This window comes from Abrus precatorius, unplaced genomic scaffold (assembly GCF_003935025.1).
Source record: "Abrus precatorius isolate BTA unplaced genomic scaffold, Abrus_2018 Scaffold1, whole genome shotgun sequence".
Classification (NCBI taxonomy): domain Eukaryota; kingdom Viridiplantae; phylum Streptophyta; class Magnoliopsida; order Fabales; family Fabaceae; genus Abrus; species Abrus precatorius.
Window position 1 is genome coordinate 5,660,116 of NW_020874291.1, and position 72,089 is coordinate 5,732,204.

General features: G+C 33.3%; 3 protein-coding genes across 3 annotated transcripts in view; all 3 read right to left on the minus strand.

Annotated features, from left to right (window-relative positions):
* LOC113858164 (non-structural maintenance of chromosomes element 1 homolog) overlaps positions 1–2,358 on the minus strand; it is an 11,327-nt gene extending 8,969 nt beyond the window's left edge. The window contains exons 1-4 of the mRNA XM_027490665.1: positions 2,219–2,358; positions 1,116–1,267; positions 584–780; positions 236–316 (exon numbers count right to left, since the gene is read on the minus strand). Coding sequence (XP_027346466.1) covers positions 236–316; positions 584–780; positions 1,116–1,267; positions 2,219–2,295 — 507 coding nt within the window. The 5' untranslated portion in view covers positions 2,296–2,358. The remainder of the gene's footprint in view (positions 1–235; positions 317–583; positions 781–1,115; positions 1,268–2,218) is intronic.
* Positions 2,359–14,416: 12,058 nt separating this feature from the next.
* LOC113855177 lies at positions 14,417–15,109 on the minus strand. The gene has a single exon (XM_027486698.1). The coding sequence runs from the start codon at positions 15,107–15,109 to the stop codon at positions 14,417–14,419; it is 693 nt and encodes a 230-aa protein (XP_027342499.1).
* Positions 15,110–43,535: 28,426 nt separating this feature from the next.
* On the minus strand, positions 43,536–45,703 carry LOC113858236. Its single transcript, XM_027490768.1, has 3 exons — positions 45,502–45,703; positions 44,471–44,798; positions 43,536–43,827 (listed from the first exon to the last, which is right to left on the minus strand). Exons 1-3 carry the CDS (start codon positions 45,653–45,655, stop codon positions 43,623–43,625), a joined length of 687 nt encoding a protein of 228 aa, XP_027346569.1. The 5' UTR covers positions 45,656–45,703; the 3' UTR covers positions 43,536–43,622.
* Positions 45,704–72,089: the final 26,386 nt, after the last annotated feature.

Consider the following 72,089-nt stretch of genomic DNA (forward strand, 5'->3'; position numbering starts at 1 on the left):
ACAAGTTGCAATATATAACTAATTCATTGAATCTATAAACAATTATATTCTTACTAGTTACGGCTATTTAGACCTTACCATATACCACAAAATAAAATATTCTCTCCAATATAATTTATTGATAAATAACAAATATGTTTGATTATACTTCACAGCATTGGATACCAGTATATATGAAAAAAAAATATTCAATTGTTAATGAGCACAAAAATGCAGGTAGGTGAAAATTTATAACCTGACTATCCAAATTTAGATTGAGAGCATCAATGCTGGAGATAAAACCATTTGCATTGGCATTCTGTACTATTGCTTCAATCTGTTGTTTGCCATTGAAAGAACATAAGATTATGTCATAATACTAGGCATCCAAAGAAATATTTCTCTCATTTCAAAGAAATCACAGTACATGTCCAATGATACATTTATACACACACACACACACACACACAAGCAGAAGACACACTGCGAACTGCAAGTCTGCAAATACTAAATGAATTATACAAAGCAATTTGTAGAACCTAGTACATCTTCCACAATGTACACAGACAAACAGAAAAACACATTCAAATTCAACCAAACTTACAATGGCCTTATAAAAGGCAATTTGCGGAACAGTATACTTTGTCCCTAGCTTGGAATGTTCATCTGCAACAGTATTCACCACTCCATAATAAACTTGGCCATCATATTGATCTATGCAGCCACGCAACTCAAAATTAGCACAAGCAAGTGCCTTGTTTATTTTCAGAATAAAGCCATTGAATAGCTGACGATCAGTGCCTAAGACAAACAAGTGCGGTCAATGTCATGATAAAAAGTTATCCAGGACACACCACAAATTCCAAAATTAGAAAATGAAATATTTGTTTGCTACCAATATTCAAATCAGATCACATTTCACCCTCAATGCTCATCATGCTACAATGTTGACTGAATGATCAATCAGAATTTAACTTCATATATGTTCGTGCAAAAATATTAATCATGGAAAAAATGTTTATACTTTAGATGTTATACCTACAAACTTCACAGTAAATTAAAATTAAAGAAAAGCCAATATAGCTGTTCAACAAGAAAATGAAAAACTGAAAAACGTTTTCAGGGGAAAGAAAAACCTGGGTTTTTCTTGGTGAGGTCCTCAAAAATGGAATGTAAGTCCTTCTCCTTGAGTGGGCCACGTGACAACAGAGCTTGAATTACGACATGGTGCCTCCAGCTTAAACCACCCGACATGTTTCTTTCACAAACCCTAATGCTGAATCTGATTCTGGGAAATATAGGGTTTGGAAATGTGTCAAAATCTCCGCAGATTTCGTAATACATAGAAAAAAGTAATTATTATAAATAAAAGAAACAAAAATTTAAATAGTCACTCGAAGTTCTAAGCTTTTAAATGCTGAAAAATATAAGGTTTCAAGGATCAACCAATCATGTAGAGGCATGAATTCCTTTTTTCCTTTCTTTTTCTTAATATTTCCCTATAAGCCTAGCCTGGTCTGAATCTGAAAGCCTATTCAAAGGCCTGTTTTGTAATAAGGCCTAAAATCAGGTCAGTAGGCCTATTATAGTCTTATCTAAGCACGCCTGTTTACCTTATAAAAATACAAGAAGATAAATTTAAACAAAATCAGTCAAGATGAAAAAAGAACAAAAATTTAAACACTTCATTCATCTGGGTGTTCGAAATTACTGCATGCAAGCAGAACAAAAAATATTTAGGAACACAACTGAGCAAAACACTAACTTCTATAGCAGAATTCACATCGAAGAGACGGATTAAACAGTTAAAAAAAATGCATGGAAATAAAATTGTGAAGGAAAGATTAGCAGTCATTTAGAAAATCACCTTGCATATAACACACAAACCATAACCAAAAAAAAAAAAAAAAACAATTTTACACTATCGCATTAGTTTAGGCATTTTATCAAATAGGTAGTAAGCAACATTCATAAAAACTATAACACAATACAAATTGAAACCACTAAAGAGAACAACTCAAACAACTAACTAAACATCAATAGCTTCAAAAGTTTATTAATCACAGCCATAAAATACGTGAACGAATAGGGTACGTAACTAGAATACTTAGGATGAAATTGAAAACCCCCTAAGATGGTGAGGGCCAAGAATGAAATCTCGACGACGTGTGTGTCAGAACAGCTAGGGTTTCTAAATTCTGAAGAATAAAAATTCGTTTTAAATTAGGGGTTGACTTACCTCAGTAAGATAGAAAAAGTGGAAAAAGAAAATGTCGTGTGTAGATTGTGCAGATCAGGGAAAAACTTGGGAGGCATAAGGGAAGTTCAAATTTTTGGTTGCTCAGAATCAGAAGAAAAGAGAGAGGTCTCTAAGGCGGGAAAAGAAATTATGTGTATAATAATAGTAATAATAATTCAAGGAAAAAATTGTTAAAGTGACAAAGATGATCTTTTTAAAAAGTAAATAATTTTTTTAAAATTATTTTATTGGTAATGAAAATATAGGATAAAAATAAAAATGTAGGCATTTAGAATTTTTTTTTTTAAAACAAGATAATCTAATCAATAAAATATTGTTTTAATAATAAAATAATAATATTTTAGTATATTAACAATTGATTAATGAAATTTTAATATTAATTAAGATGATTAAGGAAATTAAAATTTTCTCAAAATGAATAAATAATTAAAAAAATTATTTACAGTTTAATTTAATATAAAAACTTATAAAATATGTATCATAAAATAACGAAGATATGAATACACAAATAACAACTAACCCACCAATTTTTAATTATTAGAGTACATATTTGAATTGAACCCATCAACTTGCAAGACATGTCAGGTTTTCATCAATAATATTTGATTATATTTATAAATTTTATAATTTACAGAAAAATAAATACATAAAATAATGTAAGTGATTGAAATTACATAATTCAAACTAATTAAAAATTACTTAAGTTTGACATAACATATTAGATTATAATTTTTTTTTTTAATTTATCTCATATTTATTTCCTATTTTCAAGCTTTACATACTCTAAAGTCTAACTTAAATTTTTTTTTAATTGAATTTTAATTCTGATTCTTTTTTTAATTTATTATAAAATTATATTTTTATTATTTTTATTTTCTATGAATTTTTATTTTCATTATTTAAGCAGATCACCTATCAACCTATCACAAAATAAAGCAACTTAACATTCTTAATTCCAATCAATTAGTTAAAGAAATACTTAATTATACTTTTAGTTTCTATATAAATAAGTAAAAAGAATGTATAAAATGTTTAAATAAAATATAAAAAATATTTGTATTCATATATTTCTTTGAAAATTTGTATAAATCAATTATATAGTCGTTGTTAGATTTTCTTTAATTATTAGATAAAATTTTAGATTAAAAAATTAATTTGAACAAATAAATATTAGAGAGATTAAACGCAAACAATTTAAATCAAAGGGAATAAATCACACATAAACTAAAATATAGAAACTAAAAGCATAATTAAACCTTAAAATTTAGTCAAATTTATACAACATTAAAAATACTTTTTGTTGAACTATTTAATTATTATTTTTTATTATTTTATTAAGTTTTTAAATAATATTTTAAAATTATATTTATTGGTATATTTAAATGTATGGATTTGGTTCTTCCAACTAAAGAGTTGTAAGAAAAATTAAAAATTAAATTTATGATTAAATATATGTACATATATAATTAATTATTTAATTTTTAAAATTTTAATAATTGATATTTTAATCATAACTCTAACTCATCACTTTATCTTCTACAGTGAATTCTCACTTTGTTTTTTTCTTTTTATTTATACCTAATATAATTTACCTCAATTAAGAAACTAACTTGTAAAGTAAATGAATCATTTTAGAAAATAAAGTAAGTAATTATAGTCATTGATTAAAAAATTATTAAAAGTAATCAATTTATGGAATAATTATTTTGTAAAATTATCCCATCCACCTATATGAGTAACAACTTGAGTGTTTTTATTTATGCACATAATTATTTTAAAAATTTAAATTGATTTATGAAAATTAGATTTTTTTAATTTAATTTTTTTTAAAAATGTTAAAATTAGTCTTTGAATGTGTTTTATATTAGTTTATGTTAAAAAAATTTAATTAACTCTTGAAAGATGATGATGGAACATGATAAATATGATGTGACACTCTAAACTTTAATGTATCTTTAATTATATCAATTAATATTATAACATAAAATGACTAAAACACTTCATTATTTTTCTTTTTATATACAACACTTTTAAAAAGTAAAGACTTACTTAGTAACATTAGTAATTAGAAATAAAATAACATGGCAATTACACTTAATATAGCACGTTATTTATAACAATCTTTTATTAATGATATAAATGTGTAAATTTTTATTTTTTTGCAACACAAAATTTAAGGTAATTCTTATTTTTATCTTGGTGAATTATATTTCCAAAATCTATTACTCAGGTGAATACACTTTCAAGTTATAAGCAATTTGACAGACTTTTATTCTTTGGTAGCTTTATAAACTGACTTAACATTTAGATAAATTATAAGATGTCTCATAACACTTTATATCTTATACTCTAAGGATCTAATGTGTCTTATATCACATTAGTAAATATTAAATCCTTAACTAGTATCATACTAATTTAATAAAATCTAATATCAAAGAATTACTCATCCAATGACTCTCATTACCTTATATAACTTGTGAAATTCTATGTTTACGTAAGAACCCGTTGTGTAAACATAATTAATTCATGCTACTATGTTTCTAAGCATAACAATCCTACTAACAGAATCTTGCTATAATTTATGTCCTTGAACACAACACCAAAGATTTACAAAACAAAAATAAAAGAGAGGGTGAGATTTTTCAAATGCTTATAAAAACAGTTAAGATTTGAAAGAAAGGAAACAAATAAATAGAAAAAAAATACAAGTTGGCTAATATTATATAATAAATTCCATTCACCCATTTATAAGTACAAACATCATACATCTCTAATTCAATGTAAGACCATAATTGTCACGACCCCTTTTTATAAGGAACCGAGAACATTATTTCTTCACCACTTACTTATTTGAGATAAATAAACAATAGAGAATATAAGTATAAAATTCACTTTTCATTCAAAATAAACAAAGTTTCTTATAGCAAATATCTAACAAAATAACATAATATTACATTTAATTCATAATACTCAAAATATACAAAATTATACTACATAACTCCCTCTATATGAGGTCTCAAAATATAAAGGAAAGGACTTTAATGCAAAATTACTCGACTCCAGTCTTCTAACACTTCTCCACTGGCCCCTCAACCTGTGAAGTAGATACAACACCTGCTACATCTGCTCACGTACCACCGTACGATAATTGCAATACACACACAACAACAAAGATAGAAATGCAAGGGTGAGATTACAAAAGACAAATCATATATATAGAGCAAAATATTACTCACAGCAACAACCCCATGCATTCCCAGCCCATCTAATGCATAGCATGAAAACGATTACAACTGATTTCACAGCCTAAATAATCCAGAAGGAACCGAATCAGTCCAAGAGCGACCCATTCCAGTATTTGGATCCAACAGCACAGGACAACTTAGCATACTCTATCGTTACACGTCTACCTACCTAAACGTGTAACTCGGCTCTATAATGATGCAAGACATATATCTCAGCATAATGCAGCATAGACAAAATCATATTCTTAACAGCTCAGCTAAAACAATTCATAATATTTCAGCTAAATCTCAATTTTTAAATCAATTAACAGTAGTTACAACATAAAAAATAGCTTTTATCCAAGAGATCTGACAAAATCATCTCAAAACTTCTTGTAATAACATACCAAATCGTTTCAAACATCGTTTAATAGTTAAAGTAAGCTCCTCATACCTTAGAATAACAATTCACACCAAATTTACTAAATATTACTTGTTTTAAGGCAAGATCCACAAAAAATTTAGCTCTACAACGAAGTTTCTCCTCAAATATCATCAACTATCTATAAGAAAGAGAAGAAGAGAAAGGAACAGTAAATCTAACTTCAAACTTATAGAAACTTACTTCAAATCCTTCAGAACAGACGTAGAATCTCATATCTGGTGAGAAATCTAAGTTTAAGAGGGTTTAATATAAGAGAAAATAGTGATATATGGCTTTGAGTCTCTCTAGAACCTTTGGGAAGGGTAAAGAAATGAAAATTTTGTGCATGGCCTCCCTATTTATAGGCAAAATTTTGAAAAAAAACTTTGGTACTGTTCATGCCAGATTTACCTGAAATTACTATTCACACTGTTTTATTGTTCACTTTGTTTTTTTAAATAAGTTCAAACTCCATCTAAACCTATTTCAATATCAAATAATCCTTCAAATAATATTTAACAAGTACAAAACATTACAGGTTACTCAATAATAAATTTACAGGCCTAACAACTCCCCTAAAAATAAATTTTCGTCCTCGAAAATTTCATCCCTCAGAGAAAAGATGAGGATACAACTCTCTCATTTTCTCCTCTAATTCTCAAGTAGCATCTCTAGTAACTTGGTCCCAAACAACCTTCACAAGTCGAATAGACTTGCCTCTAAGCTCCTTAACCCTAGTGTCCTCAATACGAGCAACTGGAATTTCAATAGATAAATCATCTCGTATCTCCACAACATCTAACTCGATTACATGAGACGGATCAAGAATATACTTCCTCAGAAAACATTATGTAACCTTGCCAACTGAGGTGGTAAATGTAACATCCTGTGCTTTGTGTCATGCCTGTAGTATATCATTGAGAAAAATCTGTAGTACTTTGTGAGCAGAAAGAAACCGTGTATGTATAGTAGCCCCTGATGTCAACAGTGACATCACGCTGATGTAATCGGTGACATCATGTTGACATTGTCGCTTGCATCATGATGACATCATCGCTTACATCACGTTGACGTTGACATCATCACTTGCATCATGCTGACATCATCGCTTACATCACATTGACGCTGACATCTTCAAAAATTTTCTATAAATAGGGGGTTTCACATGAAATTTTCATTTCTTCACTCTAATCCAAGGTTCTCAAAGGTTCCAAGGCTATATCTCGCCATTTTCTCTCATACTAAATCTTCTAAACTTAGATTTCTCTTCAGATCTGTGATTCTACGTCCGTTCTAAAGGATTTCAAGTAAGTTTCTTTAAGTTTCAAGTTAGATTTACTATTTGTTTCTCTTCTTCTTCTTTTTCTTATAGATGTTAATGATGTTTTTAGGAAAACCTCTGTTCTAGAGTTAAATCTTCGGTTAAATCTTTGTAAAAGCTCTATTTTGAGGTAAGGGAGCTCTACTTTATCATTTTGTTATGTTTATTACTTGTATTCTCATAGATCTTGTCATGTATGTGATTATATGTGGAATAATTCTTGTTTTATGAGAAATAATAAGTGAAAAGTGAGAATAATTGGCTGTTTATGTGATTTTATGATGAATACATAGTAAAGATGTGATATTATGTTCAAATAGGGCAAGATAAGGTATATTGAGGATCATTAATATGATTTTATGATTTTGTGATATGAAATATACAAAGAGATGGATGTTTCATGTTTGAATATATTATGTTTCATGTAAAAATAATGTGTATTGTGAATATGCCATGTTTGATGTATATGATGAAAAGTATGTAGAAATATAATATAAAAAATATGTGTGAACATGAGAAATGGCATATGTGAACATGTGAATATACTTGAAAGAGTATGAGATGGAAAAAGGATATGATGTAAATAGTTACAGAGATACACTGGGGAGTGGAAGATGGAAACGATATGGGATATCTTGGAAAAATGCAGCGTGGTGAGTGACATTCGGGATTGTGCACAGAATATTGTATTCAAATGCACCACATGGCCACACACTCATTTCTCAACTTGACTCCTGATCATTACCTTTGCTAAGGGGCTGTCTATTGCATGCGTTGTATCTGTATTGCATTGGGTCATCCGGCGATTATTTACATGGATGTGTAAGACCTCGGGATAGAGGCATCAGATAACTATGGCCACAGGGCGCGGTAAGCGCGGTTAAAAGAAAAAGAAATTGTGAATTTGTGGAATAAAATATGTGTTTGTGTGTTGAACACTGTGATATGTAATTCCATGATGTTTTCTTTAATCGTGATAAGATGTGTTTTGTGATGAATATGTGTGATGTATGAGTGGTAGGGTAGAGACTCATCCTTACACAACATTTTTCAGGAAACCAGGATGAATAGTACCAGGCTCACAGTGCATGGATGGATGAGAACTGCTATAGGACTTAGTTATTTTGAGTTATGTAATGAATATTTTCAATTCTATAGCATTCTTTTGAAACCGTTGTAAAACTACTATTTCTTTTTGTTGCTGATGAAAATTTTAGAATCTTTGTTTTTTTTTCAAAATACTTATGAATTAATGAAATTTTACTCTATGAACCTTATATCATTTTCATGTCTCTTTCTTATTAGAGAGTTTTTGAAAGAAAAATTTACTCTACCATTTAACTTTTTATGAAAATTTATCATATATATTTAGAAAAGAAATATAAGGCGTTACAGTAAAGCTTGCTAATAAGCTACTGGTCCTTTGTGATGCAATATTTGATACAACCCAATGAACTTAAAAGTCAGCTTCTTTGCTTTCAATGCTCATCCCACACCTGTAGTACGTGACACTCTCAAGAATACATGATCTACAACTTCAAACTCCAAGGGCTTCCTGCATCGGTCAACATAAGACTTCTAATGATTTTGAGTAGCTCTTTGCTTTTCTCTGATAAGTTCAACTTTCTCCTTGGTTTCCTGCAGCATTTCAGGCCCAACCATAAAATGTACTTTATCTTGGAACTAACAGATAAGGGTTCTACACCTTCTGCCATGTAGAACCTCAAATGATGCCATGTCTATACTCAAATGGTAGCTATTATTATAAGTGAATTCTACCAGAGGAAGCATATCTTCCCAATTACCCCTCTGCTTCATGTAACACCTTATATTTCTTTCCTCAATATATGATAAATTTTCATAAAAATTTAAATGGTAAAATAAATTTTCTTTCAAAACTCTCTAATAAGAAAGAGACATTGAAATGATATATGGTTCATAGAGTAAAATTTCATTAATTCATAAGTACTTTAGAAAAATAAAGATTCTAGAATTTTCATCAGCAATAAAAAGAAATAGTAGTTTTACAACTGTTTCAAAAGAATGCTATAGAACTGAAAATATTCATTACATAACTCAAAATAACTAAGTCCTATAGCAGTTCTCATCCATTCATGCACTGTGAGCCTGGTACTACTCATTCTGGTTTCCTGAAAAATATTGTGTAAGGGTGAGTCTCTATCCTACCACTCATACATAACATATACATTCTTCACAAAACACATCTTATCACGATTAAAGGAAACATCATGGCATTACATATCACAGTGTCATATAAAGCATATTCTCCTCTCAACGAATATTACATTACACAGATTCACAATTTCTTTTACTTTTATCTGCACTTACCGCGCCCTATGGCCACAGTTATCCGATGCCTCTATCTCGAGCTCTTACACATCCATGTAAATAGTCGCCAGATGGCCCAATGCAATATGGATACAACGCATGCAATAGACGGCCCCTTAGCAAAGGTAATGGTCAGGAGTCAAGTCGAGAAATGAGTGTGTGGCCATGTGGTGCATTCGAACACAATATTCCGTGCACAATCCTGAATGTCATTTACCACCCTGCATTTCCCTAAGATATTCCATATCGTCTCCATCTTCTACTTCCCCAGTGTATCTCTGTAACTATTTACATCATATCCTTTTTCCATCTCATACTCTTTCAAGTATATTCACATGTTCACATATACCATTTCTCATGTTCACACATATTTTTCATCATATTTCCACATACTTTTCATCATATACATCAAATCATGGCATATTCACAATACGCATCATTTTTACATGAAACATCCATCTCTTTGTATATTTCATATCACAAAATCATATAATCATATCAACCATCCTCAATATACCTTATCATGCCTTATTTGGACATAATATCACATTTTTACCATGTATTCATCATAAATCACATAAACAGCCAATTATTCTCATTTTTCATCGATTATTTTTTTATAAAACAAGGATTATTCCACATATAATCACATACATGACAAGATCTATGAGAATACAAGTAATAAACATAACAAAATGATAAAGTAAAGTCCCCTTACCTCAAAACAGAGCTTTTACAAGGATTTAACCGAAGATTTAACTTTAGAACGGGGTTTTTCCTAAGAACATCATGAACATCTATTAGAAAAAGAAGAAGAAGAGAAATGAACGGTAAATCTAACTTCAAACTTAGAGAAACTTACTTGAAATCCTTTAGAACGGACGTAGAATCACATATTTGAACAGAAATCTAAGTTTAGGAGGTTTAGTATAGGACAAAATGGCGAGATATGACCTTAGAACCTTCGAGAACCTTGGGTAGGAGTGAAGAAATGAAAATTTCATGTGAAGCCCTTCCTATTTATAGAAATTTTTTTTGAAGATGTTAGCGTCAATATGATGCAAGCGATGATGTCACCGATGATGTAAGCGTTGATGTCAGCGTGAGATCACCAATGACATAAGTGATGATGTCACTGATGATGTAAGCGATGATGTCACCGATGACATCAGCGTTATGTCACTGTTGACATTAGGGGTTACTGTACATACACGGTTTCTTTCTGCTCAGAAAGTACTACAGATTTTTCTCATTAATATACTACAAGCATGACACAAAGCATAGGATGTTACAATTCTCCCCTCCATTAAGGAATTTTGTCCCCGAAATTCGCTAAGTTACAAAAAGATCAGGATATAATTCCCTCATCACCAGTATTCCGTATTACTTTAACTAGTGAAATCTCCTTACCCCTTAATTTCTTAACATGGCGATCAATAATTTTCACCGGTTGTACATCATATAACAAATTCTCTCTCACTTGAATAGGATCAAGTTCTATCACATGAGTAGGGTTAGGAATATACTTTCTAAGCTGAGATACATGGAATACAGGATGCAAGTTTGAGAGATTTGGAGGTAAAGCAATTTCATAAGCAACAGGACCAACTTTACTTAGCACTTCAAATGGCCCAATAAACTTAGGAGATAACTTCTTAGATTTTAGAGTTCTTCCAACTCCAATTATAGGTGAAACTTTCAAAAACATATTATCACTCACCTGAAACTCCAAAGGTTTTCTCCTCTTATTATAGTAACTCATTTGCCTATCTTGTGCTATTTTCATCTTTTCTCTGATCAATTTGATTTGCTCATGTTGCCTTTCAACCATATCTGGTGCATATAGGATCACCTCTCCAGTTTCATACCAACACAAATGTGTTCTACACTTCCTTCCATACAGAGCCTCAAATGGAGTCATTCTAATGCTTGCATGATAACTGTTATTATACATGAATTTCACCAAAAGTAGACATTCCTCCCAAGTTCCTTGTTGTTCCATCACACAAGCTCTCAACAAATCCTCCAAGGACTGTATTGTTCTTTCAGTCTGACCATTAGTTTGTGGATGATAAGCTGAACTAAGTTTTAACTTAGTACCCAAGGCTTTCTGCAGACTCTCCCAAAATCTTGATGCAAACCTTGGATCTCTGTCTGACACAACACTGGTTGGCACTCTATGCAATCTGACTATTTCTCTCACCAGCATATCTTCTAGCTTCTCCAACTTGTACTTCATATTAATGGAAAGAAAATGAGTTGTTTTAGTCAATCTATCTACTATCACCCAAATTGCATAATGATTACTTTTGGTTCTTGGCAAACCAGACACAAAATCCATAGAAATACTATCCTACTTCCACTCAGGAATTTGTAATGACAGCAACATCCCAGGTGAACGTTGATGTTCTACCTTCGCCTTTTGACAAGTTAAACATTTTGCTACATTTTTGTCGCACCAGGATGAAAACTCATTCAGCTTTTATGAGCCTCCTCAAGTATCATCTGCTTAAGCTCATCATTGGAAGGAATACATACACAGTTCTTGAACATAATCAATCCATTTGCATCACAATAGAACTCCAAATCCTTTCCTTCACCCCTCTGCCTCATCATTTCCTGCAAGAACATATCTTCTTGTTGGGCATCACGAACCCTAACCAAGAAATCATTGTTAATTATCAAAGTCCCAAGATACAAACTCTGAGGTCGCACCTCCACTGCCAAATTCATATCTCGAAACTTTTCAATCAACTCTAATTCTTTCACCATCGTACTTGCCATATGCAAGGACTTCCTACTTAAAGCATCAACAACCACATTTGCCTTCCCAAGATGGTAAGACAATGTAAAATCATAATCCTTCAGAAATTCTATCCACCTTCTCTACCTCATATTTAACTCTTTCTGATCAAACAAGTACTTCAAACTCTTATAATCACTAAACACCTCAAATTTCGCCCTGAATAGATAATGTCTCCATATCTTAAGAGCAAAGACCACCGCGGCTAATTCTAGGTCATGAGTAGGATAATTAACTTCATGAGGATGCAATTGCCTCGAAGCATATGCAACTACCCTTCCATCTTGCATCAAGACACAACCAAGCCCTTGCCCAGATGCATCACAATACACATCAAACTTCTGTTCTAGATTAGGCAAAACTAAGACAAGGGCAGATGTTACCTTTTCTTTCAGCTTTTGGAAACTAGCTTCACACTCTTCATTCCACACAAACTCCTTTCCTTTTCTTGTTAACTTCGTCAAAGGAAAAGCTATTTTAGAAAATTCTTCAATGAATTTCCTATAATAGCTAGCTAGTCCCAGAAAACTGCGAATTTCTGTGGGATTAGTAGGCCTTGGCCATTGAGCCACTGCCTCCACCTCTACTGGATCCACCATAATGCCATCTTTTGATACCACATGTCCCAAAAATTGGATTTGCGGTAACCAAAATTCACACTTAGAGAATTTTGCATACAACTGTCTTTCTCTTAGTATCTGCAAAACAATTCTCAAGTGTTCTGCATGTTCTTCATGAGTCTTGGAATAAATTAGAATATCATCTAAAAATACTACAACAAATTTATCCAAAAACTCATGAAAAATTCTATTCATGTAGTCCATGAATACTGTAGGAGCATTAGTCACACCAAATGGCATAACTAGATACTCATAGTGGCCATAGTGGGTTCTAAATGCTGTCTTGGGGATATCCTCACTCTTAACTCTGATCTGATGATAACCAGATCGCAAATCAATCTTTGAAAATATGGAAGCTCCTCGTAACTGATCCATCAAGTCATCAATTCGAGGAATAGGATACTTGTTCTTTATTGTTACCTTATTCAACTGCCTATAATCAACACACATTCTCATGCTCCCATCTTTCTTTTTAACCAAAAGAACAAGTGCTCCCCAAGGTGACACACTTGGCCTTATAAACCTTTTCTACAATAATTCTTCTACCTGTTTCTTTACCTCAGCCAACTCCACTGGTGACAACCTATATGGTGCAACAGAAATAGGATTTGCTCCCGGAATGAGATCAATAGTAAACTCAATCTCTCTTTCCGGTGGCAATTTAGTAACATCATCAGGGAAAAACTTCTAAAAAATCTCTAACCACTGGGATATACTCAGGCTTCATTTCCTTTTCAGTCTCAATTGAAATTAGAACCATGAAAGCCTTAGCACTCATTGCATTTTCCAATGGATCTGGACTTAAGAGCCTAGCACTTTCTGATACTTTAGTGCCAAAAATCAAAACTTTCTCTTTACAGTCCAATAGAACATGGTTGTATGACAACCAATCCATTCCCAAAATTACATCAAGTTGGGAAAGAGGTAAACAAATCAAATCTATACTAAAAATCCTACCATATACCATCACAGGACAGCCTAAACACACAGAAGAAGTTGCTACGGGCTTACCCGTAAGAGTAGATACAATAACATCACAAGACAATTCAGATACAGGTAATTCTAGACATCTCATACAATCCACAGAAATAAAGGAATGAGTAACACCAGAATTAAACAACACATCTACAAGTCGGTCTTTTATGATACATTTACCTCTAATAAGCTCCTCTGATTTTGAAGCCTCGGCTCCACTCATAGCAAAAACTTTGCCTTTCACATTTGGCTTTGTTTCAGTGCTTGCTCTAGATTCAGGCCTTTGTTCCACACTCATGCTTCCGCTCTTTTGTGGAGCAGACCAACAGACACTAGCAGAGTGTCCCATTTTCCCACAAATGTCACATGTTGGTGGAAGTTGAGGACAATTCTTTTTAATATGAGGTCCACCACACTTGAAACATTTTAGTGGCCTTCTGAAAGAACCTGAACCACCACTACTATCTTCTTAAGATACAGTCCCCTTCACTTGAGTAAGGTCCTCTAGAAAATCTTGGAGGCCTTCGGTCTTGCCTCACAAGACCACCGATTCTGGTATCCACCGTCTTACCCTTAGTATTGGCTTCAAATATTCTGCATTTACTCACTAGAGTGGGTAAATCTGTCAGCTGGAATACACTAACAGCAACCCGAATATCTGGCCTAAGCCCATGTTCAAATTGAGCACATAGATCTTCCTCTCCATCATTATGTTGGTAGTGAGGCCAGTATTTCATCAATTCATGAAATTTAGCAACATATTCACCTACAGACATGTTTCCTTGTTTCAACTCAAGGAACTCCCTAGCCTTCTGTTTCTTTAAATCTCTAGGGAAATAATTTCCCAAGAAGGTTGCCTTGAATGTCTCCCAAGGAATATAACCATCTTCTTGCAGTAGAGTTTGACTAGCAAATCTCCACCAATTCTCAGCTTCTCCACTCAGCATATAAGTAGCATAAGTTACTTTATGCTCCTTTTTACATCCCATGGCATGGAAAATCTTCTCCACATCTGCTATCCACCTCTGAGCTCCCTCAGGATCAAACTTTCCCTCAAATTTTGGAGGGTTATGCCTAGTAAAAGAAGAAAGTCCTCTATACTCGGCTGGTTCAGCCTCCTGGTTATGTGCCAAAGTCTCTAAGACTTGGGTCATTCACTCCAGGAGTTCATTTGTAGCACTAGCAAGTCTACCTCTATCATCCATAGCTCTAATCATGCAATAAACTCAAATCACTTATTAATCTATCATAGATAGATCTAGTTCACGTAATTCACATCTAACAAGTCATATTAGCAAATAATCATTTCATAAAAATTTAAATGGTAAAATAAATTTTCTTTCAAAACTCTCTAATAAGAAAGAGATATTGAAATGATATAAGGTTCATAGAGTAAAATTTCATTAATTCATAAGTACTTTAGAAAAACAAAGATTCTAGAATTTTCATCAGCAATAAAAAGAAATAGTAGTTTTACAACTGTTTCAAAAGAATGCTATAGAACTGAAAATATTCATTACATAACTCAAAATAACTAAGTCCTATAGCAGTTCTCATCCATTCATGCACTGTGAGCCTAGTACTATTCATCCTGGTTTCTTGAAAAATATTGTGTAAGGGTGAGTCTCTACCCTACCACTCATACATAACATATACATTCTTCACAAAACACATCTTATCACGATTAAAGAAAACATCATGGCATTACATATCACAGTGTCATATAAAGCATATTCTCCAATCAACGCTATTACATTACACAGATTCACAATTTCTTTTACTTTTATCTGCGCTTACCGCGCCCTGTGGCCACAGTTATCCGATGCCTCTATCTCGAGGTCTTACACATCCATGTAAATAGTCGCCGGATGGCCCAATGCAATACGGATACAACGCATGCAATAGACGGCCCCTTAACAAAGGTAATGGTTAGGAGTCAAGTCGAGAAATGAGTGTGTGGCCATGTGGTGCATTCGAACATACTATTCCGTGCACAATCCCGAATGTCACTCACCACCCTGCATTTCCCCAAGATATCCCATATCGTCTCCATCTTCCACTTCCCCAGTGTATCTCTGTAACTATTTACATTATATTTTTTCCATCTCATACTCTTTCGAGTATATTCACATGTTCACATATGCCATTTCTCATGTTCACACATATTTTTCATCATATTTCCACATACTTTTCATCATATACATCAAATCATGGCATATTCACAATACACATCATTTTTACATGAAACACAATATATTCAAACATGAAACATGCATCTCTTTGTATATTTCATATCACAAAATCATATAATCATATCAACCATCCTCAATATACCTTATCATGCCTTCTTTGGACATAATATCACATTTTTACCATGTATTCATCATAAATCACATAAATAACCAATTATTCTCACTTTTCACCGATTATTATTTTATAAAACAAGGATTATTCCACATATAATCACATACATGACAAGATCTATGAGAATACAAGTAATAAACATAACAAAATGATAAAGTAAAGCCCCCTTACCTCAAAACAGAGCTTTTACAAGGATTTAACCGAAGATGTCAGCGTGAGATCACCAATGACATAACCGATGATGTCAGCGTGATGTCGCCAATGACATCAGCGTCAATCGTGATGTAAGCGATGATGTTAGCATGATGCAAGCAATGACATCAGCATGATGTCACCGATAATGCAAGCGATGATGTCAGTGTGAGATCACCAATGACATAAGCGATGATGTTACCGATGACATCAGCGTTATGTCACTGTTGACATTAGGGGTTACTGTACAGACACGGTTTCTTTCTGCTTAGAAAGTATTACAAAATTTTCTCATTAATATACTACAGGCATGACACAAAGCATAGGATGTTACACTTCACAATACAAGCCCGCAACAAGTCTTCTAAGGTCTGAATAGTATGCTCAAATTGACAATCTGTTTGTAGATGATATGCAAAAGAAGAAGAGAAATGAATGGTAAATCTATCCCTATTCCTCTCAATATTTAACACTCTTCCTCTTCTTTTGAATTAGATTAATTCAACAAACGAAAATCAATCTCAAAATCCTATACGAATTTAAGCAAATTCAATGGACTCCAACCCTTTTTCCCAAGATTACATAACCTTAAAAATTAACTCAGAATTAAGCAACCCAAGTTAAGAATTTCATTAAAATGAAATTAAGCAATGTCCCCCTCATTCAACCATTAATTCAATTCAAAGGATTGGGAAAAAGAAATTCATGAAGGAAAAGGAATTATATTAACATTTATAACCCAGGAATTGAAGAATCTAGGTGAACTCACTAAGGATTACAAAGGATCTAGCCCTCCATGAGGATGGGTTTCACAAATACAAGAGGAAAATAAAGAAAATTCAATGACATGAATGTAAAATCAAAGGAAAGTAAAGAGAAATATGAATCAAACCCTAGGTTGAGTTCTTAGCTGTCACCCAAGGCTGACCCAAGCTCTGCAAGTATTCCCCAAAATGACAAAAATCTAAAAAAGATCCTCAACCCTAATTTCCAAAATTTTATTTATAGTGCAGTGGTCATCGCCCATACTAGCTAATATGAAAGTCATAGTAGCTACACATAACCTCTCATCCTGTCATCCCTCTCTGAAGTGTCCACTATGAAGTTCAAAGTGACTACGTGCAGCGCGCATAGCTACTATGGAAATGGAAGTAGCTACGCGCAGTGCAGGATCAATTTGGCCCTCTCTGGAGTGTCCACTGTAGAATCCAAAGTGGTTACGCACAGGCCCTCTTCAGTTTGGGGTCTGTGTAGTGTCCACTATCGCTCTGAAAGTGATCACTTTGGTCTGCCCCCTAGATCTAGCTTGTTGTAATGTCCACTATTACTTTTGAACTCAAATTTCCTCAAAGGCTAAAAATTTATGGAATAAGCCTAGAAATTCCTGCACAATTATTCAAGTGATCAAAATTGTAAATTATATTTATGTAAATCAATGTAAATTAGCCAAAAATTAAGAAACCTATAATATTTGACCAAAATGGTGTTTCTATGTTATTTACACCCACTAGATCTACTTTTTCTATCAAAGAACACTAAAAAGACAAGTAAAAATCCAACAAAGTGTGGATTCATCAATCTGCATACTTTTAGTGCTTTACACAATCAACATATGCGCCAAACCATATATTTTTAAAGAGCACAACACACAAGATAACTTGCTCAAATACACCAATCATACATACTCATATTGGGCATTTCAATAAAACATTTCATTAAATTGATTTTTTGATTTTCAACAAACTTTTGAGTAAATAGTTCACTTCAAATAATTCACAAGTTTTTATAATACAATATTTACTCAAACATTAAGTGCAAATTAATCCTCAATCAAAATTGAGAGTCATCATAATTAAACAAACATTCACAATTTCATTTCAAACATAGATGTTCTCAAGCAAAGGCTCAAGAATATCAACATGTAATTTAATCACCACATGTTTCCTAATACATGTGTTAAGGGACAACCCTCTTTGACGTTTTTCCTTTCTTACTATTTACTTGAAATACCTCCTCCCCCTTACCTTTGTGAGTGAGGTAGTTCGCAAGTTCTTTTTCTTGGACTTTCTGGTGTCAAAATTTGAAATTTCTTGGTTCGTTATGTTCCTAATTCAAAGAGGAGTCTATTAGAATCCTTTGAGCCAAAACAATCATGAACTTACTGCAGAAAACCGAAAAGCTTCATATTTACGCAATGTTTGTAAAATTAAGTGTAACAAATTCAAACGAAGTCCAAATCACGATCCAAAAATTTTGTTAGAAAGTTAAGATCCTAAGGATCAAAATCAACTTTTAAAAATCCAGTTTTAATGCATAGGAAAGTGCAGAAAAATCAAACTTCACTGCTATTTATGCAAGTTTTTCAGCTTTGCACTATCTTTGTAATTTATTCCGTAGGGTATTCAAATGAAGTCCAAAATTAACATAAAAATATGCATTGGAAAGCTACTTTCATGTAATTTATGGAAATCAATTTTCCAGGTTGAAACAGCTTGGTACAGAGGACATAAAAATGACCTCTTTACACTATTTCTGTAGAAAATGTAAAAATGAAGATATTCACGTATTCTAGGCAATTGAGGAGGCAAACAATGTCAGATTTGAGTTCAAAATCCACTATTGGAAAGATAATTCTGCAAGGAATACATAGGGATGATGTATGTCAGGTTTGGAGAGCACAAAAATGAGAAAAATAGTCTCCTTTATTGCTGAAACACTGAAAACGCAGAACAAGGAGAGATCTCACCGTTTCACTGTAACTTGTGATTTTGATGTCCATTTTGAGTAAAACCACTTGCGTTTGAAATATAATTCTATAAGAGACATAAAGGAATGATTGCATGCAAGGTTTAGAGGCTAGAAAAATGAAAATCAGTCTCCCTTGTTGTTATAACACAGAAAACGCAGAAAAAGAAAGGGTTTTACCATTTTCATTGTAACTCAATGATCCCATATCCATTTTGGATGAAACAAGTTGGGTTAGAAAGATTTTTCACTGCACAATCCAAATATGCAAAGGTTAGGCTAAAAAAATATATGTTCAAATGGTCAAAATTGACTCACACAGTGGATAGACGCACAAAGCTCCAAGCTTTTCCATGGAAGAGGTGTAAAAACTTCATCTCCTTGCTTTGATTGGTGAAAACATTGAGAAAAAAGATTAAAGCCTCTCCATTACTACACCACTTTTGGTAGTTCCAGACTTTCTCACTCAAGCAAGCCTTGAAGACTAGTGAACTTTGCTTCTTTTCTCTTCACTCTTCATTTCATAAAGCCTTGCCCTTAATATTTAGAATAAGAAATGAGGATCAAATGCCTTCATATAATTGACAAATTTAAAGCTATAAGTACTAAATTTAAATGACATGAAATGTAAATTTCATGGAATTTAAAGGAAATTTAAGTGCAAACTAATTAAAAAGGACTCAAATAAGTGCCAACATATACACTAAAGACTACTAAAATATAACACTTATCAACTCTCCCAAACCTAGACTCTTGTTTGTCCTCAAGCAAGATAATCACATCTTTATTAAATGAATATTGAATAAAAAATTCCTTTCAAAAGAATAATAATTGAAAAAAAAATCAGAATGCAGAGTTTGTTCATCATAAATAAACATTTGCTATGAGCAGTCTTAACAAAATTTTCAGTGGTGCCCACAGCTGCAAACAATGAGATGCTAATGCACTCAACATTTTTAAGAAAAGTAATAGGGACAATTCAATGACTAGATCACGTAAAATTCACTCATTAAAAATCTCAACACGGGAAAGTGTATGACTTATCCAATCACAACTTGCTAAGTAGGCTAAAATTGTTGTTCATCTCAATATTCATCATCAAAGCAAAGCAAATTCAAGATCGCTAAGGTCTTTTTAGGCTTGAAATAGGGTTGCGTGTAACACCTTAAATTTAATTTCAATAAATAAGGAATTTCATAAATTTTTGAAATAATAAAATTTCCGTTTTCAATTCAAGTTTCATCAACCATTTCAAATGAAGAAAGGGGGTTACAATTTACATCAAACAGTTGCTATAGGACTTATTCAAATACAACAGTTTTCAAAATAATATCCTAAGTCCTATAGCAGTTCCATCTACTCCTTCACTGAATCCAGTGCTGATCGTCTTGATTACCTAAAAAATGAATGTAAGGGTGAGTACTCTACACTACCCAAAAACACACAGTCAACATAGAGTCTCACCTCTAGCACATTTCCAATACATTAAATAAATACAATCACAGGCAGCATTATTACACAGCTCATGTCAATTTAACACCGATGCACTCACGACATCGGCAACATTCCACGTCCATAAGTACAATACACAAACCCGTGCATACGCACACTAGCCACACTCACTGTGATCACATATTTACACCATGAATGGTCGTCGGTTACCCCCACCTCACAGATACCATGTGGTCAGTCACGGGTCGCTCAGCACAGATAGTGATCAGAGGTCTAGTCAAGAAGAGAGTGTGTGGCCTGTGGTGCACCTGTTCCACAGTCGGTGTCACCACCACTCCCTCCTCCTCAAGGTATTTATACAGTTCTCATCTTCCACACCCTTAGTGTATCGCTGAACCATTCACAATACATTATAATGGCGCTACACGCCCCATTCACATACATTTCATTCACACACGCAATATTCATGCTTACACACGACACACAACCCACATTGCATTCAAATACACGGCACTAGGCCGACATTCATTTCACATTACATGGCACATAGCCAATATTCATTTATATTACACGGCCCTCAGGCCCACATTTGTTCACAATATTCATTCTATCATGCAACATCTAGCATACAATTCACATTCATCCACTTTGGGTAAACACACACAATATTCACATCTCACGGCACATGGCTCTCATCACATTTCTCATTCAACTTTCATTCTCTACACGTTTTCTACCTTCTAACTTAGCCATAACTCCATAGTCAATCAATTACACATAAAAACAGTAGGGTATAGTCTCCCTTACCTCGGATTGAAGTCCCACACGCTAAGTCCACCAAGAAGTGCTCCCCCTCACGGATTTCGTCCTAAACACATGGAGAAACTCCATAAGAACTCAGGGAAACCACAAAAATAGAGAAAGGGAATGAAAATAGAAACCCTAATCATTAAAACTCACCTCCAAGCGTTCCTCACACGGATTCAACCGTCAATCAAGCTCCCGAACGGCTTTAGAGGCAATGTAATAAGTAGAAAAGGGTTCTGGGTCGAGGGATTCGAAGGGATTTTGAGAAATAACTTCTCAAACCCTAAACCCCCTTTTAAAACCTGCAGATTGCGACACTCTCGCTACAGCGAGAAATTCTCGCTGCAGCGAGGCATCTCTCGCTACAGCAACGCCCTTTGTCGCCACAGCAAAAATCTCAGACAAAACTGCATCCTGGTTTCTGCAGAATCTTGCTACAGCAAGATTACACATATAAATGCACCCCAAACTGTCGCTCTGTCGCTACAGCGAGAAGGCGACAGTTTCGGTCCTTCCTCCCAGGGCCCTCTGGCTGCAGCGAGGATAACCCAGTATTACACCCTGCACTTAGGCACTTAGCCCATTTTCAGCCCTATCCAGTCATGCATACACATATATATACACATCCATAAAATATATGCAAAAATACACACACACACACACACACACACACACAAACACACACACACACACATATATATATATATATATATATATATATATATTAATTAATAATTAATATTACCAAAAATTAGGGCGTTACTTTGAGCTACAAAGGAGCTTGACTTTTCTGGATAACATGTCATTCAAATTATGAAGAAAGCAAATAATAGCTTAATAAATATGCTATCATTTTTTTTAACTTATTGACAACCACGTCGTAATAGTTTTAAACAGAACTAGATTTTTCAAATAATTTTGCACTATAAGGAGTAAACCTAGGTCATCTCATAAGAACATAAATTTATTTTGTTTCCAGTTTTAAGCATGCAACAGTGGTTAGATTGGGGGGTTTATGTTTTTTAAGAATTGAAACGAAAACATAGAATCGACAACAACAAATTGAATTAAAAACGGATCTAAAAAAATGAAATTAAAAACAGATCTAAAAAAATGAAAATAGAAATGGATCTAAAAAAATGAAATTAAAAATGGATAAAAAAATAGAATTAAAAATGGATAAAAAAATTGGATCTAGAAAGAACGAAATCGAATTTTAAAAAGAAAACAAATTTTAAAATGAAAACTAATTTTAAAAAACAAAAATGAATTTAATTTAACCAAAAACAAAACAAAAAAAAAACAAATTGAAAACAAAAATGAAAACAAAATGCAAAACAAATTGGAAAACAAAAACAAGAATTAAAAACACAAATTAAAATCACGAATCACAGACGCAAACTAGGATTACTATACCAAATTTGCCTAAATCTCAAATGTAAAAGCAATCAATCGATCAATATTACACTCAAGAATAAAACCAAATTCAATCAAATTATTCATGCACTAATCTTAATCAACAATTGCGAAAAAGTAAAAAGACAAACTCGGAGTGATCATTAATCTTGCAATCTACGCTTGAGATGAGATGATTCTTGAGAAATAAATAATTAAGAATGTAGTAGAATCCGAAAAGAGGCAAGCGAATGGAACGAAAAAGAGTTTTCTCTAAAAAATGGGAAAAAGTCTTTAACTGAAAATGAAATTATGAAAACAAAATTATGAAAGAAGAAGGAGGAGAGGTTTGAAATCAACCTTTTAACCCCTATATATACTGGTCTTAAATGAAAATGGAAATAAATTGGCCAAGGCTGTCACAAGTAATTAAAATAAAAACCCAAAATATATAAAGGTATGTTTCAAGTCTAAACTTCAAAAATTAATAGAAAATAGCTCCAAACTCCAAACAACATGATCCATATGTCCAAATAGAAGTCCAGGAAGTCAAAAATCCATTACAAAAAGAATTAGCCAAAAAGGAGATGTACAGAAAAAGTTATAGCTAAAATAGTGGGCAAGGGTCAGAATAGCAAAAATATGAAATATAAAGTAAGGATAACAAGTATTCATGAAAACTCCAATTTAACGCAAGAATTGCAAAAACATGCTAAATGAAATAAATAGAGAAAGAAAGATATTTTAGAAGATGCAATAAGGCTATAAATATGAGTACAAAATATGAATCATCACTTATCCAATCCAAACAATTGCTTGAACCAAATAATTATTTTCTAGCTCAAAGCCTTCATCTTTCTTTTTCTCTTTTGTTCTTTCTCTCCTTATTTCTTTTCATTTTTATTTTGCAATGACATTTTTTTTTAATCAACAAAGGAAAGGAACAAATTCCACTTCACTAATTCATCCTTCGAAACTAATTCCGTAAACCCTTTAGAAAATTTTTCTCCTTCTTCACAAATCTAAATGAAAGGGAATGAAAATAATTTTCTTTCAAAGTATTAGGAAGGATTTTTCAAAGTAAAATTAATATTTTTTAGGCTCAAATAGGTTGCAAGTGATAATTCAATTTCAAGGTTAGCTATTTGGCCCTAGTTTAAGTAATAAAGATGGTTTTGATCATTTCAAAAACTTACTAACATGGTAATGAACAGAGATTTACGTAATAAAAACTATAATTAAGAAGTGATGACACTCAAATAATCATGTAGGATGCATATAACTCACCCAACAAAGGCTAATTCCTTAGATCAAGTCAATTCACTTTTCCAACTACATAGTTTAAAACCAAATTAGGCAAAGCAACTGTCTAACACATGCTGCGTTCAACTATATTTTTTACAAATTAGACTCTCAATGTATCATTTCATGCTTATAACCAAACATCAACCATCAATTTCTACAATTCAAGTGTAAATTTGCAAAAATGTTCAGTGAAATTGGGCAAAAATTTGGTTTACCACAGTATTTTTCTTTTAAAAATATATTTACCCACTGTACTATATTAATTTCTTATCAACATTCAAGAGAGTTTTCAGTCAATCCCGAAAGCTGTTTTCTATTTCAAAATAAAATTCAACATGTAATATTGACAGCTATCCATCAAAGCACAAAAATCAGTCATAAAATGCAAAAAAAAGAAAAATGTAAATAAACAAGAACAATGAACAATAAAATGAAGTGTAAAGATAAAAATGCTACAACATAAAATTGATGAAACCCAATACCTGTAGTGGTGCATCATAGGTCTCCCACTATCTGGTCTAAAACTCCTAATAGGTGTCTCTCCACCTACTCCATCTCTTTTGCAATGTTCGTAAGGTCAACTCTCTACTCATTAGCTCCAACATCAAGTGTCTTGTCTCTATGTTCTAGCTTTGCCTCTGCAACCTCAGCTCCCTTAGCAGGTTGATCATCCTTTCTCTCTACATGCTTAATAGCTTTAGCATATCTGTCTTTAGTTGCTCCCTCCAGGCCATGCAATCAAAGTCTTGAACTACTCCAGGGTGATGAATGAGCTGACCTTTGATGGCAAGAGGTGGGTGACTATTCCAAATAAATTAGCCTGTAGTTGCAACTAGCCTCTATGGCTTATAGCCTACTGCTCATGTTGAAAGTGGGCCATATACAGTGCATGCTAGTCCTATGTAGTGGCATCCTTCTACCGTGATGGATAAGTTGCAGTTGGAGGGGGTGAGGGTGGAGGTGCATCCATTTCTTTCACCTCATTGTCAGTGCAATTCTCCTCTATAAACCTTCTATCAATTGGCAGTCTAATGTTCTTTACAATATATTTCATATTTGATTAAAAAATAATTTTTATTATATTTGTATTTATTAGTTATACTTTTTTAATAAATAAGGGGTATAGACCTATTTCTTTATTGGGGTGTCTTTATAAAATAATTTCAAAGGTGCTTGCAAATAGAATGTGGGATGTGCGCATGCATAATAAATGAGCAACGATCAACATTCATATTAGAAAGAAACATGTTAGATAGTGTTTTTGTTACCAATGAGGTGATAGATTATGCTAAGAAAAGCAAAAATAAAAATAAAAATGTTGTGTTAAAAGTAGATTATGAGAAAGCATACTATTCAGTGAATTAGAAATATATATTATATATGTTACAAAAGTTTAGCTTTGGGGAGAAGTGGATAAGGTGGATGGAGACTTGTATTTGTGGTAGCCATTAATCAGTCCTTCTTAATGGGAGCCCAATAAAAGAAGTGGCAATTGGTAAAGGTGATGAGAATCAAGGAAGGCCCATTGAAGACAAAGACTTGAAGGCATTGGAAGGGCTTTAAGGACCAATGACAAGGGTAAGGGCAAAAAGAATAAATGGAGACTTAGAAAAGATTGTTGCTGTCTTATTTGAAAGGGAGCTCAATTTAGAGTTAGAAAAGCCTAAGATGATCAATTACATATGCTTAGAGGATTTGAACTCTAACGAGTTTTATTAGGATTTAATTATTATGTTTAGTTTATTTATTTTAATATTAGTCATTACTTATTTTGAGTTTTTATTTAGGATAAAATCTTGTTATTTTATTTAGTTTATTTGAATTTAGGCTTGTTGGTACAAGAAGCCCATTAGGGTTTGTGTTAGTATTAGTTTACAAGCATTATGCATATATAAGCTCTTGTAGACACACTTTTAATTAGTTTTGAATACAATTTGAGATTGAACACTCTTGTGAGAGCATGTGACTTTAGGTTCTTGAGTGAGCCAATTTTCTTTGATCTTATCAAGAGGCCAAAACTCTTGTGGCGATCGTTCCTTGTCTTATCAATCTTGAGATTGTGGCGCCATTTTCCATCTCTATTCTATTTTCACTTTTTATTAATTTTATTCTTATTTCAATTCCTATTTGTTCCCTAATAATTTCGTTTCTATTGTGTGAAATCCAATTCAAGATCATTTAATTCGGTGACACGGTTTGTGGTTGTCATCAATTGGTATCAAGAGCTTTGGTTAGAATTGGATTGAAAGGTACTGTTCATTGCACACTGTTAACGTAGTGCTCATTGAAAAAAATAAAAGAGGAAAAAAATATATATACTACAAAAAAAATTGCAACATACAAAAGTGTGTTTTTGATATATTTCTTCCAATCTTCCATTTATTTTGCTTGATTCCATACCAAAAAAAAAAATAGTTATTATTTAACATTACATAATCTTCTTTAAATTCTTCAATTTTGTCTTATTTGCAATCTATTTTTGAGTGTGTTTACTTCTTATTTAGTCCTTTTTTTTCTATTGTCTTGTTGGCTTCCTTAGTTTTGTCTTAGAGTTTTTTTTTTGTTGGCTTCACTTAATTCTCATTGATTGATCGTCTCTTGGTTTTGGTTAATTGTGTGGATTGGAGGTTGACTTCCTTAAAAACTCTTGAGAGCACTTAAGGGGAAAAAGGCAAGAGAGAAATCCTTACATAAAAGCCAATTTAGAGTGAAACACGAGTGAATATCTACTGAGTGAAAACACTTAGCGAGTGGCGAGAACCTTTTCTTTTTGCATTAACTTTTATTGCTTTGTAGAATGTCTCAAGAAGGAGGATCAAGTAGAGAGAGCACTCCTGCCTCGCAAATTGAAAGACTCGCTCAAAGATTTGAAAGCATGTTTGAGAGACAAAATGAAGCAATAAGAAATGTTCAAGAGGCGTTAGAAAATAATGCAAGAAGGCGGTCACGTGATCGTTCCCCACATGCCCATGGAGACTCTACTAATTCTTCAAGAGAAAGAAGACAAAATAGGAGAGATGATGAAGAAAGGAGGTGTGATAGGTGGAGAGATAATAGAGAGACGAGGAATCAAAGAAGGAGAAGAGAAGATGTAAGAATAAGAGAAAATGAGAGAATTGCTGGAGTTAAAATAAAGATTCCTAGTTTTCATGGAAGGAATGATGTTGAAGCATACTTAGAGTGGGAATTGAAGATAGAGCAAGTATTCTCATGCCATGATTATAGTGAAGAAAAGAAAGTAAAGATGGCTTTTCTAGAGTTTCATGACTACGCTTTGGTGTGGTGGGATCAAATTCAAAGGGACTGAAGGAGATATGATCAGGAGCTTGTAGATACATGGATTGAAATGAAGAACCTAATGCGTACGAGATTTGTTCCTACATACTATAATAGAGAGCTTCATACAAAGCTTCAAGGTTTGAGGCAAGGTGACAAAAGTGTTGATGACTATTATAAAGAAATGGAAGTTGCCATGATACGAGCTAATGTATTTGAAGAAAGAGAAGCAATAATGGCCCGTTTCTTAAATGGGTTCAACCATGACATCCGTGACATAGTGGAACTTCATCCCTATGTGAAACTTGAAGATTTGGTTCACCAAGCTATTAAAGTAGAAGCATAACTAAAGAGAAAGGGTACTTTAAGGAAGTATCTCCTCCTATAACTCAAAAGGATGGAAGGAAGGAGTGAAGAAAGAGGGAACATTAACTAAGGACATGACTGTCCAATGTGGTAAACCTTTACCTAAAACTTCTTTTAATCCTACTAATGCTTCTGTTTCTTCTACTTCTCGACATAGGGAAATTAAATGCTTCAAGTGCCTTGGAAAGGGTCATATTGCATCACAATGTCTGAACAAGAAAACCATGATTTTGAGAGAGAATGGTGAGATCTCAAGTGCTAGTTCATCTCAATCATCACATGCTTCAAGTGAAGAGGATAGTGAGTTTGAAGCTTTATGTCACGAAGGAGATTTGCTTATGGTAAGACGTCTCTTGGGTAGTTTAGCTAAGGAGGATGACACCACACAAAGAGAAAATATTTTTCATTCAAGATGTTTGGTACTTAGAAAGGTTTGTTCTCTTATTGTTGATGGTGGTAGTTGTACCAATGTGGCTAGTATTCGACTTATTGAGAAATTGAACCTTACTACTACTCCTCACCCCAAGCCTTATAAGCTACAATGGTTGAGTGATGAAGGGGAGTTGGTTGTTAATAGGCAAGTTTTAATTACTTTTTCTATTGGCAAGTATAAAGATAATGTCTTGTGTGATGTAGTGCCCATGGAAGCAAGTCATATACTCTTAGGAAGACCTTGACAGTTTGACAAGAAAGCTATTCATGATGGTCATTCCAACAAGTTCACATTTATACATAAAGGGTGCACAATCACTCTAGTGCCCATGACTCCTAGTCAAGTATGTGAGGATCAAATAGTCATGAGGTTGAGAAGAGAGCAAGAGAGAAAAGATGAAAAGAAAAAGAGTGACCTTGAGGGGAAACTTAAAAAGAAAGGGGAAAAAGTGAGGATACTTCCAAATGAAAAATATGAGAGTGAAAGGAAAAGTGAAGAAAAAAATTAATATGAAATGAGAGAAAATTTATTTGTAAAAAAAGAAGAAGTGAGAAAAGCGTTATTGGCCTCTCGGTCTATGTATCTACTTTTATGTAAAGAAAGTCCTCATAGTGATTATATTAATTCTTTTGCTAATAATACTTTGCCTAGTGGTGTTTCTTCTCTTTTGCAGAAATTTGAAGATGTCTTCCCTAAAGAAGTGTTTCACGGCCTACCTCCAATTAGAGGGATAGAACATCAAATTGACTTGATTCTGGGGGCAACCTTGCCCAATTGACCTGCATACAGGAGCAATCCTCAAGAAACTCAAGAGATTCAAAAACAAGTAGAAGGATTGTTAGAGAAAGGATGGGTGAAGGAAAGCCTAAGCCTTTGTGCTGTACCAGTCATCTTGGTACCCAAGAAAGATGGAAGCTGGAGGATGTGTACTGATTGTCGTGCCATCAATAATATTACTGTAAAGTATAGACACTCCATACCCCGTTTGGATGATTTACTTGATGAATTGTTTGGTGCTTGTTATTTTTCTAAGATTGATCTTAAGAGTGAATATCACCAAATAAGAATAAGGGAAGGGGATGAATGGAAAACAACTTTTAAGACTAAATATGGCTTGTATGAATGGTTGGTTATGCCATTTGGGCTGACTAATGCACCTAGCACCTTTATGCACTTAATGAATCATGTGCTTAGGAACTTCTTAGGAAAATTTGTTGTTGTTTACTTTGATGATATCTTAATTTACATCAAATCTTTTGATGAGCATATGTTGCATTTGAGGTGTGTGTTGGAGGTTTTAAGACATGAACAATTGTATGCAAACATTGAAAAATGCACATTTTGTAAAGATCATGTAAATTTTCTTTGCTTTGTTGTTAATTCTAAAGGTGTGCATGTGGATGAAGGAAAGGTTAAAGCCATTAAAGATTGGTCAACCCCTAGGACTGTGAGTGAAGTGAGGAGCTTTCATGGGTTAGCAAGCTTTTATAGGCGCTTTGTGAGAGATTTTAGTACCATTGCCGCACCCTTAAAAGAAGTTGTTAAGAAAAATGTGGGTTTTAAATGGGAAAGGGAGCAACAGGAAGCCTTTAATATTTTAAAGAATAAACTTATGCTTGCACCGATACTTGCACTCCCTAATTTTGCTAAATCTTTTGAATTGGAGTGTGATGGATCTAATGTTGGGATAGGGGCTGTTTTGACGCAAGAGGGACATCCCATTGCTTACTTTAGTGAAAAGCTTAATGGAGCATGCTTGAAGTATCCTACTTATGATAAAGAACTCTATGCTTTGATTAGGGCACTCCAAACATGGCAACATTATCTTTTATCTAAAGAATTTGTGATCCATAGTGACCATGAATCATTGAAATATCTTAAGGGTCAAGGAAAATTAAATAAAAGGCATGCTAAGTGGGTAGAGTTCCTAGAACAATTCCCTTATGTTATTAAGCATAAGCAAGGTAAAATGAGTGTAGTGGCTGATGCATTATCTAGGCGTTATGTGTTGCTTTCTATGCTTGATACAAAATTGCTTGGATTTGAACATGTAAAGGAACTTTATATGCATGATGTTGACTTTGCTGAATTATATGCATCTTGTGAAAAAGGAGCTTATGATGGGTTTTACAAGCATGATGGGTATTTGTTTAAGGGGAATAAATTGTGTGTGCCTAAATGCTCAATTCGTGACTTGCTTGTGAGAGAAGCCCATGAGGGTGGTTTGATGGGACACTTTGGTGTACCTAAAAGTTTAATGATATTGCAAGAACACTTCTTTTGGCCTAACATGAAACATTATGTTTATAAATTTTGTGAAAGGTGTGTTGTGTGCAAGAGGGCTAAATCCAAGGTAAATCCTCATGGCCTTTATACTCTGTTACCTGTTCCAGATTACCCTTGGATTGATGTTTCTATGTACTTCATTGTAGGTTTGCCAAGGACAAAGAATGGCAAGGACTCCATATTTGTGGTTGTGGACCAATTTTCAAAGATAGCTCATTTTATTCCATGTAGGAAAGTAGATGATGCTACACATATTGCGGACCTATACTTCAAAGAGGTTGTAAGGTTGCATGGTTTGCAGTGAAGCATCGTTTCAGATAGAGATTCGAAGTTTCTAAGTCACTTCTGGAGGACCTTGTGGCAAAAACTTGGAACCAAACTTCTATTCTCTACCACATGTCACCCACAAACAGATGGACAAACAGAGATGGTAAATCGTACCTTAACTACTCTCCTCAGGGCTATGGTAAAAAAAAAATCTCAAATCATGGGATGAATGCTTGTCTCATATGGAATTTGCATATAATAGGACATTTCATTCAACTACCCTGCATTCACCCTTTGAGGTTGTTTATGGATTTAATCCTCTCACCCCACTTGATTTGTTGCCACTTCCTAATGTTGCGTCTTTAGTACATAAGGATGGCAATGCCAAGGCTGAATTTGTTAAAAAGTTACATGAAAAGGTGAAGGCTCAAATTGAAAAGAAAGTGGAATAACAAGCAAAATATGGCAACAAGGGAAGGAAGAGAGTGGTATTTGAACATGGAGATTAGGTTTGGGTACACATGCGTAAGGAGAGGTTTTCTATACAAAGAAAGTCAAAGCTTCAACCAAGAGGGGATGAACCATTGCAAGTGTTAGAGAGGATTGGGGAGAATGCATACAAAGTGGACTTACCAGGTGAATATGGTATTAGTGCTACTTTTAATGTATCTGATTTATCTCTCTTTGATGTAGATAATAAAGAGTCAAATTTGAGGGCAAATTCTCTTGAAGAAGGAGGGATTGATGAGAATCAAGGAAGGCCCATTGAAGACAAAGACTTGAAGGCATTGGAAGGGCTTCAAGGACCAATGACAATGGCAAGGGCAAAAAGAATAAATGGAGACTTAGAAAAGATTGTTGCTGTCTTATTTGAAAGGGAGCTCAATTTAGAGTTAGAAAAGCTCAAGATGATCAATTACATATGCTTAGAAGATTTGAACTCTAACGAGTTTTATTAGGATTTAATTATTATGTTTAGTTTATTTATTTTAATATTAGTCATTACTTATTTTGAGTTTTTATTTAGGATAAAATCTTGTTATTTTATTTAGTTTATTTGAATTTAGGCTTGTTGGTACAAGAAGCCTATTAGGGTTTGCGTTAGTATTAGTTTACAAGCATTAGGCATATATAAGCTCTTGTATACATACTTTTAATTAGTTTTGAATACAATTTGAGATTGAACACTCTTGTGAGAGCATGTGACTCTAGGTTCTTAAGTGAGCCAATTTTCTTTGATCTTATTAAGAGGCCAAAACTCTTGTGGCGATCATTCCTTGGCTTATCAATCTTGCGATTATGGCGCCATTTTCCATCTCTATTCTATTTTCACTTTTTATTAATTTTTTTTAATTTCAATTCTTATTTGTGCCCTAATAATTTCGTTTCTATTGTGTGAAATTCAATTCAAGATCGTTTAATTCGGCGACATGGTTTGTGGTTGTCATCAAGAGGCCTCAAACAAGGTGATCTTTTATCTCCTTTTTTATTTTTATTAGCAGCGAAAAGTTTGGAGGGACTAATGAGAAGCGTCGTCTCAGAGTCTTTTTTTTCAAGGTCAAAGTTAGTGATGAACCAAAACTTTCATTCTTACAATTTGTAAATGATACTTTGATTATATGTGAAGCTACAGAGTAGAATTTATGGAAAATAAAGGCTATTTTATGAAGCTTTGAGCTTATATCTGGGCTTAAAATTAATTTTCATAAGAGTTGTATTATGGAGATGAATGTGACAGGTGATTATGGAGGCCACCAAGTGTAATTAAGAAGGTGGTGAAGATTCAATGTTGATTTCTTTGAAGTGGCATGAAGGAATCATAAAAAGTAGCTTGGCTTAAATGGGAAAATGTATGCATGCCAAAGAATGAGGGTAGTCTAGGGATAAGAAGTGTGGAATGGTTCAATTGGAGCTTGTTGGGTAAATGGATTTGGAGAGAATTAAAGTCTCCAAACTCATTGTGCTTTGATGTGTTATGGGAGCGGTATAGATCGTGTGCTGATATGTTAATTTCTTTAGAGGTAGCTAATAGTGCTTCAAATTAGTTAGGGGACGTGGTGTGGGTCTGTAAGCAAGCTGATGGATGGATAGTGTAACACCTTCAATTTTGTTGCCCTAGTATGAAAAAAATAGGAGTTTTGGTCCAGGGTATCTCGCTGTAGCGAGAAAGACCATCCAGAATCAGGCTCTTTGAATCCTTCTCGCTGTAGTGAAAAGTGGATAAGGTTGACACAACTAACACTCTCGGTAAAGCAAAAAATTCTTGCTGCAGCAAGAAGCTCTCGCTGTAACGAGAATGTCATGAGTGGAGGGGTATTTAAGGGACCTTAACATCAAAACTTTTATTATTTCTCCTCAAAACAATTTTCTCTCTCGTTCTCTTTGTTCTCTTAGCTTTTCTTCTTAGAGAAGCCTCTTCTGAACCCCGAATCTCTTCCAGATTCGAGCTCAAACCTCTATTCCATTCAGATCCAAGTAAGTTTCTTGGAGTTTAATTCTCCAACTTCATTCATATTTCTTAGTTTTCTCTAATCTAAAGTTTTGTACTTTGTGATACTTAAGAAAACCTTAACCCTTAAGGCGATATCCTCCATAAAAAATGTTGTACTTCTCTTTTGGATCTTTAGAAAAAACTCGGCTTGAGAGACCCATATCTAGGTAAGGGGAGTTGATCCCAAACCCTAACTTTTATTTATATGTTTTGAATTAAAATTCAGATTCTCTTGCTTAGAATGACATATCCCAAATGTTTTCTTAACATTTACAGTGTATAAATGAATTTTTGAATATGGAAAATCTATGATATGTTTTAAGAATGAGTTTTAAGAAGATTTTCATAAAGGTGTTATTCAATATTATATATATATATATGTGTGTGTGTGTGTGTGTGTGTGTGTGTGTGTTGAGAAAAAGGGATAAACCTTAGGATATATAATTTTTATATAGACCGAGAGTGTGATTGATGAATCTATATTTTATAGATATTTTGTTTAACTTTTTATAGAAAAAATGGACTTAGAAATTATAAATACCATAAAAATCTCATTTAGATTAAATATCATAACTTTCTTAATTTTGTTTAATTTACACTGATTTCTGTAAATCTATTTTCCACTTTTGATCATTTGAATAATTGTGTAGGAAATTCTAGACAAATCCTTTGAATTTTTTGCTCTTTGGAAAATATGAGATGAAAGTAATTACTTTCAGACACTATAGTAATCACTACAGCAAACCAATTCTAAGGAACAGACCAAAGTAACTACTTTCAGAAGCAATAGTGATCACTACAGAGCCAAATAGAGGTGCAGACTTGCGCGTGTTTACTATCGTGAACGATAGTAAACACTACAGAGAGCTCTAGAATGATGCATGTTGCGCGTGTTTACTATTGTCCATAATAATGATTACGCACACTTTATGTAATTATTTTCATGCACAATAGTAATCACTATAGAGAAGAGGAACTCCATGGATGCTATGCGTGTTTACTATCCTAAACGATAGTAATTACTATAAATAGATTTTCACCATTTAGGGTGGGGAGGTTTTTACCATTTTGGGAACACTTTTGTAGAGTTAGGTCAACCTTGGGTGATAGCCAAGGGTTCAACTTAGGATTTGATTTTCATTTCTTCTTACTTTTCTTTGATTTTTATCTTGATGTCATTAACTTTCCTTGATTCTCATCTTGCAATAGTGAGACCTATCCTTATGGAGGGCTAATTTTCTTGTAATTTGTAGTGAGTTCATATGGATTCTTGAATTCTTGGGCCTTAAACGTTAATACAAATAAGTTTTTATGAATTTCTTTTTTCCCCAATCTCTTGAATTAAGTTAAGAATTGAATGAGAGGGTGTTCCTTAATCAATTTCTAATTCATTTTTAATGGAGGTTCTGAACTTAGTTTGCTTAATTCGGGGTTTAATTCTTAGGTTGCTTAAACCTAAGGATTAGAGATTGGAGTCCATTGATTTGCTTAATTTTGTATGGGAATTTAAGGTTAATTTTTGCTTGTTAAATTGACCTTATTTAGGGAAAAGGGTAGAGTATTAAATCTTAAGAGGAATTGGGATAGAATCTATATGAACAAACTAGGGGTTACTATATTCTATTGATTGAACTTTACAATTTAATTTTCTGGTTGAGAAACTTGCACTTGAAACCACAAAACCCCCTCTTTTTTTACTTGCTTTCTGAGTTAATGTTTACATGTTTGATGTATGTTTTCCATCCAATGTCATTGGAGACAACCTAGGCTTGCATCATAGACTACATATGTTTTTTTGCATATTTTGATGAGGGTTAGTGATGAACCTTATTGCATTATCAGTGATATCTGGCAATGTATTTCTAATTTGTACGATTGAGTTGAGTCCGAAGGTGTTTGACCTTTGACACATTGTGTTGATTTGTATGATGTGAAATTGATTGCTGAAGAGTGTTTAACTATTTTTGAATGATGAAATCTATTATTAGTAAAAAGTAATAAAAAGAATTAGTGTGAATTTGATTGCATATTAAAGGAAATTATGAAAGAGAATGGATGTAAATGATTGATTGATGATTTAACTTTACATGAATGACATAGTATGGTAATTTTTTTTGTGAAGAGAAAGAAAAAGAGTGGATATTGTGCTATCATGAGAAAAATGATGAAAAAAATAGATATGAATGTTTGAGAAGTGTTGAAGAAATATGTGTCATGAAAAACTGACTAAAATGTGTATGGATAGTTACAGAGATACATTGGGAGTATAGAATATTGAGACGATTTGGGAAATCTAGAAAAAACGTAGGGTGGTGAATGACATTCGCTTATGTATACACAATCTATTGATTGTGAATGCATCACATGGCCTTACACTTGTTTCTTGACTAGACTCCTGACGATACTTCTGCTAAGGGGCCCTCTATTGTATATGTTGTATCCATGTGCATGGACTAACCGATGACTTTTTACCTAGTTGAGTAAGACCTCAAAAAATGCTGGAGGCATTAATATTTGTGATCACAGTGCACTGGGAGTGCGTATTGAAATGAGAGAATGGATAATGTATATGCATATGTATGTTTTCTTGTATGATTTTCATGATTGAATGATATTGGATTGTTGTGAAAGTATGTTTGGTTGATTTTGAGTGTTAATAATATATTATGGTATTATATGTGTTTGGAACTTAGTCCGAAAGTGCTTTACTAAGCACGGTCTTTTACCTAAGTGATGAGTTTAGTATGGAAAAGAGTATGGGATAAGTGTAAAAAGCTGAATGAATCTAGTGTGAATAGTTACAGAGATACACTGAGGGTATAGAGTCCGAAGACGATGGGAAATATGGGGTAAACGTAGGATGGTGAGCTACATTCGCGCATGTGTACACAATCTTTCTGAGAGCAAATGTGCCATATGGCCTCACACTCGTTTCCTAGCTAAACTCCTGACTATACCTTTGCTAAGGGGCCTGTTATTGTATAAGTTGTATCTGTATGCATGGGTTAACGGACATCTATTTACCTAGTTGTGTAAGACCTCAAGAACTGTTGGAAGTATCGTATATATGTAATCACAATGCACTGAGAGTGCATATTTGAAAGAAAGAAATATAACGACTTGTGATGGAATATATGCTTGTGATACCTTGCTTTGAGATTGATATTATTATGTTTTCTTATGTTCCATGATTATATTTGTGCTATGATGTTAGTCTTTAAAATAGTCTTATGTTTAAATAATAAAATAGATGTTCATCCTTACTAAATATTTCAGGGAACAAGGATGACGACACCACAAAGACAACTTATATTATTAGAATATCTAGTTAGCTACAATGAATTATGAATTTAGGGATTATCAATGTTTTGTGTGTTTTAACTTTAATATGGATTGTGAGGATGGTAATGTATAGACAGTAAAAATAAATGTAAATTATGATGTTCTTTTCAAGTTCCCCATAAATAGTCGTATCTATCATATCCTTAGTTTTTATATCTATCGAGGGACAGTTAGGTCCTCAAGGATTGTAAATAATGATTTTACCTTCCACGATCATGACCTCTTTGGGAGACCCACCTTGTATACATTTGAGAGATTTCCCAACATAGAGGTTATGGCGGATTCTGGTGATGCCTTTCTTGAAGAAGATGAAGAATTAACTGCTGAGGACTTGGCCGAGATAAAGAGTTGGCACGATGTTGATGACTAGGATTTGGTCTTCAGAGTATGGGTGTGGATAGGGACTGCTCATAGGACTTAATATATTTTGGTTATATAAATATTTATTCTAGGTCCTACAGCTCTTTGACTAGCAACTTGTAAATCATTACAATGTTTATATGTAAATGGAATTTAGTATCTGTATATTTATGTAACTGTTCAGTATAATGTAATTACTAAGTCAAGGTTTACTTTATACATTTACTCCCTTATTAATTTTGTGAGCAAACTTATCCATAGGAAAGCTTTAAATTCTTCTAAATTTTATGTTATTTGTTTTAATTGAAATTAATTTTCATGCTTTTTGAAAATATACAAATTATAAGGTATTTAATAAGTCAAAATTTAAAGGGTGTTACACCTCCCATTCAATAATTCTGATTTGAGTTCTGAACCAAATTGATCAGAGTTTGTTCCTTTTTTCTCTAACCTCAGATTTGTGTATTGCAATTGTGATTAACTTTTCTGTTGCTAGAATTCAACTTAGGATTCGCTTGGTATTCTAATTGATAATTAATTAGGGTTAGGTTAAATGATAATTTGATTTAATTCATGATCTAGTTCAATTAGGTTATTCAATTGAATTAATAATTGAATTGAGTAAACGTTCAAACTCAGATTAAAATCTTTAGATACTATGATAATCAGAGTTACATGCATTTGGTATTCTATGGATTGATATTTCTTCATTTGTTTTTACTCATTTTTATTCTATTTGTAGTTTAATTTAATTAATTTGCAAATTTTAAACCCCCAAAAGTTTACTCCCATTCTTTTAAAAGAAAATCTAAAATTGAATTTAACTAAAAATGTGTGATACCAAAGATGAAGACATATTGTATCTTTTTTTGTATTGTGATATCTCCATGAGACTATGGTACATGATGTTTGAATGGTTTGGTGTCAGTTTATGCTTACCTGAAAATTTGATGGGCGTTACTAAGCTTGTGTGGAATCCAATGAGAGAAAAAAGAAATGAAGGGGAGTTGTAATGGTATAGTTTGCAGTAGTATGGACAATTTGACTTCTGTAACACCTTATGTTTAATTTCAATAAATCATAATTTCGCAAATTCGAAATAAAATAAATTTCATTTCAAATAAGGTTTTTCAACCCTTGGTTTCATCAAATATTTTAAAATAAGGAACGGGGTTACAATTTCTATCAAGTCACTACTATAGGACTCATTCAAATACATTAGTTTCAAATTAAAATCCTAGTCCTATAGCAGTTTCATCCGCCCCTTTCACTGAGTCTGGTGCTGATCATCTTGATTACTTGAAAAATGAATGTAAGGGTGAGTACTTTACACTACCAAAACATACAATTAAGCATAAAGTCTCACTTCCAGCACATTTTCAATACATTAAACAAATACAAGCAAAAGCAGCATTATCACATCCATAAGCACAATTCATGAATCCATGCATACTCACGCCAGCCACACTCACATTGACACTATGATCACAGATTTACACTATGAATGGTCGCCAGTTGATCAATTGGATTTTTATAACCTTATTTCCTCTCATTCCTAGCTCATTAATCCTCTTTTTTGCCTAATTGGTTTGAATTGGATCATTTTATGATGTTTGAATTTTATTTGGGCTTTATTTAATTTTTCCAGTATTCGGCAAATTTTGATACTATTTGGTTTCTGGACCATATCTTGAGTTGTAGAACTCATTTCATTGTGATTCTTGATTTGTAGTAAAGCTAAGAGAAAGGTGCACAATTCCTATGAGAGGTCAGAAACCAATTTTGATGATAAGAAGCTGAAATTGGGCCTGGAAAAAGTCGAAATGCTGTAGTCGCGGATCCTGAGCAAGGTGCAGTATTTGGGCCATATCTCCGTCCACAGACATCCGATTAAGCCCATTCTAGTGGCGTTTTGAAGCTAACATCCAACGCTACAATTGTCCTTCAGGTCACAAACCAAAAAGAGGCCGTTTTCATAACTGAAAAAAAGGAACAAAGTGACGAATGAAATATTTGAATTTTGAATTTTAAATTTTAATTTTTTTGGCTCCTCTCCTCTTTTCTTCTCTCTTCTCTCTCTGTTTTCATTTTTTTTCTCCCCTTTCACGAATTGTTTCCCTCCATCCATGGAGGCTTAGATTTCTATCTAGTCCAAGGATTGAAAGAGGGCTGAGACACTCTTGAGGATCAGTTTTGCAATTTATTCAACAACAAATTCGGTTTCATCTCTTTCTTCTTTCTTCTTTTGCTAATTATGATTTCGAATTGAAGTTCCTCATTTGGATTGATAATTGTGCAGCTGTTTGATTACATATTATTCGGTTGATGTATGTAATTAATTCTTGAAGGAGTGTGAATTAGATTTTCATATTTGAAATCTAAGATTAATGGCATTGGTGAATTAAATTAACACAAATCGATTAGGTTCTAGAGGTTTCTGAACTTTGAGCGAATTGTGTGTTAATCAAATGCATGAGGGTTCTCGTGTGAATGCGTAATTTGAATTGATGTTTCATTCGAATTTAATGTTAATCACTAATTTATTGGTTGATGCATCTTCTTGGAATCCGGTGATAGAGTGGTCGTAGTTCTTCTAAATTCTTGGATTAAAGTTTTCAATTATTTTTAACTTTTGATTCTAATTAGTTATTCTATAAATCAAACCCCCTCTAAAAATTTTATAATCGTATAACGTTATCATCGTTGGGAGACGACTCGGATTGCACCACTTACTACATAATTTTTATGCAATTTGATTTTTATTAATTTGTCCGAGAGCGACACTCGCGATCACCGGTTACCCCCGCTTCACGGATACCACGTGGGCAGTCACGGGTTGCTCAACAAAGGTAATGGTCAGAGGTCTAGTCAAGAAGAGAGTATGTGGCCCATGATGCACCCGTTCCACAGTCAGTGTCACCACCACTCCCCCTTTCCCAAGGTATTTCTACCGTCTTCATCTCCCACACCCCCAGTGTATCGCTGAACCATTCACAGCACATTACAACGGCGTTACATGCCCCAATCACACACATTTCAGTATAGGCATATAGCCCACATTTAACAGTACACGACACTAGGCCCATATTTGTTCAACTTTATGGCACTAGACCCATATTTCATTTTCACAACACACACAGCACATAGCCCGCAATTCATTCAAGACACACGGCCCCTAGCCTATTTCCATTCATATTACACGGCCCTCGGGCCCACATTTTCACAATGTTCATTCAGATATACACACATGTATAAACGGCACAAGTGCCCACATCACATATCTCAGCAATTTTCTACCCTCTACTCAGCCACATCACAATATCACACAAATATCAACAAATCACACATAAAAGAGTAGGGTAGAGTCCCCCCTTACCTTGGATTGAAGACCCACGCCCGAACTCAACCACGGAAATGCTCCCCACATGGCTTTCGGCCTAAACACATGAAAGAATTCCGTGAGAACCCCGAAAATGACCAAGAACAGAGAAAGGGAAGGAAAAACGAAAATCCTAACCGTTTAAAACTCACCTCCAAGCGTTTCTCACACAAATCCGAGCTCCAATCTCGCTCCTGAACGACTTTGGAGGCAATTAATTGGTGGAATAGGGTTTGGGAGTGAGACAATCAAAGGGATTTCGAAGGGAGAGGGAGAAATTACTCTCCCCGAACCTAGCCCATTTTAAATCCTTTTCTGGTCGCGACACTCTTGCTACAGCGAGAGTATCTCGCTGTAGCGAGGTCCCCTCACTGTAGAGACACGCCCTCTCGCTACAACGAAAAAACCAGAGAAAACTGCACTCTGATTTCTGCAGAATCTCACTACAGTGAGACCCTCTCGCTACAACGAGACTACACCCAGAAATACACCCTAAATTGTCGCTTTGTCGCTACAGTGAGACGTCTCTCGCTACAGCGAGAAGGCGACAGTTTTGGTCCTTCCTCCCATGGTCTTCTCACTACAGCGAGAATCCTCTCGCTGCAGTAAGAACAACCCAGTATCTCGCCTTATATTTAGGCACTTAGCCCATTTCAGCCCAACCAGTCATACATACACATATCCATGTAATTAATGCATATAAAACATAAATAAATCAACACACATATGAATATATATATATATATATATATATATATATATATACATATATGAATAATAATAATAATTAATATTACCAAAATTCGGAGCGTTACAACTTCAGCAGAATAATATCCTCTTCAATAATAGTGTGTTAAACGCTAGTAAAATGTTTGATTCTTAACTATCAAGACTTGTTCTTGAAAGTGGCTTGCAACAAGGCCTTTGGGAAGATCAATTATATATGTAAATTAGATTAATGATCATTTGACATGTATTGTTAATTCCCTTTAGAGTTGTAATGGGTTGGAGTACCTCTTGTACTCTAAATTTGTCCTTAATAAAATGTTGATGTTTAATAAAAAAAAGTTATACTTTTTTAATGTATTTATATTATAATAATATTTATCATTATTTTTTAATATCTTACAAATATAATAAAATAATACATTTGTGTTGCTTATGTTTAAAATTTAACTGTTATTATTTAAATTTTGTAATCCAAACTACATAACTTTGTTATATGTAATTAATTATTTTATAAAATTGATTTGTTTATAATATTAATCAATAATAATTCGATCAAGCTACTAAACAATATAAAATAAATTAATTAAGATTTTAAAAATACGAAATTCCATATAGTTTTAAAATTCACATTGTTATTTCTTTTAATTTATAATTTTAAAAAATATTTTTATATGTTAATCAACAATTGAACTTAAAAAATTAAAAAAATATATTATATTATAATTTGTGTTTGTGTATGATATTTTTATAAATTAATTATATTTCTATAACAATAAATAATTTTATTTCTTTTACAAATATTATAATTTTATATGTAATTTATATTGGAATCATATTTTATATACATTGAGAAAATTGAGAAAACAATTGATAAAAGAATTAAAAAAAGAGCTTATATACACTATAGAATTTTTAAGTGCTTTAAATTTTAATGAAATTTTTTACCTTATTTTATAACTTAAATAAAAAGCTCTAATTATACTATTCAGAAAGATCAATCCTTTATTAAAAACGTGCAATAAAATAATACTCATTATACATTTAAGAGCATAAATAATTAAAAATAATATAATTACATTAAATAATATTGGTATTAAAGTACTCATTTTATGAGTAATTTTAAAGTCACTATTAATGACTTTAACTTATCTTTATTTTAAAAAGAGAACAATTTTTAATAAAAGTATAGTATATAATAATAATAATAAATTTTAAAAATAATAATTGAATTATAGTAAATTATATTTAACAAAATATGTATTTATTTATGTTCAATTCTATGTTACATTATCTAAAATACCATAAATAAAATTTTTTATTGTTGAGGACAATAAAAAATTAAAAATATATAAAAAATATTGTATATAGTGAAGTATTTTATAATTTTTTTTAAGTATAATTATATTTAATATAATAAATTTTTATTACCATTTAATAAATAATAAATTAATATTTTTCTATAAAATATATTTCTTTATATTTAAAATATAATGATTTTTAAACAAAATAATTTAATAAAAAATATAAACAAAGTCACGAGCATGTTTACCAGTTACATTTGTGTAATTGTATCTCATGCTTATAAATTAACCGATTCGAAGGGAAAATGGTTTTGAACCGCGAACAAAGGATACCCTCGGATGTCTCCTTTCTATTTGAAGTGAACTTTTGGCAAGTGTGTAAAAAAAAAAAGAGAAATAAAAACAATGATATACAGCATTACATACGGTGAAAATATTCAATAATTTCAACGAAATTGCTTTTAAAAAAATAATTCCCAAACACAAATAAATTATTTTAACTATCGTTATTTTGAAAATAATTCAACAAAAAATAACAGCCAGAAATTATTCGAATAATTTTTCCATATAGTTGTCATGTTAAGTATGGAGTAATTTCCATCCGATGTTTATTGGTGTTTGCTCAGTAGTTGTATGGAAAGAGAAGTTTTGGAGGAGAGGAGAGGACATAAATTTATATTTTAAATAAATATATTTAAAATTAATATTTTTTAAAAATAAAAAATATAAATTAATATATTAACAAAAATTTAATATGTTGATAATATATTTATTATCATAAATAATATATAATTCTTTTAATTTAATGTTAAAAAAAATGTTTTACTTCCCTTTCCCTCTAAAACCCTCCTCCTAAACAATACGTTAAGAAATTCAAATTTTATCTAGTAGTTCAATTGGGAGCAGCATTGGGAAACTGTCTTTGTTGTTTCAGTTTGAATGCCACTAGAGAGTAGCCGTGTGCTTCCCTTTCCACTACACTCACCCAAAAAGGGAAAATAAAAAAATTACACATCATATTGATATGAACTATAAATGTTTATCTGAGAGCCAATTGGATATTCATTCACTGCACATGGTAAATCCTGTAGATATCCACTTTAACCATATCGATCTTCATAAAGCAATATTGTTGTCTGATGCACAAAAATGATTTCAGGACATGCATTTATAAATCTCATAGGGAAATAATCTTCATATGTGAATGCTTTCCTTTAGAACTTAATTCTCCATCATGGTCATGAAAAATTAGAGTCAAAACCCCAACCAAACACAGCACTGAACCAACAAGGAGTTTGTCATACCGCTCTATCCAGTGAAACTTCAGCTGACTGGCTCCATAGAATGATAATGCTACCAGTGAAGTCATTACAGTTATTGTACTGTCAATGAAATATTACCATGTGTTAGCTTCACAACAGTAAAAATATTCAAAAATAAAACTTTCATTAACTCGACTGACATCTGAACCACCTTAGCAGTTATCACTATTCTGCTATAAGAAAGTTATAAGATTCCAATGATTATACAACATACAATTTGGTAAAACAGAACACAAGTAAAACACAACACAGAAATTAGGATTGTTCAATTTTATATTTTACCAATTAACCTGCATCTTGCAATAACAATCAAGCTATAAAGCTGAGCAGCCTTCTGAAATGATTAGCTTCATATTTGATGTTTTAGCAACTAATAACATCACTTGCATAGTTTACTTTTCTAGGATAAATCCTTGTGGAAAAATTATTCATTAATGTGGTCCCTTGCATGATATATTAATGTTATAGTAATGGAGATTTCTTTCATATCTTTCTGTCTCAATCGCCAATACACTTTTCTTCAGGTGGAAGGTTGCATAACACGGATTCCCAATATACACATCACTATCAATAATAGCACATGCACAAAGATCCACCATAGACCAAACAAGCACACAAAAGCGAAAACGTGGAACTTTTCAAAATTAAAAAGAACAGTATTTAAATCAGAAAGCTCTAAATTATCAATACAACTTATAGAGACCTGAATAGTAGCACTATGATGGCGAGCACCATCATGGAAGATGAATTTCCAACAGCAAGAAATACCGGAAGTGTTGTGGCACAAGGAGACAATGCAGGAACAAGAACAAGGCCAGCAACAGCCATTTTCTCCATGGGTTGATTGTGTGAATGACTGTGGCCACCCTTTCCAGTCAAAAACAACAGAATATAACTACCACCAAGAAACACTAGCAAAAGTGACGCAATCTTATGAACTGTTTCTTCACCGGCGATGGTGTTTGCCATGGTAATTGCAGTTATACCAAGAAGTGCAGTGGATATTACATGCAAAATTGCTCCTAATGCAGCTGCATGAACAAAAAGGGCAAAGTAAAAACAATTCCAAAGTTAATGCCAGAACAGTCTTCTGAAGATGTTAACACCTCCAGATTTTTTTTTTTAATAAAAAACAACTAATATTATTTAGTCCAAAACACATTTTAAGTTATATTTATTGTAAGATGTGTGCTTAGTAGACACTCACTTGGTGGTTAAATTAATTCATTTAAAAACCATTTAAATAACAACTTATTTAAGCATTTTTTCAACAAATTCTTATTATATAAGGAATTGATATAATAAATTTTATCATAAAATTTATTAACATAAGTTAAAATGAGCTTACAAAATCATAAGTTATTCTTATAAAATCTTCCTAAGTTCTTTCAAACACACCGATAATATATAAATTATTAATTTGACCATTTAATACCATAAATATTTTGAAAATATAATATAAATTTATAATATATATAATTACTTTTTTTTATTCTAGATAAATTCATTATTTTTTTATAAAAAAACCGGAAGTAGTAAGTCTAATATACATAGTATTTCTAATATATATAACTTTTTATTGTGTTATCTTAGACAGATTTTTACTGCAAACTACAAGATTCAGAGCTACCATTTAGAATAATAACTTGTGATTTTTAATTTATTTTATTGTGTGTCTAAAAATTGATATATATTTTGTTTAAGAATGAAAGAAAAGAGAGAGAATGGACATACTAACGAGAAGAGTTCTGGAGAGAGTCCATTTCTGGACACGAGCGACGACGGAGAAGGGAAGCCAATGGGTGGGAATGAAAGAATGCAAAAGCGACACCGTTGCGATTCCTCCGAGGGTTGGAAGATCCTCAGCCGTTACTGTTAGACTCTCCATTATTGCATAACTCTCAGATCTATTCACACACACGTCATTGGAGGAAATGCTCAATCCAATCAATGCTTACTCTTTTCACAAAATGAAAATTTCTGTTATCACCACTTGGAGAGATGAGAAAATGGAGAATAAGAGTGGGATCTGAGAAAATGAAAATAGAGCCAAGAAAGAGAGAAATAAGTAGAGAAACGTGGATTGTTGCTTCAAACATGCGTAAAGCTCATAGTGCCCCGGGGCTGTTGTTTAAAAGTAAAACTCATTCTTTTTATAATTTCAAAAATATAATAAAAAAGTTCTATTTTTAAAGTTAATTTAAATAAATAAACAAATAAATAAAATTAATTTTCTTTTTTTATTTGTTTCTGTTCAAATAATGTATTATTTTGACTCTTTATTTTTTATTTATATCTTTTTTCATTTTTATTTATTTTATCTCAGATTTATTCCTTATCTAAATATAAAATAAAATTTATGACTAAAGATTAAGTTAGATAATAATATAATATAATTAATAATATATTTTATACAAATAAAAATTCGCTTATTCATGAAACAAGTCACCTTAGTTAGCATTTTAGTCTATTAATTTTTCTTTTATTCTGATTTATTTTTTTGCTTTAATTGTATATTTATGAATTACAATAGTAAAAAGAAAAGTCTGAATTGACCCAAAATGTCATAATTTTCAACAATTAAATTTTAAAATTTGTAAGAAAAAGATCAATGAATAAATTTTGAATAAAAATTAAAATATATTTAAAATTTTAAAATTATACTCAATGTGGGCACTAGTATCTTTATTGAGCAACTTTTTAATAGAAATTAAAATATATTCAAAATTTTTTTTTGTAACTTTTCATATTTTTAACTAAATAAAATAAAAAAATTATACGAAAATGAGTATTATTATTTTAAGAGGAAGAGCACGTACTCACCAGGATAAATGTTGTTGGTTGGTAAAAAATTTTCCTTAAACTCAGGTAACAAAATAAATTTACTGAAAACATAACTTTTAATTTTATTTTCTATTTATTAATTTATTAATTATTTTTTTAGATTAACGGTTCACAAATTCATATTTTATTATCGAAGTGATTCATATTTAATTTTTCTTTAGGTTTTGTTTGGAAGTTTGGAGAGAAAAGAAAAGGAAGGATTTGAAAGGAGAAGGAAGGGAAGAGAAGGGAGAGAGAAGGAGGTTAAACCTCTCCCTTGTCTAGATGTTTAATATTGAGAAAGGGGAGTGACTATAAGGTTTACTTTTATAAATAATTTTAAAATTAAAATTTTTATTTTTTAAATTTTTTTTAAAAATTATTACTTGAAAAACTAACATTTAAAATTTTTTTAAAAAAAATCCTATTTGTAAAATAATATGAAAGAGTGGAAGAGAGAAAACTTCAAAATGGAAGAACTCAAAAAACAAGCTTTTGGAGGGTTTAGAAAAACACTCAAAACCTTTCCCTCCTAATTAAGCAACTCCCAAACAAGATTAATTCTCTCTTAGTCCCTCCCCTCCCTTCCCTTCCCCTCCTAAACCTAACTCCCAAACATAGCCTTAAATAGCGTCTTAAGTTTGAATCTCATATATATGAATAAAAAATGTTATTGAAAAATAAATCCTATCATTATGATATAAACATGTTTTACCTGAAAAAAAAAAGTTCTTATAAATTTTATCCGTAATTAGACAAAATAAAAAAGACAAGATAATTTTATTTTTATTTTTTATTAAATAAGATATTTTTGTTATCACAATATACATTAAAATTATCCAACTTTTGAACACAAGTCCGCTATTTGTGCAAAAATTTTAGCTATTAAATTATTTTGTTACAGTAATGGGTTGTATTTATTTTCTATTCAACTAGTCACACTACCCATGCTATGCATTGGTCAAATGATAACAAAATAATTATAAATTATAAATTTATTTTTTAAAAAATAAACTATTGACAATTGTACTTATTGTTTATAACACCTTTATTTTATTATCTAAATTTTCAAATAATTTATATATATGATAGAAAAATAAAAATAAATTCATTAATACTCTTAATGCAAAATTTCAACAAAAATTTAAAACTTTTATCTTCATTACCTAATTTATAAAGTATATTATTATTGAAAATGAGAAAAGATAGACATTTATCGTATCTGTTTAGTCTATAGAATAAATTTACACCAAAACTATATATATATATACTTTCATTCAATTACAAGAGTTTAATAATTACAAACCATAATTCTAAAATATAAATTATGACTCATTTACATAATTTACAGAAATCAAAATAACATAAGTTCTCATGAGTAGTTTATTTCTATACCAAAATATTAAAGTACTATCCTAGTCGTCGTCTCCAAACTAACTCTTTAATTCTTCCAATTACGCTAGAGTCAGGTCCTCGTTATAAAAATCTATAGCATCAACAACAATCTTGAGTGAATCGAACTAGTCTTCTAAAGTGATCATGATCGTGAAAAATGTATACAAAATTTACTGCTACATCTTATTATTGACAGGGTAATCAAAAGGGACATTATATCCCATCGTCATTTCTATAGTAAAAACATTTCCTGATTCGTTATTACAATCTACAACAAATTTACAATAGCAAATATATTGTCATTTGCTAAATACATAGTTTAACCTACTGCTTACTAGCCACTTAGATAGTCAAATGGGTCTCTGGGGAGGGGTCATTTTGCTTTCTATTAATATTTTGTAAAGATGACCTTTTCTTCTCACCACTAAACATGATCAAATTAATAGTTCTACAACACACACATAATAAATAACACAACAACCAATCATAAATGCTAATTACATAAACAGTAATTTCACATGCATACACTACTTATTAATATTAAAATTGCATTTTAATAATGTTTTTAGTCTTCCTGGGTCTTTATCTTAATCATTCATTGCCCCTGGGACCCCTTGAGGTCTTCTTTTGTATAGATAATCGATGGTTAGTTATAACAACATAAATACAATCTGTGCCAACGTGACTCCTTTTAGCAAAAGCATGGTTAGGAGTTTAGGTCAATAAATGAGTGTGAGACCTGTGATTTTTTACTCTCATGAATTATGCACAATCAAAGAAAAGTATTCACCATCCTCATTTTTTCCAGATTTCTAAAATTGTCTTCATCTTCCACACTCACAATGTATCTCTATAACTATCCATACATATCTTTATCCTCTTTCATTTTTCACTATAACTCCATTCTTTTTCATTTCTCATTATGATATAGATTCCTCACTTTTATAATCAATAATTTTCATCCTTTTTCCTTTTTCATTATAAATTCAAGTCTACTTTTCATATCATACATCAATCAACCATACAGAAAGTCAGACATCTCCAGACTTAGTCCAAATCATATATTCTCAACACAACATATACTTCACATCATTCATAAATAAAGAAAATATAACTCATCAATTAAGTAAATGGTCAACAAACTCATTTAAACATATATTTCCAAACTAAAAGAACATATAATCACCTACGCAAACTCAAAATACTTTCAACAATTCACACAAAATCACATTATCACACATCCATGAGTACAAAAATACATCATGTTTTCAGTGATGGAATAAAGCTCTCCTTACCCTAAAGAGATGGTTTAGTTAAGTTTTATGGAAGAGTGTAACATTCAGTATTTTTAAGTATTAATTCAAGAATTATGTGATATTAAGTGTGATTAGAATAGATTTAGATGGAGTTTAAAATTATAATTAAAAAAAATGAACAGTAAGTCTATCATGAACAATAATTCCAGTAATGAATAGTATATTCAGTGATGAATAGTAAGGCGGTGTGAACAGTATCCAAATTAATTTTTTTTCGAGATTTTGCCTATAAATAGAGGTTCTTGCATGAAATCTTCATTCTTCGCACTTTTCAAAGGTTCTAGAGAGACCCAAAGCTATATACTACCATTTTCTCTCATCCTAAACCTCCTAAACTTGGATTTCTCTTTAGATCTGGGATAGTACGTTCATTCTAAGTGATTAAAAGTAAGTTTCTCTAAGTTTGAATCTAGATTTACCGTTTATTTCTCTTCATCTTTAATTTCTTATAGATATCTTATGGTTTTTAGGATAAACTTTGATTTTATAGCAAAATCTTCGGTTAAATCTTTGAGAAATCCTTATCTTAAGGTAAGAGGACTCTACTTTATCATTTTGTTATGTTCATTACATGTGTTCTCATAGATCTTGTTATATATGTGATTATATGTGGAATAAACTTTATTTTGTAAAAAGTGAGAATAATTGGTTGTTTATGTGATTTTATAATGAATATATAAAGATATATGGTGAAAATATGTTATTATGTTGAAATAGAGCATGATAAGGTATATTGAGGATGGTTGATATGATTTTGCGATATGAAATGTACAAAGAAATGGATGCTTCATGTTTGAATATATTGTGGTTCATGGAAAAATGATGTGTATTGTGAATATGCCATGGTTTGATGTATATGATAAAGTATCTAGAAATATAATGAAAAATATGTGTGAACATGTGAATATACTCGAAAGAGTATGAGATGGAAAATGATATGATGTAAATAGTTATAGAGATACACTGGGGGGTGGAAGATGGAGACGATATGAGATATCTTGGGGAAATGCAGGGTGGTGAGTGACATTCGGGATTGTGCACGGAATATTGTGTACGAATGCACAACATGGCCGCACACTCGTTTCTCAACTTGACTCAGGACCATTACCTTTGCTAAGGGGCTTTCTATTGCATGCGTTGTATCCGTATTGCATTGGGCTATCTAGCGACTATTTACATGGATGTGTAAGACCTTGGAATAGAGGCATCGAATAACTGTGGCCACGAGGCACAGTAAGCGCGGGTAAAAGAAAAAAAAATTGTGAATCTGTGGAATATAATGTGTTTATATGTTGAGATGAGAACTTGCTTTATATGATACTATGATATGTAATACTATGATGTTTTCTTTAATTCTGATAAGATGTGTTTTATGATGAATATATGTTATATATGAATGGTAGGATAGAGACTCACCCTTACATAACATTTTCAGGAAACCAGAATGAGTAGTACTAGGCTCACAATGCATGGATGGATGAGAACTGCTATATGACTTAGTTATTTTGAGTTATGTAATGAATATTTTCAGTTCTATAGCATTCTTTTGAAACAGTTGTAAAACTACTTTTTCTTTTGGTTGTTGATGAAAATTTTAGAATCTTTATTTTTCTAAATTACTTATGAATTAATGAGATTTTACTCTATGAACCTTATATCATTTCATTGTTCTTTCTCATTAGAGAGTTTTTGAAAGAAATTTACTTTATCATTTAAATTTTTATGATAATTTATCATATATTGAGAAAAGAAATATAAGGCATTATAAAGAGATTGTCAAAAAGACCAAGGTCTTCCTAGATATTTCAAAGGAGAGTACTTTAAGAGAAAAGAAAATAAAGAAAAATAGAGGTAAGATTGAAGAACTAAGTTCCGAGTAAGGGAAATTCAGGTTTGAATTTGGAAGAAATTTAGGAGTTTAGCGGGTTTTTCTCTAAGAGGAAGGGAAGAGAGAGTTCAGAGGAAAAACCCAATGAACATGTCACGACCCTTTTTTATGAATGATCAACAACATCATACATCACTGTTCCCTGTATAGATTTATCTATGAGATATATATATAATTCACCCTTGTGTAGAAGATATAATTTATTTAACTCAAAATAAATTTTCATAAATTAAATTCAACATCTTAACAGAATAACAAAGCCCCAAGGGCATTTTCATACAACCCAAAAGTTTATATAAGTATATGTATTTACAATGGATGCTTTATACAACGGATGCTTTATATGAAGCTCAAAATATAAACTCATAATTTGATTAATAACATTTCAACACCAAACCTATAAATAAATAGTCTAGACTCATTGTTAAGACCTAGACTAACAAAATGACTAAAGTTACAATTTTTCCAAAAAGCATGATAATTCTAAACATCCCTCAGCTATACCTTCTAGCATTGGAAGTAGATGTATTACCTGTCACACTTGCTCACATACCACCATACAGTCATTGCAATACACACACCAGTACAAACAAATGCAAGGGTGAGCTTACACAACAAACAACTATAATCATAAAAATAATATAAATATAATATATGTATATACAATTTAATACATCAAAAAGCTCAGCAAAACAATAATGCCCTTATATTCATTCTATGCTCAGCAAAACAATACTGTCCTTATGCTCATTCTCAGCCCATCTAATGCATAGTCTAGTTCTAACTAGTTTCATACTCTAAGTAATCCAGATGGAATCTAAAATTTTCTGGTTTGGGAACGACCCATCCGGTATCTGGATCCAAACAAAGCACAACTCAATCTTCCTATCATTACATGTCTAACTACTTAAACATGTAGCTCAGCTCTTATCGTTACATGTCTAATCACCTAAACATGTAACTCAACTCTAGAATGATGTAAGTCCACATAATGCAACACAACCATATTTATAATTTCATTTAGTCTCAGTAGTACAGTCATATATATTTTCTTCCATTCTTAACATAATAGATTTTAACATTTATCGTGTATCTCAGGCACAAATAGTTTCATACTATTCACAGGACTATAGAGGATCCATCACACATACTCTGGGTTCTACCCTAAAGTTTGTCCATACATCAACTCATTCTTGGCTGAAACAAAGTTTATATATAAGTACTCAACACCTAGTCAATATAGGCTATATAAGGATATAAGGTAAGCTCCCCTTACCTAGAAAAAGTTTCTAAGATCGCACTCTTCATGGTTCCAAAGAGATATACAACACCCAATAAACTTAGACCCCTTTATTATTACAAAACAGAAAGCTCTTGAGAAAAGAAATCAAGAACCAAGGAGTGAGGATGGAGAACGAAACTTCAAAAATTCACCTAGATCTAGATGTAATAGACATCCACGCTTGGATTGAAAAGAAGTTCGACTTTGAGAAGGTTTTCTTTGAGGGGAACATGTGAGAGAATAGAGAGAAAACGAGAGAGGAAGGCTATTTGGTAAGAAATTAATGTTTTTTGCACAAAGGTCCTTTAAATACTCCTCCAGGTTTGTGCGCTTTCACTTGAGCGAGCCAACTCTTGTCTAAGCGAGCTTTGCTCTCGCCTCGGAAGCTCATCCTCGCCTGGGTGAGAAAACAAGGCAATAGAACTACTCAGTGTTTTGCTATTCCCACTTGAGTGAGAGACATCTCACCTGAATGAGCAGAATTCTTGCCTAAGCCAGAATAGGTCTAGAGAGCTCCCCATTTTTCCTTTGACTCTTCATCTGAGCGAGATCCTTTCTCACTTGGGTGAGACAACAGTTAGGACAGTGTTATCCTATCTCACTTGAGCGAGATTGATCTTGCTTGAGCGAGATCGCTCTAGAATTCTCAATTCTTTATGAGTTAGTCTTGTTTGAGTCAGAAATACCTCACTTAAGTAAGAAATCCTGCATCCAGAACCCCTATTTCTCTTAGAATGAAGGCAAAATAATAAGGGTCTTACAACAAAAAGGCTCTGTTATGCTTTTTTATATTTTAATTGCTTACACACTTTTATTATGTATTTTTCTATTGTTTGGTAAGAACAAACATGAATAAAGGAACTAACAAAATTGAAGTATGACCTTCTTATGCATTTTTTCATTCATTTTTATTTTTTTATTGTTTTATTATATTTTGATCTACACACATTTGATATGTTTTTTTTGTTTATGTTCTTTTCTTTTTGTCTATGGTAGTATGTAGTTATAAAAATAGAGTTATTTTTATTGTTGAGTAGTATAAATTTAAATTCAAGGTTGACTATTATTTTTTACATCTTTGTTTTTGTGAAATAATTTTATAATGGATGTTCTTTTCAATGCTTTCTTGCAGTCACATCTTGTAAATGATCCTTCTAATGCATCCAAACTACCATAAAATTATATTTTTTTTGTGTGTATTTAACGATTCTGTTAAGTTAATGTTGAAAATGAAATGAATCATTTGCTTTGCTATAGCATATGTTTTATATACTAATATATGAATTAATTATTATACATGTTTCTGAAATTGATTCCAAAATAATATCAAAGATGGATGTGAAAGAAAATGATGAGTAGAAGTTAATAGATCCCATTGGTAATGTTTTAGCTATAGAGACTCAAAGATTTAGTAAAAATTTTTTAGCATTTATTAGATAGTCCATACTTATGTGTGTTCAAATATATTGGTGATTTTAAATTTCATATTATGATTTTTAATAATTCTTATAAGAAAATATGTTATGACCAATCACATATAATAGATATCAATATACCACTGGTGAAGTTAAAACAAAAGCTCAAACCTTTGATCCTCAGAACTTTTCAATTGCATTAACTTATTACAAGACTATTAGAAGTCAATTGATATTTTATGATCGCTGCATTGTACATCTATTTTTTGTTTTAATATATGATTATATTTTTTCTAATGTATTAGAATATATAAAATGAGATGGTTGCCAAATCTGTAAAAGGTGGGAATAAGGCTTGGAAGTTATGTGACATCCTTAATTTCTATTCTCTATTTAATCAATAATTTATATCGAAATGGGATAAATAATACAAATTTTGTATAAAAATGGGTAATATAAAAATGACGAGTAAATCACAACTTTTCCTTGAATAAGACCATTCACAAAGTTTAGCTAACATTATAAAAGGAAATAAAATAAATTGTAATTTAATGATTATAGTGTTTCAAAACAACTAAGGAAATATAGATACTAAACTTCCATTTATATGTGATGATTGTAATAATTTACAAACTATTAATCAAAAGATATAAAAATTAGAATAATAATTACAAAATAAACTAAGACCAGAGTAGTCATAAGCCATATCCAAAATATTGAGGACTTGGTGCTAGTCGTCATCATGCCATCCCTCTATCTCTGCTAGATCCTCAAAATATACTTATCTTCTCCAAGATAGAGATCACCAAAATTAATCGTGACCTCTACACCTATGACCCGCTCAAAAGTTACTCGGGTTGGTCTTCCAAAATGGTCATGGTCAAGATAGATACACAAGTAACTCACAACAGCTGGAGTACTGACAGTTCCTCTATAAATAAATAAATAAAATAAATAAATAAATATATATAAAGAGTATGATGGATCTATTATTTGAAGGAAAGTCTAAAGGAATACTATAAGATAGGTCCATTTCCAAAGTATAAATATGTCTAGGTATATTGTCATAATCTACAACAAACTTAAAGTAACAAAACCTCTGATACTCATTAAATACATAACTTATTCTACAATGTACAGAACTATCTATTAGTCTAACTTTCTCTTAGGGTGTCGTCATCCTTGTTCCCTGAAAAGTTCAGTAAGGATAAGTGTCTACCTTATCATTAAACATAAATTCATTTCAAAGATCAATATCACAACATAATCATAGTTATGTAATAAATCATTATAAATCATACTTCAACTACAAAACAACATAACAATTTTCACATAGTCACAATATAGAATTCATCATAAATCATTAAATTTCTTTCTTTCAAATACACACTCCCAGTGCATTGTGATCATAGAATTACAATGCCTTCAACACTTCTTAAACTCTTACTCAACTAGGTAAATAGTGGCCAGTTAGCCCATGTACACGGATACAACGTATACAATAAGGGGCCTCTTAGTAAAGGTATAGTTAGGAGTATAGTTAGGAAATGAGTGTGAGGCCATGTGATGCATTCACTCTCAAAAAAAGTATGTACACATACGCGAATGTTGCTTACCACCATATGTTTCCCCTCACACCAAACTACTTGATTCTAAATAACAGAGTTACAAGATTTCTTTGAAACTATAGTATTAAAAAGGGATTTTAGGAGAGAAAACCCTGTGTTAAACTCTAACTCTATTATTCTCATTTTGGGTAATAGAATCCTATTAATTATTAAGATTTTAGTACTAAGAATGGAATTATGGGCATGAAAAACCAATAACTTATTTTAGAAATTTTCTAGACAAAGTTTTATAGAAAATATTATGAGTAACTAAGTTTCTGATGAGTTTTAAGATTTTACCACCATTATATGTGTACCATTAATATTGAAATACTATTCTGCATGATATAAGTATTAGAAGATCCCAAACTTTAGGATAGGTGATTTAATAAATACTGAGAAAGTACATATATTAAGTGGAACGCCTAGGTTGAGTCTAAAAGTGTTTGACCTTCGGCACATTGTATTGATTGCGTGATGTGACATTGTTTGATGATTCTTTGTGTTAGATTGGTATGATACAATAACTATAGATGTTGTTGATAGCTAATGTATGTCAAAATGGGAAAATTTATATTATTGATGGAAGTTTTTGGCTGATCTTGAAAGAATATTATATATAAAGGAGGTAATATGACATGATTGTGGCATTATAAGATGTGTGTTTATAATACGCGAGTCATAACTGATTGATAGGTGTGATTATGATACAAGTATTGTAATGCATCTAAGGGTGTACTTATTGTAATACACGGATTTATTTAAATCATAAATCATGTATTATGACATGTTGATCGATGAACAAGATGTGGAAAATGAAATGTCATAAGAAATGTTGAGAACAAGTATAGATAGTCACAAAGATACATTGGAGTGTGGAAGACAGGAGCGATTGTGAAAATCTGGGAGAAATGAGGGTGGTGGATGCATTTCTATGAAATGCACATAATTAATGAAAATAAAGGGAAAAGACATCATAGGCCTCACACTCATTTCCTGACCTAAACCCTTGACCACACTTTTGCTAAAAAGGGTCAGGTTGACACATATTGTATCCATGTGCAATAGCTAACCAGCAACTATCTATGCTATGAAGTCCTTAAGGAATACCAGGGGCAATGAATATGAAGTGTGATAAATGTGAAGTAGTATAGAAATTATGTGATTATAATATATGCATTGTAACATATTGATTGGTGTTGTTATGATATATGTGTTGTAATACATTGATGGGTGCAATTAGAACACATGTATTTTGACATATTGATTGATGTGATATAATACATGTATTACGATACATAGATCAGTGCAAAAATGTGATTGACTTAGTATATGTACTTTGCTATGATAATTGTTGGTGTGATTTGTGTGTGATTAGTTATGAGTATATATATTAAAATGCGTTACATAATATTTTCATTTTCATTTAAATTATTCCATCTAATAAGAGATTTAGTGAGATGAGAAACACTCACCCTTACTAATTATTTCAGGAGATGAAATTTAAAGAATTGTAATATTTTATTATATATTTACATTTTATGTTGACCTAGTTTTGTAAATATTTTAAATGTCAAATTTTAGAATTTATAATATTTTGGTAAATTTTGTTGTAATTAATAATTTTGAAGTGTTATTAATGGTGTTTTAGACTTATACATTATAACGTGGACCAAATAAACTGTTAAATGTAAATTTAAATTTTATTTATTACTTTAAATCCCAAAACTATTTCGTTAAAAGTTTTAAACACTTTAAATCCTATAAAATTTCATAAGAGAAATGAAAGTTTTCATTTTATTCAATTCTTTAAACTATAAAATAAAATAAAATTCTTCTATCTTCCCTTTTTGGCTATAAGAATCTATTTATCTTTAAATAAGAATTTGAGGATGTTACAGTAACAAAACTTAAATATATTATTATAATAAGTATGTATACTATAATTTTTTTTTTAAAAAAGGACTTCCACGTGTGCATATTTTGTTGTTGTTAAAAGCAAAGAATAAGTTAAATACATCAAACCAAATTGATAGACTTATATGTGTTGAATAAGGCAAAGTCACATGACTCAAAAACTTTTTAAAGAAATCTGAATCTTCTTCGTGTTGTTTCACTATTGCTATTCAAGGAGTTGGTTGCTAGAGAATCTAAAATAGAACTTGTAGTAGCATTAGGAGAGGAAGGAATTGAATTTGCAGGCGATGAAGGAACTAAATTTGCAAGTTGTTTATCTTCAAAATCAGATCGAACTTCATTCTCTGTTCCTCCCTTGTCACAATTTAGCTTTACATTCATTTCTTCATTGAATACAACATCCCTGCTAATTATTACTTTGCCACCTATAGGATTATTGATAAGTCTGTATTTCGGCCCTCTTTTACAGCCTATATATTCATGTTTAACCTTTACTTTATTTGAATTTTACACTTGTCACAAAATTTGAGAACTAACTAGCAAGTGTACTAGGTAGTTGTAGCAAGTTATAAAATTTGGAAATCAATGTGAGTCCCAAGTATCGTCTTCAGGGATTAAGTCTATCAATTACCACTTCACAAATCAATAACTAGTTGAGCCAAACGAATTTGGAGTGTTTTGAATCATTTAACAAACAAGAACAATAAAGTGCAGAAATCTAAAAAATACAGCAAAATAAAGGTACGAATTTAGAAATGATATGTAAATGAAGTTAGGATTGATTTCACCTCTTTATCAATTGCCAAACTGAAGTAGATCTGAACTCTAAGTTCCTTAATTGATTGATGATCAATTTCACTGGATTAATCAAAGGACAATTCCTTCCCTCATTGATCCTAATATCTAACTAAACTACCCTAATTCCTTAGGTGTAATTCAATCAAACATTGCATTAGGCATTAGAAATTAAGAGATCACAAGATCACAAATTCTTATCCCTAAGATATCCATAACCTTAACATTTAATTCAGATCTGAAAAATAAACTCAATTTCCATTGATGAAGATTTCTCTAAGTTTAATTGAATGAAGGATTAGTTCACAATTGCATTAAGAACAGAATTAAACGTTCAATACAATCAAGATCTTAAAATCCAGATGCACAATCAATTTACAATATCAAAATCGGATCTATTAATCCATAACAAAAAGAAATCAGAACATGTTCCTAAAAGAGAAAGAGAAAGAAAGAGTAGGAGAAGAGGAGCAGCAAAATTTCTTCATAAATCCAATCCCCAGCCTGATTCCTTAAGGTCCAGAGCTTGGAAGTTGCCCCCAATCTCCCTCTTTAACTCTCCTAAGGTGTAGAAGTGAAAAGAAAACAAAAAATGGTAAAAAGACCCCTTTTCTAAGTTCCTAAGTCCTATTTATAAAGCTCCTCTAATTCTTCGACTTGACCCTTGAAATTCTGATAGTTAGTTGTTCCTAGGTGTTCTGGAATCTTCTAAAAGTGATATAGAAGCTCCAAAAATGTCCAGAATTGTCAGAAAGAAGAAGTTGCAAAGTTGCAAAAATTTGCGCCAAAACGCACAGTGGCTGGAGTGAAGGCGCGTAGATGCGCGCCTTAGCTGCATGTGCTATGAGTTAGCAAAGCTTCAAGTGATATGCGTTTCAACGCACAACACTTCAATGAATGGTTCTTCTATGTGCTTAGCTCTGCGTTGCTACGCCATCTACTATGCGTTTTCACGCTCTGTTGCGCGCTAAAGCTTTAAGTGATGTGCGTTTCAACGCAATGGCAGTTATCCAGGTTCAGTTGCTGGAGTGTTAACGCGCATCACTCAGAGTAGCCACGCAGACCCAGTGCTGTATTTTGTTCTTTTCACGTTCAAACGCCAATCATTTGGAGTTGTAACGCCCAGCTCTTAGGATTTCTTCAAGCTTGATTCTTTGACTATTCTTCTTCAATTTCAGCTTTTAATCCTTCCTTTAAGCACTTTCAACAACTTTCCATCTTTTGCATGAACTCCTACAAAAATCTAAACAATTTTTAATATTTCAACAAAACAACAATTTATACTAATTATTTTATTTTTGTGATCTTTTCAAGTTTATTTTAGAACTATTTTCCTAGTTCTTAACCAAAAACTATGCTAAAAACATGGTAAAATATGGATTTATCACCACCCCAAACTTAGAATTTTGCTTGTCTTCAAGCAAATCAAATCAAACAAAAGGGAAAGGGATTAATCCAATTGACAAGAATTCAATCATCAAACTGATTTTTCAAAACTTCTAATTCCCTTTTTTGTATCTTTTTGATTTCTCATCCAAATCAAGTTATTCATCCATTGATCAACATGATCATTACACTGTTTTAACCACTTAATCAACAAAAACATTGCATCTGAATTCATGTAATTCAGCAAAGTTTCATATGAGCAAAATTGAGAAACATGATTCACAGCTCATAAGTAGTGTTTCCCTCATCACTCAGAAGTGTTTAGGCTTAATGTTTGCTCTCAAAATCATCATTTTTACCACACTCTACCATAGGCTTGCAAATATTCTCAATCTCCTCTGCAAATATACAACAAGTCACATATCAAGAGGACTTTTTCAGGTGAAATTGAGATTAAAGGATAGGTAAGTGTTCAATCAATTAGGGAAACAATGTGGTTACTTCCAAACAGAAAAGATGCAATTCAAGTAGATGAATGTTCAAAACTTAAATTAAGGTTACCTCATCTTTCTCATTCATCTAAATCTGCACACAATTTATAGAATTTTTGCAGCATTTAAAGAACTATCATTGCATCAATTATACAGAGAATTTCTTTTTTTTCAATTATTTTCTGTTTTTCACACTTTTTAACACTTTGCTTTTCATTTTCTTTTCAAATAACTCAGAGCTTTGCTGCTGCCCACCCCAAACTTAGAACTTTGCTTGTCCTCAAGCAATGCAAAACAAGAAGCCACCCCAAACTTAGTTAAAAAAAAATTCATCTTTGATTAAACTTAAATTGCCTCTTTCTAATTTGAATAGGACTCATGGTTTTTCAGTAAGGCTTAAATTGAGGTTTTTCAAAGAAAAAGGTTAAAGGCACAAGAGGGGTGAACTAGGATTCTCAACATAAAGGGAGGTTCATTTAGGCTACCTAAACATGATCAAAGAAGGCCTCCATCATATATGTGAGATCTGCAAACTACATATTCAATTGAGAAACAAAGCAAGTTCTAGAGGTGCAGCAACAAATGAGATTAAATTTCACACATAAAAAATGCTTAAGCATGAGGCTCAAATCTCACCAAGGAATTTTTAAGTGATAATGTCAATCAATTAAGCTCACAATCCACTTTTTTCAGAATTATGTGCACAAAATGGCAAGACTACCTCCTTTTGAAAATTACAAGTATAACAATCATGTGAGAATGGGAAAAACAACTTATGAAATTAAGAAAATAGAAATCACAGAAATGCAATCAAATACAGTGCATTCATAGAAGTCATTTCATGATCTAATCTAATATTTTTATGTTTTTCTGGGAGTATTTTCAGTGATAATGAAGCTAAACTCATGAAATAAGAGGTACAAAATTCACCCCTCTTTTATGGCAGCTGTGCAAGTGTCAATATCCAATGTGCTTCAGTTCTGAGTTATAAGAGTATGGTTTGCAAAAACATCACAATTTCCATCAATTAATCAGAAAAATAAGCCAAACAGAACTGCAAAATTTTAAAGCAAATAAAATTGTAATTCATTACAACTAAAAATGAACCAAACTATCTTTAACAACTCAAAAGTAACTAACTAAAAATTGCAGAAAATAAAAGTTCTAATTACTAGAATTATACAATACTAAATTTAAAGAAAACAGAAATAAAAATAAAATCCTAAGCTAATCTTCTGCATCTTCCTCTTTTGTACCGTCCTCCTCATCTTCATCTTCTTCATCCATTTCTGAAAAATTCCTGGAGGAATGTTGACACAAGTGTTGAAGAGAGGGAGGTTGTTGAAGGTAATAGCTCTCAAACACTATGCATTCTCCACCTTAAATTCATATAACTGCTCCTTGGTCATGCTCATTTTCTTTCCAAAATCAGAGAAGCCTTGGTGCCCAATTTCCTTCTTAACAGAAATTTGCAGAACTTTATTGATGTTCATAGCAGAAAAATCCACCTCTACACCCCTAACCATGATGTAGTGGTAAGGTAATTGCTCTCCCTTAGTCCTTACTCTCTTCTGAATTCTCTCCACAAATTCAGGATGATCACTTTTCAGCTAGCTCAAGGTTCCTATCATGAACTATCTTCCTCCTCGAAATATTTGCCTTGAAATAGTTCTCATGAGCTTTGCTTTTAAATCTTGGATCATGATCAGGTATAGCCCTTGATAATGAGGCACTTACAAATCTGCCCCTCTTTGATCTAAGATTTCCTCTAGGTGTGCTTGCCATATTTTAGCTGAAATCACAAATTAAGTATGGAAAGAATGAGTTTCAGGATTTGTCAAAATTGCAGTAAATATTTCAGCAAACTAAGCACTTTTTCTAACTCATTACAGAGAAAATGTTGTCCTAAGACTATATGCATCATCAACAAATCATCAATCAAGTACAAATCATCAAATTTTAGCAATAGAGTGCAGAATAACATTCAGGTTCAACTCAAATTTTTAATCAATCATGTGCAGTGTGGTAATGTAATGCACTGTGATCAGGCCATATTCCAATCAGATTTCAATGGTAAACATGTGAATTTTAGAGCAGTGAAGTGCAATTCAATAACTAGAAATTCAGAACATCATAATCAATCCATTACAGCAACCAAAACTTACATTAACACCCACTAAATTCACTATGACAACCTTTTCTGCATAGACAATTATCAAAAATTATTTCAGAATTATGCAGAGTACATGTACACAATTTCTAACATGACAATGCAGTCCAATCAAAATAAAATTCAGAGAAAATAAGCCCTATGTTCAAATACCAAACATAACATCATGTTCATGTGGAAAAACCCTAATTCAGTGTTGAATCTTAATTAAAAATGATATTTTCAGCATGGAATCAACTCTCTCACCCTTCAATTACCTATTCAAATCAACAATTTCACAGAATTTACCCTCAATCCAAATTTCCAAATTTTTCCCAATTCATTCCCTTTAAGAACCCTAATAAGAAAATTCAAAATTGGAGGAAGAATTACCTGGAATTGGAGTGAAATAATGATGTATCCTACTCGTAAGTAATGGTATTGCAGATAATCAACACAAAGGTACCCAATGATAAGTAGGAAAATCAAATTTTAGGACTAGGGTTTTGAGAGCTTAGGGTTTTGTGGTTTTGCGTTATCACTCTTAGCACTTTAAGTAGCTACGCCAACTGGGTAGAAACTTTAAATGGGGAAAATGAACACACTAGAGTCATGTAAATGAAATATAATGTGTGTAGCTACTTCAAATGGGTTGAGTAACTGCGCCCTTGCTTCGTTCAGATGCGCGTAGCTACTTCAAACAGGTAGAGTATGCATGAAGCTCTCTGGAACTAAAGTAACCAAGCAGAGGCCGCGTGTTCACTTTCGTGAACAAAAGTGATCACACACATCTTGCTTTGATAAGAAGCTCTCTGGAACTATCACTTTTGTGAACAAAAGTGATCATGCAGAGGTTGTGTGTTCAATTTTGTTAACAAAAGTGATCACGCGCATCTTGGTATGCATGAAGCTTCTCTGGAACATCCATTTTTACCAGCAAAAGTGGTAACGCGCAACTCTGCTGACATTGAAGTCCCTCTGGAACACTCACTTTCACCAGTAAAAGTGATCACGCGCTATTGTGCTCTGCTGCAACATTCTCTGGAACATTCACTCTTGTGGATAAGAATGATTACGTACAGAATCCACTTCATTTCCAAGCTCTGGAAGAATCAATTTTGCTAGCGAAAGTGATCATGCCCAGCTCAAACTCCATTAAATCTTGTTCCTTGAGTCCAAATTTTGCTACTTTCTTCTATCCTTCCATTGATCTTCCATCTTTATGAACTTTGCTCAGATTTTCCTACAAAAACATGATTGAATTATTAATTTCTACATAGAAAGTTCATCAATGCTAAAATAACAATGTATCTAAAACAAAACCTTAACTATTCTATTTTTATGAGTTTTTCTGCTTTTCCAACATATTTTCTTTATCAAATAGATTAAAACTATAGGAAAATACTAGTAAAAGTATGGATTGATCACCACCCTAAACTTGAATTTTTGCTTGTCCTCAAGCAAACCAGAACACACTAAGGGGGATTTAATGCATCATCAAAACAAAATGAAAATCTTTTTACACAGACTTTATTTTCAGTTTGTACAGAGTTCTTCATTCCACATCATTCCTTCCAATTATCCTTTCAACAAATCATTCATGCATTCAGTCACAATGAAATTCACACTTAAACAAATCTTTTTATGCAAAATCTTACAAATTTGAGCTAATGAACAGCAAAGCTACATGTGAAACATCAATGAAAGATATCATTATCACTCACAATAAAGTGTTTCCCTCTCACTCATAAGTGTTTAAGGTGAGTTTTTACCCTCAAGATCATCAATTTTTACCTCACCCTACCATATGCTTGCCCATATTCTCAATCTCCTCTACTTAATACAGTCAATCACAGATCAAGAGGACTTTTTTTAGGTTATAACAGGGCTAAGGTTAAGGTAGGTATTGAACAAAATGGGAAACAATACATGCAATTCCAAAAGAAAAGAGACATTTTGAGTGAATGAACTTAACACTAGTATGGAACTGCATTATTTTTCAATAATTCCCTCAATTATGCAGCAAACATATTCATTCATGCAGCAAAATTCCAATTTTTTTTTTCTTTTCTTGCTTTCATTCACTATTTTCTTTTCATTAATTTTCTTTTTCTATAGCATTTTGCTGCATATTTTTCTTTTGAACTCACATCTTTGCTATTTATTTATTTATTTCCTTTTGAAACCAAAACTTAGATATCTTTGCTATTCTCCACCCCAAACTTAAAGCATTGCTTGTCCTCAAGTAATAGAAATATGGATGCCACCCCAAACTTAGTTTTAAACTCATCCTTGATTAGACTCAATATGCCTCTTTTTCTTTGGATGCTTAAAATGGTTTTTCATCAAGGCTTGTAATGAGGGAAAATCAAGAAAGGGATATTAAGCTCAAAGGGGGTGAACTAGGACATTCAAGCACAAAGGAAATAAATAAAGCAGACTAGGCAGAATCAAATAAGGCCTCTATCATATATGTGAGAATTGTAAAATTGCATATTCAATCAAGAAACAAAGCAAGTTCTAGAGGGTGCAGCAAAATTATGATCAATCACACATGAAGGAATGTATTCTACAAAGCTCAAATTCTTACCATAGGAATAAAGGTGATAATATCAATCAATCATGCTCACAATTCACCTTACAAATCCATATGCACAAATGGTAAGAATCTCTTTATTTTTCAAAATGAAGTGTGACAATCACATGAAGAAGTACACAAATAGAATGTTTACTCAGAATTCAGAAACAGATAAATGGAAGAAGAATCTGAATTATTCACCACAAAATGGAAAAAGGAACGTAATGCACAAACAATTATGAACATATACATTTTCTTTTTATTTTCTTTGTTTAGTTCAGCAGAAAATATGACACAATTCAACATATGAATCAAGAGGTAAAGAAAGAAATAACCCCTCTTTATATAAAAGGTGTTGTTCCAGCAAACCACCACAAGCTACATGAGGACACTTCCTTATATGTTCATACTTTCACTACCAAAAGCAATTGCAAAGCAACCAGAAACTCTGATCATGCAGAAAAATAATACTAAAAACCAAAAATTGAAAAGAAATGAAAGGGAAAGAAGTGTGAGTTGCCTCTCACATAGCGCTTTTTTAACGTCACTAGCTTGACGCCTATTGATCTTTGGTTCTAAGAGATGATTTTGATGATAACGGCTCTTACTTTATCTTTAAACGTTTTCCCTTTTTTTCACCAACTTGCAGTTCTTCATTTAATTCAGAACTTGAAAGAAATAAAAATGGAGGGACTTCCAGCAGCTTGATATACTCTACAAGCCTCTTTTCCTCCTCTTTATCATCTTGATATTTCACTATAGCAAGGACTTCTCTCATAATATAATCTTTATTCTATTTTTCCATCTTATTGATTCTTTCTTCTGGTGTAGTGCAGTTACTGTCCTTTAAATTTTTTTTTCTTAAAAGAGTGAATTTCCCTTTTTGCAAGTTGTCTTGTGCTTCTTCTTTAGCATTCTTTGTAGCTATCTTCTTCTCCTCATCTTTTAGATTAGAAACCTCTGCTACACTTCTTATTATGACAGCATGGCATTGCTCCCTTAGATTCACCATAGTATTGCTAGAGAATCTATCCTCATCCTTATGTGCCAACTGCTGTGAAATTTGTTCTATTTGAATCTCCAACTTCTTCATAGATTCCTCTTGATTTTTGAGGTTGGACTGTGTAACTTTCATAAACGCCCCTGTCACGCATGCAATATTCATGCTACACACGGCACACAGGCCACATTTCATTCATAATATACAGCACTAAGCCCATATTTCATTTCACAAATCACGACATATAGCCTACAATTATTCATTCATATTACACGGCCCTTGGGCCCAAATTTTTACAATATTCATTGAAATATATGGCAGAAGTGCCCATACCCATTCACAATACTTGGCATATAAGCCCCATTCTATTACACAACATTTAATATACAATCCACATTCATCAAATTCGGGTAAATACACATAATGTTCACATATCACGGCACATGGCCCATATTACGTTTCTCAACAAATTTCCTACCCTCTAACTCAGCCGCAACACAATATTTAGCAAAACAACAGCAATCACACACAATAGAGTAAGGTAAATTTCCCCTTTACCTTAGATTGAAGACCCGTACTCAGATTCAACCTCAGAAGTACTCTCCACATGGAAGAACTCCATGAGAACCCAAGGAAACCCAGAAACAGAGAAAAGGGATTGAGAAACAGAACCCTAACCATTAAAACTCACCTCCAAGCGTTCCCCACACGGATTCAACCTTCAATCAAGCTCCTGAACAGCTTTGAAGGCAATTAATCGGTGGAATAGGGCTTTGGGTCGAGAGGATTGAAGAGATTTGGGAGGGAATTTGAGAAATGAATCTCAAATCCCTAAACCCCCTTTTAAAACCCCTCAGATCGTGACACTCTCGCTACAACGACAACTCTCGCTGTAGCAAGGCATCTCTCGCTGCAGCGACGCCCTCTGTCGCCACAGCAAAAATCTCAGACGAAACTGCATCCTGGTTTCTATAGAATCTCGCTACAGCGAGATTGCACCCAGAAATGCACTCTCCTTTGTCGCTTTCTCGCCAGAGCGAGACGTCTCTCGCTACAGCGAGAAGGTGACAGTTCTCCCTTTTCCTCCCAGGGTCCTCTCGCTACAGCGAGAAAGCCCTGCATCTAGGCACTCAGCCTATTTCTAGCCCAAACCAGTCATGCACACATAAATACACACATCCATATACTTAATACACATAAACATCATTAGTACGCACTTGAGTGCACGTTCCAATACTCATTCTAACACATATAAACATCGATAATTTATATTACCAAAATTTAGGGCGTTACAACTCTCCCCACCTTTAAGAAATTTTGTCCTCAAAATTCAACCAAACATATATAGTTACAAGAACAACCTCGGATACAATTCTCTTATTCTACTCTCTGTTTCCCATGTGGCATCTCCCTCATCACTTGAGCTCCATATTACCTTCACCAATGAGATCTCTTTACCCCTCAGTTGTTTAACGCGGTGATCAGCAATTCTCACCGGGTATACGTCATACAACAAGTCCTCTCTCACTTGAACTGGGTCAAGATCAATCACATGGGAAGGATCTGACACATATTACCTAAGCTGTGACACATGGAACATCGGATGTAGATTCGAGAGGTTCGGAGGCAACGCAATCCTGTATGTAGCAGGACCAATTCTACTCAGTACTTCGAATGGTCCAATGAACTTAGGAGATAGCTTCTGGGATTTCAAGGCTCTCCCAACTCCGGTCACAGGTGAGACCTTCAGAAACACATGGTCCCCCACCTGAAACTCCAACGGTTTCCTCCTCCTACCATAATAACTCTTCTGTCAATTTTGGGCAACCTTCATTTTCTCTTTGATCATTTTGATTTGCTCATTCTGCCTTTGGACCATATCCGGTGAACACAAAGTTGCCTCTCCGGTTTCATACCAACACAACGGAGTTCTGCACCTCCGCCCATACAAGGCCTCAAACGGTGCCATTCCAATGCTAGCATGGTAACTGTTGTTGTACGTGAATTCCACCAGCGGCAGGCACTCTTCCCAAGTTCCCTGCTGCTCGAGCACACAAGCCCTCAACAAGTCCTCCAGGGATTGGATGGTCCGCTTAGTCTGACCGTCAGTCTGTGGGTGATAAGCCGAGCTCAGTCTCAACTAAGTCCCCAATGCCCGTTGCAGCCTTTCCCAAAACCGCAAGGTAAACCTCGGATCTCTATCTGACACCACACTAGTCGGCACTCCATGCAGCCTAACTATCTCCCTCACATACAACTCTTCAAGTCTTTCCAATTTATACTTCATGTTGATCGGGAGAAAGTGTGCAGCCTTGGTTAACCGATCCATTATCACCTAGATGGCATCATGGTTGTTCCTGGTCTTAGGCAACCTAGAAACGAAGTCCATGGAAATACTATCTCATTTCCACTTAGGGATCTCCAACGGTTGCAACAACCCAGGCGGACGCTGGTGTTCAACCTTCGCCTTCTGGCAAGTTAGGCATCTAGCCATATATTCAGCCATATCCCTCTTCATTCCATTCCACCAAAAACTCTTCTGAAGATTTTGATACATTTTAGTTGCATCGGGGTGAAAACTCATCTTGCTCTTATACGCTTCCTCTAGTACCATCTATCTCAGCTTATCCACTTGAGGAATGCATACTCGATTCTGGAATTTAATCACCTCATTTTCATCACGGTGGAAATCTAAGTCCTTTCCCTCATCCTTCTGCCTCATCATGTCTTGCAGGAAGACATCTCCCTGCTGAGCATCTCAGACGTACATAGAAAGTCATTGTGAATCGTCATCACTCCGAGATATAAACTCCCCAACCTCACCTCCATGGCCAAATTCATGTCCCGAAATTCCTCAATCAACTCCATCTCTTTCACCATCATCGCTGCCACATGCAATATTTCTGGCTCAGAGCACCGGCCACTACATTTGACTTACCAGGGTGGTAGGACAATGTAAAATCATAGTCCTTGAGGAACTCCATCCATCTCCTCTGTCGCATGTTCAACTCCCTTTGGTCAAATAGGTATTTCAAGCTTTTGTGGTCACTGAACACCTCAAACCTAGCTCCATATAGGTTATGCCTCCATACCTTAAGAGCAACAACTACTGCGGCTAACTCCAAATCATGAGTCGGATAGTTGACTTCATGCGGGCGCAATCGCCTTGAGACATAGGCAACCACTCGCCCATCTTGCATCAAAACACATCTAAGTCGATGCCTGGACGTATCATAGTACATGTTAAATTTTTGCTCCAGGTCGGGTAGAGCTAACACTGGCGCCGAAGTCAACCTTATTTTCAACTCCAAGAAACTAGCTTCACACCCCTTGGTCCATTTGAATTCCTTTCCTTTGCGGGTCAGCTTTGTTAAGGGCAACACTATCTTAGAAAACCCCTCAATAAACTTTATGTAATAACCTGTTAGTCCCAGAAAACTACGAACCTCAGTCACATTTGTCGGCCTCGGCCACTCAACCACCGCTTCCACTTTTGCAAGGTCTACCATAATTGCTTCCTTCAACACTACATGTCCCAGAAATTGGATCTCTGAAAACCAGAACTCACACTTGGAGAATTTCTCATACAGTTGTCTCTCCCTCAAAATTTGCAAGACAACCCTTAAGTGATCGACATGTTCTTCCTGAGTCTTTGAATAAATTAGGATGTTGTCAATTAACACTACCACAAACTTATCCAAAAACTCATGGAAGATCCTATTCATGTAGTCCATGAACACCGCAGGCGCATTGGTCACCCCAAACGGCATCACCAAATACTCATAGTGACCATACCTGAACGCCATCTTAGGCACATCCTCATTCTTCACTCGGATTTGATGGTTTCCCGATCTCAAATCGTTCTTCGAGAACATTGCAGCTCCCCTCAACTGATCCATCAAATCGTCAATCCTTGGAAGCAGATACTTGTTCTTGACCACTAGCTTGTTCAATTGCTGATAATCTACACACATCCTCATGCTTCCATCTTTCTTTTTCACCAAGAGCATTGGTGCTCCCCATGGTGACACACTCGGTCTCACAAACCGTTTCTGTAACAAATCTTCTACTTGCTTCTTGACCTCCGCCAACTCCACTGGTGACATCCTGTAAGGTGCCACATAAATCGGACTTGCCCCCAGAATGAGGTCAATGACAAACTCTATTTCCCTCTCAGGTGGTAGCTCAGAAATATCTTCGGGGAAAACCTCTAAGAAATCCCTCACCACCAGAATATACCCCGGTTCCACCACACTTTCAGCTTCCATTGAGAACATAACCATGAAAGCCTTGGAGTTTACCATGTTTTCCCATGCTCCCTGGCTCATAAGCCTTGGAACCTCTGCCATTGTCGCACCAAAGATCAAAGTCTTCTTCCTACAGTCCAGTAGCATATGCTTGGCAGCCAGCCAATCCATTCCCAGAATTACATCCAGTTGAGAAAGAGGTAAACAAATCAAGTCCACCTCAAACTTCTTACCATGTACCGTCATTGCACGCCCCATACACACTCATGATGTCACAACCAGCTTACCCATAGGGGTAGTCACCACAACATTACAAGGCAGTTTAGTCACATACAAATTCAGACTCTTCACACAGTCCACATAAATAAAGGAGTGCGTAGCACCCGAATCAAACAGCACATCAAGCAATTGACCCTTAATAATGTATTTACCTCGGATCAGCTCTTCTGAATACGAAGTCTTTGCTCCACTCATAGCAAAGACTCTCCCAGGAATACTCGGCTTCTGCCCCGTACTCAGCCTCGTGCTTCCTCTCGATTCTAGCCTCTGAGCTGCACTTGCACTACCGCTTCTCTTAGCGGCCCAGCACTCATTGGCAATGTGCCCCAACTTCCCACAGTTGTTGCAAGTGGCCCGCGGCTATAGGCAGTCCTTCACCATGTGTGGCCCTCCACACCTGAAGCACTTGAGCGGCCCTCTGAAAGAGCTTGATCCTGAACCACTCCTACTGCTCTTCTCTTGAGATGAACTCCCTCGGGATTGAGAACTATTCGAGCCTAAATACGGCCCCTCTGAAAACCTCGGGGGTCTTCGATCATGTCTCACTGGGCCAGCTCCCTTAGTGTCCACTGTCTCCCCCTTGAGTTGGCTTCAAAAATTCTGCTCTTGCTCACTAGAGTGGGCAAGTCTGTCAGTTGAAACACGCTGATTGCAGCCCGAATGTCTGGCCTCAATCCATGCTCAAATTGAGCACAAAAATCCTCCTCTCCATCGTTAGGCTGATAGTGAGGTCAGTACTTCATCAGCTCTTGGAACATAGCTGCATACTCCCCCACAGTCGTGGTTCCTTGCCTCAGCTCAATGAACTCTCAGGCCTTCTGCTTTTTTAGATCCCGGGGAAAGTAATTCCCTAGGAAAATTGCCTTGAAGGTCTCCCATTGAATGGAGCCACCTTCTTGTGGCAATGTCTAACTGGTAAACCTCCACCAGTCTTTCTCTTCTCCACACAGCAAGTAAGTGGTATAGGCCACCCTGTGCTCCTCATGGCACCCCATCGCATTGAAAACCTTTTCTACATCCGCCACCTACCTTTGGGCTCCTTCGGGATTAAACTCTTCTTCAAACTTTGGAGGATCGTGCCTAGTGAAGGCAGACAACCCTCGGTACTCAGCCGACTCTTCGCCTTTGATTGTGCACTAAAGCCTTCAACATTTGAGCTATGCGCTCCATTGGATCGTTGGTGCCTCTAGCTCCTTTACCTCTACCTCTACCAGACATATTCAATCTAGCTACAACAAGTCAGCAATCACATTCCAGCATATTAGATCACTTATACATTTATAATTCAGGCAAGCAAAACAATCAACACTTAACTTGGATGCCTCAGCCCGTTACCCCAGTCCGGTTTGGATGAACTGCTCTGATACCAAAATTGTAACACCTTAAATTTAATTTCAATAAATAAGGAATTTCGCAAATTTTTGAAATAATAAAATTTTCATTTTCAATCCAAGTTTCATCAACCATTTCAAATAAAGAAAGGGAGTTATAAATTACATCAAACAGTTGCTACAGGACTTATTCAAACACAACAGTTTTCAAAATAATATCCTAAGTCCTATAACAATTCCATCCACCCCTTCACTGAGTCCAGTGCTGATCATCTTGATTACCTGAAAAATGAATGTAAGGGTGAGTACTCTACTACCCAAAAACACACAATCAACATAGAGTCTCACCTCCAGCACATTTTCAATACATTAAACAAATACAACCATAGGCAATATTATCACACAACTCATGTCAATTTAACA

What these genes read in the sequence shown, in the direction of transcription:
- LOC113855177 (XM_027486698.1), bottom strand. Translation starts at nt 15,109, where the DNA reads ATGACCCAAGTCTTAGAGACTTTGGCACATAACCAGGAGGCTGAACCA.
- LOC113858236 (XM_027490768.1), bottom strand. Translation starts at nt 45,655, where the DNA reads ATGGAGAGTCTAACAGTAACGGCTGAGGATCTTCCAACCCTCGGAGGA. An exon ending in CTCCAGAACTCTTCTCGTTA is followed by an intron (nt 44,799 to 45,501) that starts GTATGTCCATTC and finishes TTGTTCATGCAG; the next exon opens with CTGCATTAGGAGCAATTTTG. An exon ending in ATCATAGTGCTACTATTCAG is followed by an intron (nt 43,828 to 44,470) that starts GTCTCTATAAGT and finishes TTTCATTGACAG; the next exon opens with TACAATAACTGTAATGACTT.